Source organism: Crinia signifera, chromosome 19 (assembly GCF_055691185.1).
Source record: "Crinia signifera chromosome 19, ASM5569118v1, whole genome shotgun sequence".
Lineage (NCBI taxonomy): Eukaryota > Metazoa > Chordata > Amphibia > Anura > Myobatrachidae > Crinia > Crinia signifera.
The window spans coordinates 43,966,098-44,038,186 of record NC_139226.1 but is presented as its reverse complement, the minus strand read 5'-3'; positions in this window follow the sequence as shown (position 1 = coordinate 44,038,186).

Below are 72,089 nucleotides of genomic sequence, written 5' to 3'. Positions count from 1 at the left end.
TCCACTGAGTGGCAAGAGTCCCAGGAAGCATCCACGGTGTGGCAAGAGTCCCTGGAAGTATCCATGGTGTGGCAAGAGTCCCAGGAAACCTACACGGAGCGGCAAGAGACCCAAGAAACATCTATGGAGTGGCCCCCCGTCACCACCCACAGAGTGGTATACGCCCCCGTCACCATCCACGGAGTGGTATGCACCCCCGCCGCCATCCACGGAATGGCATGCGCCCCCGTCACCATTTACGGAGTGGCAAGCATCCCTGTCACTGGAGTGGCATGCACCCCCTATACCATCCAAGGAGTGGTATGCACCCCTGTCACCATCACGGAGTGGCATGCACTCCCAATGTAGAGGCGTCCCACTACATTTCAACTTCTGTTAAATATGGAATATTGCACATAACAACCAATCAGACTGTATCTATTATCTCCTATACGATACTTAATAAATGAGTAGTCTAGATAATATACAAATTATTTATTTAGTATTGTCTAGGAGATACTAGATAGAATCTGATTGGTTGTTATGGGCAACATCCCATCTTATACCCCATCATGTGTTATTTCCAACAACAATTTGGGTAATAAAATGAGTGGTGAATAATACTGTATCTCTGTGGTTATTTCCTCATTTGGAGCGTCTCCATGCTGGGTGAATGCTTGGCGGCTACAGTGTCAGAATATGTCAAATAAAACATGTGTACATTTACTTTTTTAAATATGTCTACACACATCTCAGAGGGTTCCTTGGTCTATGAGAAGACCTAGCCATTACCCGATAATTCTGTCTGCACACTTCTCAGAGGGCTCCTTGGTCTATGAGAAGGACCTAGTCATTACCCATCATTCGCCTGTCTACACACATCTCAGAGGGTTCCTTGGTCTATGAGGAGACATAGCCATTACCCATGATTCTTCTATCTACATACATCTCAGAGGGTTCCTTGGTTCCTTTCTCCTATCTACAGACATCTCAAAGGGTTTCTTGATCTATGAGGAGACATAGCCATTACCCCATCATTCTCCTGTCTACACACAACTCAGATGGGTTCCTTGGTCTATGAGGAGATGCAGCCATTACCTCATCATTATTGTGTCTACATACAGGACATCTCAGAGGGTTCCTTGGTCTAGGAGGAGACCCCTTGGTCTAGGAGGAGACCCCATCATTCTCCTGTTTACACACATCTCAGAGGGTTCCTTGCTTTGGTCCTTGCAGTATTTAAAACAGCCATTACAATCCTGTAATTTCAGTAATGTTACAAATGCCTGGGGAGTTCATACAGTAGGTTGCGGCACATTCAAAATGTTACCTCAGGAAACAAAATGGCCACTTCACAAAGCGCTGCAGTGAGGCCCCTCGTTCACAGTGACTGATATTTTGCATCTTCCTAACAAGTTTGTGCTAAAATAATGCACACAAACCAATATTAGCATTGCTGTCTGTCAAAAAAAGTGTATTAGTAGGTCGACGATAACTAGGTCAACGGTCATTAGGTCAACCACTATTGGTCGACAGTTGGAAAGAGATAAAAACAGCCAACCAGCTTCTAACTGCCATGTTACGGCATGTGTTTCAAAAATGTCAGCTAAGAGCTGATTGGTTGGTACCTTAGCTCTCTCCAATCTTTGATAAATATCCTCCTTACAGACACAGCAGGCTTCTTCCGAACACTTCAAGTCCAGCGCTTATTTGGTGCAGACAAGGAAATGGGTAATTATGTCCTGACAGTACAGTGTATAGAATACAAAAAGACCGACAAGCCTTGATGAACAGCACACGTGGCACACTTATCTCTCTCCTTATGTACACACCACTGGAGAGTGGTATAGTCAGATGATTATCGATTTTGGCCACACTTTATTTCATACAAACGGAAAAGAGGAGACGCCCAATCCACATGTGGTAGGGAATATGGATTGTATGCTCCACTGGGGCAGGGACTGATGTGAATGTTCAAATATTCTCTGTAAAGTGCAGCGGAATCTGTGTGCGCTATATAAGAAACTGCTAATAAATAAATTAATAATATAGGGATGTATGGTATTTTCTCCCCACTCAGGCAGGCATCTTCGATGATGGGTATCCATATATAACAAGAATCCCTTTCAATACTGCAGTCATCTCTACTGTATAAACCAGTTTGAGGTGGAGAAGAGGAGACTAATATACCTTCATAGGGATGTATTATCTATTGAAAGCGCTGATGAACGAGACACGATTTCATATGGTCTTGCATATGATCTTTTTCTTTCATGTGTTTATATGGTGTGGGGACACCATCCCTGTGTCTTCATCCACCAAGATGCATTCTACGCGCGATTTGAACACCTTTATATTACTTTCATACTATAGAGTAGGCTACTATAGTTACACACAATGTGTCAGTAAGCTAGTGCTATTACAGGTAGAGATGAGCGGGTCCGGATCCCCGAGATCCGACAGATCCGAATCTCGGGATCCGAGGCGGCTCAGGAGTTCCCGCCTCAATTCCGGACCGAAAACGAGGCAAAACATCATCATCGCGCTGTCGGATTCTCGCGGGAGCGGGATCTTTTAAAAGACGCACGCGCGCTCGACATCTTCACTCCAATCTTGGAGAGTGAAGAGGGTGGTTGGGAAGTGGTGCTGTGCTCCGTGCCATGCTGTGCTGTGCTCCGTGACCTGCCCTGTGCCCTCACTGCCCTGAGCCCTGTAGTGTGATTTAAATAACTAGGTGCTGCAGTGCTCACACGCAGGGGCTGCAGTGTCCACTGTCCAGGGGCTGTCCTGTGGCCCGTGCCCTGTTGTGATTTATTTAGCCCTAAGCCCTGTGTTGTGATTTATTTAGCCCTGAGCCCTGTGTTGTGTGCTTTAACTAACTAACTCAGTGCTGCAGTGCTCACACGCAGGGGCTGCAGTGCTGCTGAGTAGTACACTGAGTACAGGGGCTGCAGTAATACAAGGGGCTGTGTCCAGTGTGACGGCCTATATCCATTGTCCAGTGTCACGAGTCACGACATATATCCTGTGTCCAATGTGACTACATATATCCATTGTCCAGTGTGACGACATATATCCTGTGTCCAGTGTGACGACATATATCCTATGTCCAGTGTGACGACATATATCCATTGTCCAGTGTGACGACATATATCCTGTGTCCAGTGTGATGACATATATCCTGTGTCCAGTGTGACGACATATATCCTGTGTCCAGTGTGAGGACATATATCCAGTGTCCAGTGTGACAGATATATCCATTGTCCAGTGTGACGACATATATACTGTGTCCAGTGTGACGACATGTGTCCAGTGTGACATCTAACCATTGTGTGACGGCATATATCCAGTGTCCAGCGTGACATATATCCATTGTCCAGTGTGACGACATATATCCTGTGTCCAGCGTGACATATATCCATTGTCCAGTGTGACGACATATATCCAGTGTCCAGTGTGACATATATCCATTGTCTAGTGTGACGACATATATCCTGTGTCCAGTGTGACTACATATATCCAGTGTCCAGTGTGACAATATATATTCAGTGTCCAATGTGACATATATCCTGTGTCCAGTGTGACGACATATATCCTGTGTCCAGTGTGACTACATATATCCAGTGTCCAGTGTGATGACATATATCCAGTGTCCAGTGTGACGACATATATCCAGTGTCCAGTGTGACATATATCCATTGTCCAGTGTGACAACATATATCCAGTGTTCAGTGTGACATGTAACCATTGTGTGACGGCATATATCCAGTGTCCAGCGTGACATATATCCATTGTCCAGTCTGACAACATATATCCTGTGTCCAGTGTGACATATATCCATTGTCCAGTGTGACGACATATATCCTGTGTCCAGTGTGACATGTAACCTTTGTGTGACGGCATATATCCTGTGTCCAGCGTGACATATATCCATTGTCCAGTGTGACGACATATATCCAGAGTCCAGTGTGACATATATCCATTGTCCAGTGTGACTACATATATCCAGTGTCCAGTGTGACAGGGGTTGTGTCCAGTGTACAGGGGCTGTGTACAGGGGTTGTGTCCAGTGTACAGGGGTTGTGTCCAGTATACACGAGCTGTGTACAGGAGCTGTGTCCAGGGTCCAGGGGCTGTGTCCAGGGGCAGTGTCCAGTGTGATGGCTGTATCCAGTGTACAGGAGCTGTGTCCCGGGGCGGTGTCCAGAGGCTGTGTCCATTGTCCAGGGGCTGTGTCCAGGGGCTGTGTCCAGGGTAACGGGCTGTGTCCATTGTCCAGGGGCTGTGTCCAGGGTGACGGGCTGTGTCCAGTGTCCAGGGGCAGTGTCAAGTGTGAAGGCTGTGTCCAGTGTACAGGAGCTGTGTCCAGGGGCGGTGTCCAGAGGCTGTGTCCAGTGTGACGGTTGTATCCATTGTCCAGGGCCTATGTCCAGTGTGACGGGCTGTGTCCAGGGGCAGTGTCCAGGGGCTGTGTCCATTGTCCAGGGGCTGTGTCCAGGGTGACGGGCTCTGTCCAGTGGCAGTGTCCAGTGTGAAGGCTGTGTCCAGTGTACAGGAGCTGTGTCCAGGGGCGGTGTCCAGAGGCTGTGTCCAGTGTGACGGCTGTGTCCATTGTCCAGGGGCTGTGTCCAGTGTGACGGGCTGTGTCCAGGGGCAGTGTCCAGGGGCTGTGTCCAGAGGCTGTGTCCATTGTCCAGGGGCTGTGTCCAGGGTGATGTGCTGTGTCCAGTGTCCAGGGGCAGTGTCCAGGGGCTGTGTCCAGGGACAGTGTCCAGTGTCCAAGGGGTTGTGTCCAGTATGACAGGCTGTGTCCAGTGTAAAGTATGAAAAATAAATAAAAGTAATAAATAAAATAAAAACACATTTTTGGAGGATGATGGAGGAGGAAATAGTGGGAGATCAGCAACCTGATAGAAGTGCTGAAGCTGCTACCACCAGTCATGACAAGGCCGATACCTCTTTGTATGTGCTCTTTGGAGCATTTCTCTTTTTTTGGGATAGTTTATTAAACTGCCACCCTGTCTGCCCCTGCAGTGCCGCTCTGCCAGGTTGGAAGTGTAAGGTCCACATGTATGTGATGCCGACTGCTGTCGCTTAGCTTAGTCATCTAGCTACCTCGGTATACCCTTTTGGCCCAACTACAGTAAATGAAAACAATTTTGTAAGCTGTGAAGTGATCAAAATTAACTAGAAATGAGTGGAAACTAATGTTATTGAGGTCAATAATACTTTAGGGGCAAAAACAGGCCCAAATTCTGTTATTTTAGCCATTTTTAGCATTTTTAAAAAAAAATCCAGATCCAAAACCAAAACCCACAATGGTGGTTTTGCCAAAACCAATCCAGATACAAAACACGAAGGAAGATCCAGATCCAAAACCAAAACCCGAAAAGTGGCCGCCGCACATCTCTAATTACAGGGTGAGCTGCTAAACTTACACACAATATGTCAGTAGTTACTCACAAAGAGTCAGTAAGCCAGTGCCATACAGATAGGCTGCCATAGATACACATGATGTGTCAGTAAGCCAGTTCTATACAGGGTAGGCTGCTATAGATACACACTATGTGTCAGTAAGACGTGCTATACAGGGTAGGCTGCTATAGATACATGTAATGTGTCAGCAAGTCGGTGCTATACAGGGTAGTAGTGTTCCCGCTAGGCTTATTTCACGGGGCGCTGCGCCCTGCCCCTTTTATAGCTGCCGATTTTCGCCCTGCCTGTTTCTGCCCGCCCTGCATAGTTAATAGCCGCTGCCGCGCTAGAAGTCTCCTCCCGCTGACAGTGTAAGCTGCTAGCGCGGCAGCGTGTGGACACTCCCCCCTCAGCCCTGACATGCCGCAGCAGCGGGGGGGACAGTGAGCACCAGGAGATCATGGGGCAGAGGCTGCTCTGTGCATGACAGTGCGTCCCCTTGAAGACATCGGCCCAGAAGCCTGCTGGTGGTGACACCTGCTGGCTGGAGGCAGTGCTTGGCCCCCGGGGCCGGTGATGGACAGCTGGGCACCCTGGGATATGCAGCCCTCTCGCTCCCCCGCCGCCGCGCACTTGTTGATGCGCCCGAGTGCAGCGTGTAGGGGGGGTCCCGGCTCATCTGCCCCCTCTCCGCAGGCCAAACGGACTCCTCAGCGCTGCCTCTGGGGGACATTATGGGGAATATAACGTGTCACAAAATGGATAATATAGCATAAATGTGCTGATGGTGTGACGCTCAGGTGTCACAAGATGGATTATATAGTATAAATGTGCTGATGGAGTGACGCTCAGGTGTCACAAGATGGGTTATATAGCATAAATGTGCTGATGGTGTGACGCTCAGGTGTCACAAGATGGATTATATAGTATAAATGTGCTGATGGAGTGACGCTCAGGTGTCACAAGATGGATTATATAGTATAAATGTGCTGATGGTGTGACGCTCAGGTGTCACAGGATGGATTATATAGCATAAATGTGCTGATGGTGTGACGCTCAGGTGTCACAAGATGGGTTATATAGCATAAATGTGCTGATGGTGTAACGCTCAGGTGTCACAGGATGGATTATATAGCATAAATGTGCTGATGGTGTGAGGCTCAGGTGTCACAGGATGGATTATATAGCATAAATGTGCCGATGGTGTAACACTCCGGTGTCACAAGATGGGTGATATATCATAAATGTGCCGATGGTGTGACACTCTGGTGTCACAAGATGGTTATATAGCATAAATGTGCTGATGGTGTGACGCTCAGGTGTCACAGGATGGATTATATAGCATAAATGTGCTGATGGTGTGACGCTCCGGTGTCACAAGATGGGTTATATAGTATAAATGTGCTGATGGTGTGACACTCAGGTGTCACAGGATGGATTATATAGCATAAATGTGCTGATGGTGTGACGCTCCGGTGTCACAAGATGGGTTATATAGTATAAATGTGCTGATGGTGTGACACTCAGGTGTCACAGGATGGATTATATAGCATAAATGTGCTGATGGTGTGACGCTCCGGTGTTACAAGACGGTTGTATAGCATAAATGTGCCGATGGTGTGACGCTCGGGTGTCACAAGGTGGATTATATACTGTAGCAATAACGTGCTGATGGTTTGAAGATCAGGTGTCACCATTTTGACCTTTAAAATTAAAATGTGCCCTCGCGAATGAAAAATGTGCTCTCGCGAATGAAAAATGTGCCCTCGCGATTGAAAAATGTGCCCTCGCGATTGAAAAATGTGCCCTCGCGATTGAAAAATGTGCCGTTCCCGTGATCAGCACCCTGCCCTAAAAAATTTCTAGAGTGAACACTAGGTAGGCTACTATAGTTACACACAATTTGTCAGTAAAATGTGATATACTGTACAGGGTAGTCGTTTATAGTTACACAATGTGTCAGTAAGCCAGTGATATACAGGGTAGGTAGATGTTACACTGACGGTCAGAGAGCAGTGATTCACTCCTAACATTCCGTTTATAAATCGTTAATGGTATCATTCAGTGTTTAAGACCTAGATTGTTCGCCCACCAGGTGAAGCAATATCTTTATCAATATCTCGTTTGCTAACAATATTGCATAGAGGTGATTCAGTATATCCAATCAGCCTTCCGCAGCTATCTATCCTATGGCTTACAGGTAACTCCACTATTGAGCCCTTCTGTCTAGGCCACACACAGTAACCTATCACTGTTACCATAACAACACAGGTGTTCCGCCAATGCGCATTTCACTTTAATGGCTTTATCAGGGTTGCACATGACCAGTAGCGGTGCCCGAACAGACCTTCTGAGAGCACAGAGGCTGAAGCAGCACTGACAGACCCCTACCCAAACTTTAGTATGGTACTTGGCAAGGCCTGATACACTTGACAGCATTAAGACATGTTATATTGGTATAAAAAACCCTGCCCCAATCTGCAAAGCGCCTCCCACTTTGGTAATATATTTGCCAATTTCAGGGTTGTAAATTGAGGCAGGTAGGAGATATGCTATTCTGCCCTTGCTTATACATACACATAGTCTAAAGGTGGCCATACACACTCAGATTTATCTTCAGATCTGGCTGCTTGAAACAAAACAATGGTTATGGATGAGAGCAAATGACAGTTGACCATTTGCTTGGAAATGTTGGAAAACAGACAAACTGTCACTCATCCATAACCATGTTTTTGTTCCAACCAGCCAGATCTGAAGATAAATCTTACTAGTGTATGGGCACCACTTTATTTGTATACATATATTTGCCAGTCTGGCTGCTGCTAATACCTGTGTGATGACATCACAATGGCCCTGTGATGACATAACAGTGATTCTATGATGTCACAATGCCTGGTGAGCCAGGACGGAACACTAGGAGTCATTCTGTTGCCTGGTCCCGACTTGTGCAGTCAGAGCTTTTGAACGTGTCTGATTATTCAGCATTTTCAGTTCATATATTGTGTTTGGAGAGGAGCAAGGAGAGAGAGGAGAGAGAGTAGGAAGGAGGAGACAAACGGGAGCAGCCCTGCGCTGCGTCCCGTTCTATAGTGGCAAGGTAAGTGCGCTCTTATTTCTATTCATTCTTTTTGTTTGAGCAATTGGGGTTCTTCATGGATTTCTTAAGGGGCGAGGCTCACCTGAAAGTGGGCGTGTCATAGCATAGAAGGCGGTTATGTCCCAATTTAGTGGGTGTTTCAGGGGGTCTTTGCCCAAACCTGAGGGGTTATTTATTATTTATATCACTGTCGGTTCCCAATGACCCCCAACATTTTTGGCGTTCAATATGAGCTAAAATCGTTATTCGATTCCAGTGGGTTTGTGTCCCCCCTTCCCCCACACACACACACACACACAAACACTTTTTTATTTTGGTTTAAACCCTTTCTTTTTGTTGGTGGTTAAATAATCACAATTTGCATGTTACAATGGGCACCGATATTATGCCCACATTTCACTGCAAATGAGGTTGCTGATAAATGGGCTTTAAATAATAAAGCCCTTTATTTCCCCCATTACTCCATTATGGTATTGTATTCGCTGATACCTGCATATCTGTGGTCAGTTGTGTAACACATATTTATACTGATCCTACTAGCGGAGCATTGTGATTCCGGATTATAATTGTATGAATATGAAATGAATTGTAACATTGTGACAGGAGATCGGGGCCATATTCACTTTTTTGCTTTTCATGGCGCCCAGAGAGGTCGCGTATAGTAGCGTAAAGGGCTCGCTTGGCTGCCTATTTCCGCTGCCTATCAAGCAGGTAAACTCCATCCCGCCAAAGGCACGCCCACCCCGCCACACAAATACCCGCACTATGCTGCAAACGCGTACGCTTACACATTCACGCGTAAGCACCCGCATCGAATGATTTTTCCTCTGTTCGTTGTGTTTCCGTCCATTATGACTAGAAGGGATATTTGTGTATAGCTTATTTGTTATTTAATATTTCTATTTTATCTTTAATTAAGGTGACGCAGTTAGTCAAACTTGCTACAAGAGGGGAAATGGCCCAATTGCCATCAGAGAGCCAAACCAAACAAGAACCCCGGGAGAGGCAGATGCCCCCGGCACCGCGGGTAAGACAGGCCCCACCGCCTCCCCGCGAGAAAAAGGCACCACCGCCTCCACGCGAGAGAAAGGCACCACCGCTTCCCCGCGAGAGAAAGGCCCCACCGCCTCCCTGTGAGAGAAAGGCCCCACCGCCTCCCTGCGAGAGAAAGGCCCCACCGGCACCGAGGGAGAGACAGGCCCCACCGGCACCGAGGGAGAGACAGGCCCCACCGACACCAAGGGAGAGACAGGCCCCACCGGCACCAAGGGAAAGACAGGCTCCATCGGCACCAAGGGAGAGACAGTCCCCACCGGCACCAAGGGAGAGACAGGCCCCACCGGCACCAAGGGAGAGACAGGCTTCCTCACCATTGAGGAATTCGCCCCTGTTAATATCCACGGTGTGGCAAAAGCCACCGTCACGATCAACGGAATGGTATACGCCCCCATCACCATCCATGGAGAGGCAAGAGCCCCCGTTCCAATCCACGGAGTGGCATGAGAACCCATTCTCAATAGACTGGTATTCCGAGATCCCGGAAACATCCCCGGAGTGGCAAGAGTCTCAGGAAGCATCCACTGAGTGGCAAGAGTCCCAGGAAGCATCCACGGTGTGGCAAGAGTCCCTGGAAGTATCCATGGTGTGGCAAGAGTCCCAGGAAACCTACACGGAGCGGCAAGAGACCCAAGAAACATCTATGGAGTGGCCCCCCGTCACCACCCACAGAGTGGTATACGCCCCCGTCACCATCCACGGAGTGGTATGCACCCCCGCCGCCATCCACGGAATGGCATGCGCCCCCGTCACCATTTACGGAGTGGCAAGCGTCCCTGTCACTGGAGTGGCATGCACCCCCTATACCATCCAAGGAGTGGTATGCACCCCTGTCACCATCACGGAGTGGCATGCACTCCCAATGTAGAGGCGTCCCACTACATTTCAACTTCTGTTAAATATGGAATATTGCACATAACAACCAATCAGACTGTATCTATTATCTCCTATACGATACTTAATAAATGAGTAGTCTAGATAATAGACAAATTATTTATTTAGTATTGTCTAGGAGATACTAGATAGAATCTGATTGGTTGTTATGGGCAACATCCCATCTTATACCCCATCATGTGTTATTTCCAACAACAATTTGGGTAATAAAATGAGTGGTGAATAATACTGTATCTCTGTGGTTATTTCCTCATTTGGAGCGTCTCCATGCTGGGTGAATGCTTGGCGGCTACAGTGTCAGAATATGTCAAATAAAACATGTGTACATTTACTTTTTTAAATATGTCTACACACATCTCAGAGGGTTCCTTGGTCTATGAGAAGACCTAGCCATTACCCGATAATTCTGTCTGCACACATCTCAGAGGGCTCCTTGGTCTATGAGAAGGACCTAGTCATTACCCATCATTCGCCTGTCTACACACATCTCAGAGGGTTCCTTGGTCTATGAGGAGACATAGCCATTACCCATGATTCTTCTATCTACATACATCTCAGAGGGTTCCTTGGTTCCTTTCTCCTATCTACAGACATCTCAAAGGGTTTCTTGATCTATGAGGAGACATAGCCATTACCCCATCATTCTCCTGTCTACACACAACTCAGATGGGTTCCTTGGTCTATGAGGAGATGCAGCCATTACCTCATCATTATTGTGTCTACATACAGGACATCTCAGAGGGTTCCTTGGTCTAGGAGGAGACCCCTTGGTCTAGGAGGAGACCCCATCATTCTCCTGTTTACACACATCTCAGAGGGTTCCTTGCTTTGGTCCTTGCAGTATTTAAAACAGCCATTACAATCCTGTAATTTCAGTAATGTTACAAATGCCTGGGGAGTTCATACAGTAGGTTGCGGCACATTCAAAATGTTACCTCAGGAAACAAAATGGCCACTTCACAAAGCGCTGCAGTGAGGCCCCTCGTTCACAGTGACTGATATTTTGCATCTTCTTAACAAGTTTGTGCTAAAATAATGCACACAAACCAATATTAGCATTGCTGTCTGTCAAAAAAAGTGTATTAGTAGGTCGACGATAACTAGGTCAACGGTCATTAGGTCAACCACTATTGGTCGACAGTTGGAAAGAGATAAAAACAGCCAACCAGCTTCTAACTGCCATGTTACGGCCTGTGTTTCAAAAATGTCAGCTAAGAGCTGATTGGTTGGTACCTTAGCTCTCTCCAATCTTTGATAAATATCCTCCTTACAGACACAGCAGGCTTCTTCCGAACACTTCAAGTCCAGCGCTTATTTGGTGCAGACAAGGAAATGGGTAATTATGTCCTGACAGTACAGTGTATAGAATACAAAAAGACTGACAAGCCTTGATGAACAGCACACGTGGCACACTTATCTCTCTCCTTATGTACACACCACTGGAGAGTGGTATAGTCAGATGATTATCGATTTTGGCCACACTTTATTTGATACAAACGGAAAAGAGGAGACGCCCAATCCACATGTGGAAGGGAATATGGATTGTATGCTCCACTGGGGCAGGGACTGATGTGAATGTTCAAATATTCTCTGTAAAGTGCAGCGGAATCTGTGTGCGCTATATAAGAAACTGCTAATAAATAAATTAATAATATAGGGATGTATGGTATTTTCTCCCCACTCAGGCAGGCATCTTCGATGATGGGTATCCATATATAACAAGAATCCCTTTCAATACTGCAGTCATCTCTACTGTATAAACCAGTTTGAGGTGGAGAAGAGGAGACTAATATACCTTCATAGGGATGTATTATCTATTGAAAGCGCTGATGAACGAGAAACAATTTCATATGGTCTTGCATATGATCTTTTTCTTTCATGTGTTTATATGGTGTGGGGACACCATCCCTGTGTCTTCATCCACCAAGATGCATTCTACGCGCGATTTGAACACCTTTATATTACTTTCATACTATAGAGTAGGCTACTATAGTTACACACAATGTGTCAGTAAGCTAGTGCTATTACAGGTAGAGATGAGCGGGTCCGGATCCCCGAGATCCGACAGATCCGAATCTCGGGATCCGAGGCGGCTCAGGAGTTCCCGCCTCAATTCCGGACCGAAAACGAGGCAAAACATCATCATCGCGCTGTCGGATTCTCGCGGGAGCGGGATCTTTTAAAAGACGCACGCGCGCTCGACATCTTCACTCCAATCTTGGAGAGTGAAGAGGGTGGTTGGGAAGTGGTGCTGTGCTCCGTGCCATGCTGTGCTGTGCTCCATGACCTGCCCTGTGCCCTCACTGCCCTGAGCCCTGTAGTGTGATTTAAATAACTAGGTGCTGCAGTGCTCACACGCAGGGGCTGCAGTGTCCACTGTCCAGGGGCTGTCCTGTGGCCCGTGCCCTGTTGTGATTTATTTAGCCCTAAGCCCTGTGTTGTGATTTATTTAGCCCTGAGCCCTGTGTTGTGTGCTTTAACTAACTAACTCAGTGCTGCAGTGCTCACACGCAGGGGCTGCAGTGCTGCTGAGTAGTACACTGAGTACAGGGGCTGCAGTAATACAAGGGGCTGTGTCCAGTGTGACGGCCTATATCCATTGTCCAGTGTGACGACATATATCCTGTGTCCAGTGTGACGACATATATCCTATGTCCAGTGTGACGACATATATCCATTTTCCAGTGTGACGACATATATCCTGTGTCCAGTGTGATGACATATATCCTGTGTCCAGTGTGACGACATATATCCTGTGTCCAGTGTGAGGACATATATCCAGTGTCCAGTGTGACAGATATATCCATTGTCCAGTGTGACGACATATATACTGTGTCCAGTGTGACGACATGTGTCCAGTGTGACATCTAACCATTGTGTGACGGCATATATCCAGTGTCCAGCGTGACATATATCCATTGTCCAGTGTGACGACATATATCCTGTGTCCAGCGTGACATATATCCATTGTCCAGTGTGACGACATATATCCAGTGTCCAGTGTGACATATATCCATTGTCTAGTGTGACGACATATATCCTGTGTCCAGTGTGACTACATATATCCAGTGTCCAGTGTGACAATATATATCCAGTGTCCAATGTGACATATATCCTGTGTCCAGTGTGACGACATATATCCTGTGTCCAGTGTAACTACATATATCCAGTGTCCAGTGTGATGACATATATCCAGTGTCCAGTGTGACGACATATATCCAGTGTCCAGTGTGACATATATCCATTGTCCAGTGTGACAACATATATCCAGTGTTCAGTGTGACATGTAACCATTGTGTGATGGCATATATCCAGTGTCCAGCGTGACATATCTCCATTGTCCAGTCTGACAACATATATCCTGTGTCCAGTGTGACATATATCCATTGTCCAGTGTGACGACATATATCCTGTGTCCAGTGTGACATGTAACCTTTGTGTGACGGCATATATCCTGTGTCCAGCGTGACATATATCCATTGTCCAGTGTGACGACATATATCCAGAGTCCAGTGTGACATATATCCATTGTCCAGTGTGACTACATATATCCAGTGTCCAGTGTGACAGGGGCTGTGTCCAGTGTACAGGGGCTGTGTACAGGGGTTGTGTCCAGTGTACAGGGGTTGTGTCCAGTATACACGAGCTGTGTTCAGGGTCCAGGGGCTGTGTCCAGGGGCAGTGTCCAGTGTGATGGCTGTATCCAGTGTACAGGAGCTGTGTCCCGGGGCGGTGTCCAGAGGCTGTGTCCATTGTCCATTGGCTGTGTCCAGGGGCTGTGTCCAGGGTAACGGGCTGTGTCCATTGTCCAGGGGCTGTGTCCAGGGTGACGGGCTGTGTCCAGTGTCCAGGGGCAGTGTCAAGTGTGAAGGCTGTGTCCAGTGTACAGGAGCTGTGTCCAGGGGCGGTGTCCAGAGGCTGTGTCCAGTGTGACGGCTGTATCCATTGTCCAGGGCCTATGTCCAGTGTGACGGGCTGTGTCCAGGGGCAGTGTCCAGGGGCTGTGTCCATTGTCCAGGGGCTGTGTCCAGGGTGACGGGCTGTGTCCAGTGTCCAGGGGCAGTGTCCAGTGTGAAGGCTGTGTCCAGTGTACAGGAGCTGTGTCCAGGGGCGGTGTCCAGAGGCTGGGTCCAGTGTGACGGCTGTGTCCATTGTCCAGGGGCTGTGTCCAGTGTGACGGGCTGTGTCCAGGGGCAGTGTCCAGGGGCTGTGTCCAAAGGCTGTGTCCATTGTCCAGGGGCTGTGTCCAGGGTGACGTGCTGTGTCCAGTGTCCAGGGGCAGTGTCCAGGGGCTGTGTCCAGGGACAGTGTCCAGTGTCCAAGGGGTTGTGTCCAGTATGACAGGCTGTGTCCAGTGTAAAGTATGAAAAATAAATAAAAGTAATAAATAAAATAAAAACACATTTTTGGAGGATGATGGAGGAGGAAATAGTGGGAGATCAGCAACCTGATAGAAGTGCTGAAGCTGCTACCACCAGTCATGACAAGGCCGATACCTCTTTGTATGTGCTCTTTGGAGCATTTCTCTTTTTTTGGGATAGTTTATTAAACTGCCACCCTGTCTGCCCCTGCAGTGCCGCTCTGCCAGGTTGGAAGTGTAAGGTCCACATGTATGTGATGCCGACTGCTGTCGCTTAGCTTAGTCATCCAGCTACCTCGGTATACCCTTTTGGCCCAACTACAGTAAATGAAAACAATTTTGTAAGCTGTGAAGTGATCAAAATTAACTAGAAATGAGTGGAAACTAATGTTATTGAGGTCAATAATACTTTAGGGGCAAAAACAGGCCCAAATTCTGTTTTTTTAGCCATTTTTAGCATTTTTTTAAAAAAATCCAGATCCAAAACCAAAACCCACAATGGTGGTTTTGCCAAAACCAATCCAGATACAAAACACGAAGGGAGATCCAGATCCAAAACCAAAACCCGAAAAGTGGCCGCCGCACATCTCTAATTACAGGGTGAGCTGCTAAACTTACACACAATATGTCAGTAGTTACTCACAAAGAGTCAGTAAGCCAGTGCCATACAGATAGGCTGCCATAGATACACACGATGTGTCAGTAAGCCAGTTCTATACAGGGTAGGCTGCTATAGATACACACTATGTGTCAGTAAGACGTGCTATACAGGGTAGGCTGCTATAGATACATGTAATGTGTCAGCAAGTCGGTGCTATACAGGGTAGTAGTGTTCCCGCCAGGCTTATTTCACGGGGCGCTGCGCCCTGCCCCTTTTATAGCTGCCGATTTTCGCCCTGCCTGTTTCTGCCCGCCCTGCATAGTTAATAGCCGCTGCCGCGCTAGAAGTCTCCTCCCGCTGACAGTGTAAGCTGCTAGCGCGGCAGCGTGTGGACACTCCCCCCTCAGCCCTGACATGCCGCAGCAGCGGGGGGGACAGTGAGCACCAGGAGATCATGGGGCAGAGGCTGCTCTGTGCGTGACAGTGCGTCCCCTTGAAGACATCGGCCCAGAAGCCTGCTGGTGGTGACACCTGCTGGCTGGAGGCAGTGCTTGGCCCCCGGGGCCGGTGATGGACGGCTGGGCACCCTGGGATATGCAGCCCTCTCGCTCCCCCGCCGCCGCACACTTGTTGATGCGCCCGAGTGCAGCGTGTAGGGGGGGTCCCGGCTCATCTGCCCCCTCTCCGCAGGCCAAACGGACTCCTCAGCGCTGCCTCTGGGGGACTTTATGGGGAATATAACGTGTCACAAAATGGATTATATAGCATAAATGTGCTGATGGTGTGACGCTCAGGTGTCACAAGATGGATTATATAGTATAAATGTGCTGATGGAGTGACGCTCAGGTGTCACAAGATGGGTTATATAGCATAAATGTGCTGATGGTGTAACGCTCAGGTGTCACAGGATGGATTATATAGCATAAATGTGCTGATGGTGTGAGGCTCAGGTGTCACAGGATGGATTATATAGCATAAATGTGCCGATGGTGTGACACTCCGGTGTCACAAGATGGGTGATATATCATAAATGTGCCGATGGTGTGACACTCTGGTGTCACAAGATGGTTATATAGCATAAATGTGCTGATGGTGTGACGCTCAGGTGTCACAGGATGGATTATATAGCATAAATGTGCTGATGGTGTGACGCTCCGGTGTCACAAGATGGGTTATATAGTATAAATGTGCTGATGGTGTGACACTCAGGTGTCACAGGATGGATTATATAGCATAAATGTGCTGATGGTGTGACGCTCCGGTGTCACAAGATGGGTTATATAGTATAAATGTGCTGATGGTGTGACACTCAGGTGTCACAGGATGGATTATATAGCATAAATGTGCTGATGGTGTGACGCTCCGGTGTTACAAGACGGTTATATAGCATAAATGTGCCGATGGTGTGACGCTCGGGTGTCACAAGGTGGATTATATAGCATAAATGTGCTGATGGTGTGACGCTCCGGTGTTACAAGACGGTTATATAGCATAAATGTGCCGATGGTGTGACACTCCGGTGTCACAAGATGGGTGATATATCATAAATGTGCCGATGGTGTGACACTCTGGTGTCACAAGATGGTTATATAGCATAAATGTGCTGATGGTGTGACGCTCAGGTGTCACAGGATGGATTATATAGCATAAATGTGCTGATGGTGTGACGCTCCGGTGTCACAAGATGGGTTATATAGTATAAATGTGCTGATGGTGTGACACTCAGGTGTCACAGGATGGATTATATAGCATAAATGTGCTGATGGTGTGACGCTCCGGTGTCACAAGATGGGTTATATAGTATAAATGTGCTGATGGTGTGACACTCAGGTGTCACAGGATGGATTATATAGCATAAATGTGCTGATGGTGTGACGCTCCGGTGTTACAAGACGGTTATATAGCATAAATGTGCTGATGGTTTGAAGATCAGGTGTCACCATTTTGACCTTTTAAATTAAAATGTGCCCTCGCGAATGAAAAATGTGCTCTCGCGAATGAAAAATGTGCCCTCGCGATTGAAAAATGTGCCCTCGCGATTGAAAAATGTGCCCTCGCGATTGAAAAATGTGCCGTTCCCGTGATCAGCACCCTGCCCTAAAAAATTTCTAGAGTGAACACTAGGTAGGCTACTATAGTTACACACAATTTGTCAGTAAAATGTGATATACTGTACAGGGTAGTCGTTTATAGTTACACAATGTGTCAGTAAGCCAGTGATATACAGGGTAGGTAGATGTTACACTGACGGTCAGAGAGCAGTGATTCACTCCTAACATTCCGTTTATAAATCGTTAATGGTATCATTCAGTGTTTAAGACCTAGATTGTTCGCCCACCAGGTGAAGCAATATCTTTATCAATATCTCGTTTGCTAACAATAATGCATAGAGGTGATTCAGTATATCCAATCAGCCTTCCGCAGCTATCTATCCTATGGCTTACAGGTAACTCCACTATTGAGCCCTTCTGTCTAGGCCACACACAGTAACCTATCACTGTTACCATAACAACACAGGTGTTCTGCCAATGCGCATTTCACTTTAATGGCTTTATCAGGGTCACACATGACCAGTAGCGGTGCCCGAACAGACCTTCTGAGAGCACAGAGGCTGAAGCAGCACTGACAGACCCCTACCCAAACTTTAGTATGGTACTTGGCAAGGCCTGATACACTTGACAGCATTAAGACATGTTATATTGGTATAAAAAACCCTGCCCCAATCTGCAAAGCGCCTCCCACTTTGGTAATATATTTGCCAATTTCAGGGTTGTAAATTGAGGCAGGTAGGAGATATGCTATTCTGCCCTTGCTTATACATACACATAGTCTAAAGGTGGCCATACACACTCAGATTTATCTTCAGATCTGGCTGCTTGAAACAAAACAATGGTTATGGATGAGAGCAAATGACAGTTGACCATTTGCTTGGAAATGTTGGAAAACAGACAAACTGTCACTCATCCATAACCATGTTTTTGTTCCAACCAGCCAGATCTGAAGATAAATCTTACTAGTGTATGGGCACCACTTTATTTGTATACATATATTTGCCAGTCTGGCTGCTGCTAATACCTGTGTGATGACATCACAATGGCCCTGTGATGACATAACAGTGATTCTATGATGTCACAATGCCTGGTGAGCCAGGACGGAACACTAGGAGTCATTCTGTTGCCTGGTCCCGACTTGTGCAGTCAGAGCTTTTGAACGTGTCTGATTATTCAGCATTTTCAGTTCATATATTGTGTTTGGAGAGGAGCAAGGAGAGAGAGGAGAGAGAGTAGGAAGGAGGAGACAAACGGGAGCAGCCCTGCGCTGCGTCCCGTTCTATAGTGGCAAGGTAAGTGCGCTCTTATTTCTATTCATTCTTTTTGTTTGAGCAATTGGGGTTCTTCATGGATTTCTTAAGGGGCGAGGCTCACCTGAAAGTGGGCATGTCATAGCATAGAAGGCGGTTATGTCCCAATTTAGTGGGTGTTTCAGGGGGTCTTTGCCCAAACCTGAGGGGTTATTTATTATTTATATCACTGTCGGTTCCCAATGACCCCCAACATTTTTGGCGTTCAATATGAGCTAAAATCGTTATTCGATTCCAGTGGGTTTGTGTCCCCCCTTCCCCCCCACACACACACACACACACACAAACACTTTTTTATTTTGGTTTAAACCCTTTCTTTTTGTTGGTGGTTAAATAATCACAATTTGCATGTTACAATGGGCACCGATATTATGCCCACATTTCACTGCAAATGAGGTTGCTGATAAATGGGCTTTAAATAATAAAGCCCTTTATTTCCCCCATTACTCCATTATGGTATTGTATTCGCTGATACCTGCATATCTGTGGTCAGTTGTGTAACACATATTTATACTGATCCTACTAGCGGAGCATTGTGATTCCGGATTATAATTGTATGAATATGAAATGAATTGTAACATTGTGACAGGAGATCGGGGACCATATTCACTTTTTTGCTTTTCATGGCGCCCAGAGAGGTCGCGTATAGTAGCGTAAAGGGCTCGCTTGGCTGCCTATTTCCGCTGCCTATCAAGCAGGTAAACTCCATCCCGCCAAAGGCACGCCCACCCCGCCACACAAATACCCGCACTATGCTGCAAACGCGTACGCTTACACATTCACGCGTAAGCACCCGCATCGAATGATTTTTCCTCTGTTCGTTGTGTTTCCGTCCATTATGACTAGAAGGGATATTTGTGTATAGCTTATTTGTTATTTAATATTTCTATTTTATCTTTAATTAAGGTGACGCAGTTAGTCAAACTTGCTACAAGAGGGGAAATGGCCCAATTGCCATCAGAGAGCCAAACCAAACAAGAACCCCGGGAGAGGCAGATGCCCCCGGCACCGCGGGTAAGACAGGCCCCACCGCCTCCCCGCGAGAAAAAGGCACCACCGCCTCCACGCGAGAGAAAGGCACCACCGCCTCCCCGCGAGAGAAAGGCCCCACCGCCTCCCTGTGAGAGAAAGGCCCCACCGCCTCCCTGCGAGAGAAAGGCCCCACCGGCACCGAGGGAGAGACAGGCCCCACCGGCACCGAGGGAGAGACAGGCCCCACCGACACCAAGGGAGAGACAGGCCCCACCGGCACCAAGGGAGAGACAGGCTCCATCGGCACCAAGGGAGAGACAGTCCCCACCGGCACCAAGGGAGAGACAGGCCCCACCGGCACCAAGGGAGAGACAGGCTTCCTCACCATTGAGGAATTCGCCCCTGTTAATATCCACGGTGTGGCAAGAGCCACCGTCACGATCAACGGAATGGTATACGCCCCCATCACCATCCATGGAGAGGCAAGAGCCCCCGTTCCAATCCACGGAGTGGCATGAGAACCCATTCTCAATAGACTGGTATTCCGAGATCCCGGAAACATCCCCGGAGTGGCAAGAGTCTCAGGAAGCATCCACTGAGTGGCAAGAGTCCCAGGAAGCATCCACGGTGTGGCAAGAGTCCCTGGAAGTATCCATGGTGTGGCAAGAGTCCCAGGAAACCTACACGGAGCGGCAAGAGACCCAAGAAACATCTATGGAGTGGCCCCCCGTCACCACCCACAGAGTGGTATACGCCCCCGTCACCATCCACGGAGTGGTATGCACCCCCGCCGCCATCCACGGAATGGCATGCGCCCCCGTCACCATTTACGGAGTGGCAAGCGTCCCTGTCACTGGAGTGGCATGCACCCCCTATACCATCCAAGGAGTGGTATGCACCCCTGTCACCATCACGGAGTGGCATGCACTCCCAATGTAGAGGCGTCCCACTACATTTCAACTTCTGTTAAATATGGAATATTGCACATAACAACCAATCAGACTGTATCTATTATCTCCTATACGATACTTAATAAATGAGTAGTCTAGATAATAGACAAATTATTTATTTAGTATTGTCTAGGAGATACTAGATAGAATCTGATTGGTTGTTATGGGCAACATCCCATCTTATATCCCATCATGTGTTATTTCCAACAACAATTTGGGTAATAAAATGAGTGGTGAATAATACTGTATCTCTGTGGTTATTTCCTCATTTGGAGCGTCTCCATGCTGGGTGAATGCTTGGCGGCTACAGTGTCAGAATATGTCAAATAAAACATGTGTACATTTACTTTTTTAAATATGTCTACACACATCTCAGAGGGTTCCTTGGTCTATGAGAAGACCTAGCCATTACCCGATAATTCTGTCTGCACACATCTCAGAGGGCTCCTTGGTCTATGAGAAGGACCTAGTCATTACCCATCATTCGCCTGTCTACACACATCTCAGAGGGTTCCTTGGTCTATGAGGAGACATAGCCATTACCCATGATTCTTCTATCTACATACATCTCAGAGGGTTCCTTGGTTCCTTTCTCCTATCTACAGACATCTCAAAGGGTTTCTTGATCTATGAGGAGACATAGCCATTACCCCATCATTCTCCTGTCTACACACAACTCAGATGGGTTCCTTGGTCTATGAGGAGATGCAGCCATTACCTCATCATTATTGTGTCTACATACAGGACATCTCAGAGGGTTCCTTGGTCTAGGAGGAGACCCCTTGGTCTAGGAGGAGACCCCATCATTCTCCTGTTTACACACATCTCAGAGGGTTCCTTGCTTTGGTCCTTGCAGTATTTAAAACAGCCATTACAATCCTGTAATTTCAGTAATGTTACAAATGCCTGGGGAGTTCATACAGTAGGTTGCGGCACATTCAAAATGTTACCTCAGGAAACAAAATGGCCACTTCACAAAGCGCTGCAGTGAGGCCCCTCGTTCACAGTGACTGATATTTTGCATCTTCCTAACAAGTTTGTGCTAAAATAATGCACACAAACCAATATTAGCATTGCTGTCTGTCAAAAAAAGTGTATTAGTAGGTCGACGATAACTAGGTCAACGGTCATTAGGTCAACCACTATTAGTCGACAGTTGGAAAGAGATAAAAACAGCCAACCAGCTTCTAACTGCCATGTTACGGCCTGTGTTTCAAAAATGTCAGCTAAGAGCTGATTGGTTGGTACCTTAGCTCTCTCCAATCTTTGATAAATATCCTCCTTACAGACACAGCAGGCTTCTTCCGAACACTTCAAGTCCAGCGCTTATTTGGTGCAGACAAGGAAATGGGTAATTATGTCCTGACAGTACAGTGTATAGAATACAAAAAGACCGACAAGCCTTGATGAACAGCACACGTGGCACACTTATCTCTCTCCTTATGTACACACCACTGGAGAGTGGTATAGTCAGATGATTATCGATTTTGGCCACACTTTATTTGATACAAACGGAAAAGAGGAGACGCCCAATCCACATGTGGAAGGGAATATGGATTGTATGCTCCACTGGGGCAGGGACTGATGTGAATGTTCAAATATTCTCTGTAAATTGCAGCGGAATCTGTGTGCGCTATATAAGAAACTGCTAATAAATAAATTAATAATATAGGGATGTATGGTATTTTCTCCCCACTCAGGCAGGCATCTTCGATGATGGGTATCCATATATAACAAGAATCCCTTTCAATACTGCAGTCATCTCTACTGTATAAACCAGTTTGAGGTGGAGAAGAGGAGACTAATATACCTTCATAGGGATGTATTATCTATTGAAAGCGCTGATGAACGAGACACGATTTCATATGGTCTTGCATATGATCTTTTTCTTTCATGTGTTTATATGGTGTGGGGACACCATCCCTGTGTCTTCATCCACCAAGATGCATTCTACGCGCGATTTGAACACCTTTATATTACTTTCATACTATAGAGTAGGCTACTATAGTTACACACAATGTGTCAGTAAGCTAGTGCTATTACAGGTAGAGATGAGCGGGTCCGGATCCCCGAGATCCGACAGATCCGAATCTCGGGATCCGAGGCGGCTCAGGAGTTCCCGCCTCAATTCCGGACCGAAAACGAGGCAAAACATCATCATCGCGCTGTCGGATTCTCGCGGGAGCGGGATCTTTTAAAAGACGCACGCGCGCTCGACATCTTCACTCCAATCTTGGAGAGTGAAGAGGGTGGTTGGGAAGGGGTGCTGTGCTCAGTGCCATGCTGTGCTGTGCTCCATGACCTGCCCTGTGCCCTCACTGCCCTGAGCCCTGTAGTGTGATTTAAATAACTAGGTGCTGCAGTGCTCACACGCAGGGGCTGCAGTGTCCACTGTCCAGGGGCTGTCCTGTGGCCCGTGCCCTGTTGTGATTTATTTAGCCCTAAGCCCTGTGTTGTGATTTATTTAGCCCTGAGCCCTGTGTTGTGTGCTTTAACTAACTAACTCAGTGCTGCAGTGCTCACACGCAGGGGCTGCAGTGCTGCTGAGTAGTACACTGAGTACAGGGGCTGCAGTAATACAAGGGGCTGTGTCCAGTGTGACGGCCTATATCCATTGTCCAGTGTGACGACATATATCCTGTGTCCAGTGTGACGACATATATCCTATGTCCAGTGTGACGACATATATCCATTTTCCAGTGTGACGACATATATCCTGTGTCCAGTGTGATGACATATATCCTGTGTCCAGTGTGACGACATATATCCTGTGTCCAGTGTGAGGACATATATCCAGTGTCCAGTGTGACAGATATATCCATTGTCCAGTGTGACGACATATATACTGTGTCCAGTGTGACGACATGTGTCCAGGGTGACATCTAACCATTGTGTGACGGCATATATCCAGTGTCCAGCGTGACATATATCCATTGTCCAGTGTGACGACATATATCCTGTGTCCAGCGTGACATATATCCATTGTCCAGTGTGACGACATATATCCAGTGTCCAGTGTGACATATATCCATTGTCTAGTGTGACGACATATATCCTGTGTCCAGTGTGACTACATATATCCAGTGTCCAGTGTGACAATATATATCCAGTGTCCAATGTGACATATATCCTGTGTCCAGTGTGACGACATATATCCTGTGTCCAGTGTGACTACATATATCCAGTGTCCAGTGTGATGACATATATCCAGTGTCCAGTGTGACGACATATATCCAGTGTCCAGTGTGACATATATCCATTGTCCAGTGTGACAACATATATCCAGTGTTCAGTGTGACATGTAACCATTGTGTGATGGCATATATCCAGTGTCCAGCGTGACATATCTCCATTGTCCAGTCTGACAACATATATCCTGTGTCCAGTGTGACATATATCCATTGTCCAGTGTGACGACATATATCCTGTGTCCAGTGTGACATGTAACCTTTGTGTGACGGCATATATCCTGTGTCCAGCGTGACATATATCCATTGTCCAGTGTGACGACATATATCCAGAGTCCAGTGTGACATATATCCATTGTCCAGTGTGACTACATATATCCAGTGTCCAGTGTGACAGGGGCTGTGTCCAGTGTACAGGGGCTGTGTACAGGGGTTGTGTCCAGTGTACAGGGGTTGTGTCCAGTATACACGAGCTGTGTACAGGAGCTGTGTCCAGGGTCCAGGGGCTGTGTCCAGGGGCAGTGTCCAGTGTGATGGCTGTATCCAGTGTACAGGAGCTGTGTCCCGGGGCGGTGTCCAGAGGCTGTGTCCATTGTCCATTGGCTGTGTCCAGGGGCTGTGTCCAGGGTAACGGGCTGTGTCCATTGTCCAGGGGCTGTGTCCAGGGTGACGGGCTGTGTCCAGTGTCCAGGGGCAGTGTCAAGTGTGAAGGCTGTGTCCAGTGTACAGGAGCTGTGTCCAGGGGCGGTGTCCAGAGGCTGTGTCCAGTGTGACGGCTGTATCCATTGTCCAGGGCCTATGTCCAGTGTGACGGGCTGTGTCCAGGGGCAGTGTCCAGGGGCTGTGTCCATTGTCCAGGGGCTGTGTCCAGGGTGACGGGCTGTGTCCAGTGTCCAGGGGCAGTGTCCAGTGTGAAGGCTGTGTCCAGTGTACAGGAGCTGTGTCCAGGGGCGGTGTCCAGAGGCTGTGTCCAGTGTGACGGCTGTGTCCATTGTCCAGGGGCTGTGTCCAGTGTGACGGGCTGTGTCCAGGGGCAGTGTCCAGGGGCTGTGTCCAGAGGCTGTGTCCATTGTCCAGGGGCTGTGTCCAGGGTGACGTGCTGTGTCCAGTGTCCAGGGGCAGTGTCCAGGGGCTGTGTCCAGGGACAGTGTCCAGTGTCCAAGGGGTTGTGTCCAGTATGACAGGCTGTGTCCAGTGTAAAGTATGAAAAATAAATAAAAGCAATAAATAAAATAAAAACACATTTTTGGAGGATGATGGAGGAGGAAATAGTGGGAGATCAGCAACCTGATAGAAGTGCTGAAGCTGCTACCACCAGTCATGACAAGGCCGATACCTCTTTGTATGTGCTCTTTGGAGCATTTCTCTTTTTTTGGGATAGTTTATTAAACTGCCACCCTGTCTGCCCCTGCAGTGCCGCTCTGCCAGGTTGGAAGTGTAAGGTCCACATGTATGTGATGCCGACTGCTGTCGCTTAGCTTAGTCATCCAGCTACCTCGGTATACCCTTTTGGCCCAACTACAGTAAATGAAAACAATTTTGTAAGCTGTGAAGTGATCAAAATTAACTAGAAATGAGTGGAAACTAATGTTATTGAGGTCAATAATACTTTAGGGGCAAAAACAGGCCCAAATTCTGTTATTTTAGCCATTTTTAGCATTTTTTAAAAAAAATCCAGATCCAAAACCAAAACCCACAATGGTGGTTTTGCCAAAACCAATCCAGATACAAAACACGAAGGGAGATCCAGATCCAAAACCAAAACCCGAAAAGTGGCCGCCGCACATCTCTAATTACAGGGTGAGCTGCTAAACTTACACACAATATGTCAGTAGTTACTCACAAAGAGTCAGTAAGCCAGTGCCATACAGATAGGCTGCCATAGATACACACGATGTGTCAGTAAGCCAGTTCTATACAGGGTAGGCTGCTATAGATACACACTATGTGTCAGTAAGACGTGCTATACAGGGTAGGCTGCTATAGATACATGTAATGTGTCAGCAAGTCGGTGCTATACAGGGTAGTAGTGTTCCCGCTAGGCTTATTTCACGGGGGCTGCGCCCTGCCCCTTTTATAGCTGCCGATTTTCGCCCTGCCTGTTTCTGCCCGCCCTGCATAGTTAATAGCCGCTGCCGCGCTAGAAGTCTCCTCCCGCTGACAGTGTAAGCTGCTAGCGCGGCAGCGTGTGGACACTCCCCCCTCAGCCCTGACATGCCGCAGCAGCGGGAGGGACAGTGAGCACCAGGAGATCATGGGGCAGAGGCTGCTCTGTGCGTGACAGTGCGTCCCCTTGAAGACATCGGCCCAGAAGCCTGCTGGTGGTGACACCTGCTGGCTGGAGGCAGTGCTTGGCCCCCGGGGCCGGTGATGGACGGCTGGGCACCCTGGGATATGCAGCCCTCTCGCTCCCCCGCCGCCGCGCACTTGTTGATGCGCCCGAGTGCAGCGTGTAGGGGGGGTCCCGGCTCATCTGCCCCCTCTCCGCAGGCCAAACGGACTCCTCAGCGCTGCCTCTGGGGGACTTTATGGGGAATATAACGTGTTACAAAATGGATTATATAGCATAAATGTGCTGATGGTGTGACGCTCAGGTGTCACAAGATGGATTATATAGTATAAATGTGCTGATGGAGTGACGCTCAGGTGTCACAAGATGGGTTATATAGCATAAATGTGCTGATGGTGTAACGCTCAGGTGTCACAGGATGGATTATATAGCATAAATGTGCTGATGGTGTGAGGCTCAGGTGTCACAGGATGGATTATATAGCATAAATGTGCCGATGGTGTGACACTCCGGTGTCACAAGATGGGTGATATATCATAAATGTGCCGATGGTGTGACTATCTGGTGTCACAAGATGGTTATATAGCATAAATGTGCTGATGGTGTGACGCTCAGGTGTCACAGGATGGATTATATAGCATAAATGTGCTGATGGTGTGACGCTCCGGTGTCACAAGATGGGTTATATAGTATAAATGTGCTGATGGTGTGACACTCAGGTGTCACAGGATGGATTATATAGCATAAATGTGCTGATGGTGTGACGCTCCGGTGTCACAAGATGGGTTATATAGTATAAATGTGCTGATGGTGTGACACTCAGGTGTCACAGGATGGATTATATAGCATAAATGTGCTGATGGTGTGACGCTCCGGTGTTACAAGACGGTTATATAGCATAAATGTGCCGATGGTGTGACGCTCGGGTGTCACAAGGTGGATTATATACTGTAGCAATAACGTGCTGATGGTTTGAAGATCAGGTGTCACCATTTTGACCTTTTAAATTAAAATGTGCCCTCGCGAATGAAAAAATGTGCTCTCGCGAATGAAAAATGTGCCCTCGCGATTGAAAAATGTGCCCTCGCGATTGAAAAATGTGCCCTCGCGATTGAAAAATGTGCCGTTCCCGTGATCAGCACCCTGCCCTAAAAAATTTCTAGAGTGAACACTAGGTAGGCTACTATAGTTACACACAATTTGTCAGTAAAATGTGATATACTGTACAGGGTAGTCGTTTATAGTTACACAATGTGTCAGTAAGCCAGTGATATACAGGGTAGGTAGATGTTACACTGACGGTCAGAGAGCAGTGATTCACTCCTAACATTCCGTTTATAAATCGTTAATGGTATCATTCAGTGTTTAAGACCTAGATTGTTCGCCCACCAGGTGAAGCAATATCTTTATCAATATCTCGTTTGCTAACAATATTGCATAGAGGTGATTCAGTATATCCAATCAGCCTTCAGCAGCTATCTATCCTATGGCTTACAGGTAACTCCACTATTGAGCCCTTCTGTCTAGGCCACACACAGTAACCTATCACTGTTACCATAACAACACAGGTGTTCTGCCAATGCGCATTTCACTTTAATGGCTTTATCAGGGTCACACATGACCAGTAGCGGTGCCCGAACAGACCTTCTGAGAGCACAGAGGCTGAAGCAGCACTGACAGACCCCTACCCAAACTTTAGTATGGTACTTGGCAAGGCCTGATACACTTGACAGCATTAAGACATGTTATATTGGTATAAAAAACCCTGCCCCAATCTGCAAAGCGCCTCCCACTTTGGTAATATATTTGCCAATTTCAGGGTTGTAAATTGAGGCAGGTAGGAGATATGCTATTCTGCCCTTGCTTATACATACACATAGTCTAAAGGTGGCCATACACACTCAGATTTATCTTCAGATCTGGCTGCTTGAAACAAAACAATGGTTATGGATGAGAGCAAATGACAGTTGACCATTTGCTTGGAAATGTTGGAAAACAGACAAACTGTCACTCATCCATAACCATGTTTTTGTTCCAACCAGCCAGATCTGAAGATAAATCTTACTAGTGTATGGGCACCACTTTATTTGTATACATATATTTGCCAGTCTGGCTGCTGCTAATACCTGTGTGATGACATCACAATGGCCCTGTGATGACATAACAGTGATTCTATGATGTCACAATGCCTGGTGAGCCAGGACGGAACACTAGGAGTCATTCTGTTGCCTGGTCCCGACTTGTGCAGTCAGAGCTTTTGAACGTGTCTGATTATTCAGCATTTTCAGTTCATATATTGTGTTTGGAGAGGAGCAAGGAGAGAGAGGAGAGAGAGTAGGAAGGAGGAGACAAACGGGAGCAGCCCTGCGCTGCGTCCCGTTCTATAGTGGCAAGGTAAGTGCGCTCTTATTTCTATTCATTCTTTTTGTTTGAGCAATTGGGGTTCTTCATGGATTTCTTAAGGGGCGAGGCTCACCTGAAAGTGGGCATGTCATAGCATAGAAGGCGGTTATGTCCCAATTTAGTGGGTGTTTCAGGGGGTCTTTGCCCAAACCTGAGGGGTTATTTATTATTTATATCACTGTCGGTTCCCAATGACCCCCAACATTTTTGGCGTTCAATATGAGCTAAAATCGTTATTCGATTCCAGTGGGTTTGTGTCCCCCCTTCCCCCCCACACACACACACACACACACAAACACTTTTTTATTTTGGTTTAAACCCTTTCTTTTTGTTGGTGGTTAAATAATCACAATTTGCATGTTACAATGGGCACCGATATTATGCCCACATTTCACTGCAAATGAGGTTGCTGATAAATGGGCTTTAAATAATAAAGCCCTTTATTTCCCCCATTACTCCATTATGGTATTGTATTCGCTGATACCTGCATATCTGTGGTCAGTTGTGTAACACATATTTATACTGATCCTACTAGCGGAGCATTGTGATTCCGGATTATAATTGTATGAATATGAAATGAATTGTAACATTGTGACAGGAGATCGGGGACCATATTCACTTTTTTGCTTTTCATGGCGCCCAGAGAGGTCGCGTATAGTAGCGTAAAGGGCTCGCTTGGCTGCCTATTTCCGCTGCCTATCAAGCAGGTAAACTCCATCCCGCCAAAGGCACGCCCACCCCGCCACACAAATACCCGCACTATGCTGCAAACGCGTACGCTTACACATTCACGCGTAAGCACCCGCATCGAATGATTTTTCCTCTGTTCGTTGTGTTTCCGTCCATTATGACTAGAAGGGATATTTGTGTATAGCTTATTTGTTATTTAATATTTCTATTTTATCTTTAATTAAGGTGACGCAGTTAGTCAAACTTGCTACAAGAGGGGAAATGGCCCAATTGCCATCAGAGAGCCAAACCAAAAAAAAACCCGGGGAGAGGCAGATGCCCCCGGCACCGCGGGTAAGACAGGCCCCACCGCCTCCCCGCGAGAAAAAGGCACCACCGCCTCCACGCGAGAGAAAGGCACCACCGCCTCCCCGCGAGAGAAAGGCCCCACCGCCTCCCTGTGAGAGAAAGGCCCCACCGCCTCCCTGCGAGAGAAAGGCCCCACCGGCACCGAGGGAGAGACAGGCCCCACCGGCACCGAGGGAGAGACAGGCCCCACCGACACCAAGGGAGAGACAGGCCCCACCGGCACCAAGGGAAAGACAGGCTCCATCGGCACCAAGGGAGAGACAGTCCCCACCGGCACCAAGGGAGAGACAGGCCCCACCGGCACCAAGGGAGAGACAGGCTTCCTCACCATTGAGGAATTCGCCCCTGTTAATATCCACGGTGTGGCAAGAGCCACCGTCACGATCAACGGAATGGTATACGCCCCCATCACCATCCATGGAGAGGCAAGAGCCCCCGTTCCAATCCACGGAGTGGCATGAGAACCCATTCTCAATAGACTGGTATTCCGAGATCCCGGAAACATCCCCGGAGTGGCAAGAGTCTCAGGAAGCATCCACTGAGTGGCAAGAGTCCCAGGAAGCATCCACGGTGTGGCAAGAGTCCCTGGAAGTATCCATGGTGTGGCAAGAGTCCCAGGAAACCTACACGGAGCGGCAAGAGACCCAAGAAACATCTATGGAGTGGCCCCCCGTCACCACCCACAGAGTGGTATACGCCCCCGTCACCATCCACGGAGTGGTATGCACCCCCGCCGCCATCCACGGAATGGCATGCGCCCCCGTCACCATTTACGGAGTGGCAAGTATCCCTGTCACTGGAGTGGCATGCACCCCCTATACCATCCAAGGAGTGGTATGCACCCCTGTCACCATCACGGAGTGGCATGCACTCCCAATGTAGAGGCGTCCCACTACATTTCAACTTCTGTTAAATATGGAATATTGCACATAACAACCAATCAGACTGTATCTATTATCTCCTATACGATACTTAAAAAATGAGTAGTCTAGATAATAGACAAATTATTTATTTAGTATTGTCTAGGAGATACTAGATAGAATCTGATTGGTTGTTATGGGCAACATCCCATCTTATACCCCATCATGTGTTATTTCCAACAACAATTTGGGTAATAAAATGAGTGGTGAATAATACTGTATCTCTGTGGTTATTTCCTCATTTGGAGCGTCTCCATGCTGGGTGAATGCTTGGCGGCTACAGTGTCAGAATATGTCAAATAAAACATGTGTACATTTACTTTTTTAAATATGTCTACACACATCTCAGAGGGTTCCTTGGTCTATGAGAAGACCTAGCCATTACCCGATAATTCTGTCTGCACACTTCTCAGAGGGCTCCTTGGTCTATGAGAAGGACCTAGTCATTACCCATCATTCGCCTGTCTACACACATCTCAGAGGGTTCCTTGGTCTATGAGGAGACATAGCCATTACCCATGATTCTTCTATCTACATACATCTCAGAGGGTTCCTTGGTTCCTTTCTCCTATCTACAGACATCTCAAAGGGTTTCTTGATCTATGAGGAGACATAGCCATTACCCCATCATTCTCCTGTCTACACACAACTCAGATGGGTTCCTTGGTCTATGAGGAGATGCAGCCATTACCTCATCATTATTGTGTCTACATACAGGACATCCCAGAGGGTTCCTTGGTCTAGGAGGAGACCCCTTGGTCTAGGAGGAGACCCCATCATTCTCCTGTTTACACACATCTCAGAGGGTTCCTTGCTTTGGTCCTTGCAGTATTTAAAACAGCCATTACAATCCTGTAATTTCAGTAATGTTACAAATGCCTGGGGAGTTCATACAGTAGGTTGCGGCACATTCAAAATGTTACCTCAGGAAACAAAATGGCCACTTCACAAAGCGCTGCAGTGAGGCCCCTCGTTCACAGTGACTGATATTTTGCATCTTCCTTACAAGTTTGTGCTAAAATAATGCACACAAACCAATATTAGCATTGCTGTCTGTCAAAAAAAGTGTATTAGTAGGTCGACGATAACTAGGTCAACGGTCATTAGGTCAACCACTATTGGTCGACAGTTGGAAAGAGATAAAAACAGCCAACCAGCTTCTAACTGCCATGTTACGGCCTGTGTTTCAAAAATGTCAGCTAAGAGCTGATTGGTTGGTACCTTAGCTCTCTCCAATCTTTGATAAATATCCTCCTTACAGACACAGCAGGCTTCTTCCGAACACTTCAAGTCCAGCGCTTATTTGGTGCAGACAAGGAAATGGGTAATTATGTCCTGACAGTACAGTGTATAGAATACAAAAAGACCGACAAGCCTTGATGAACAGCACACGTGGCACACTTATCTCTCTCCTTATGTACACACCACTGGAGAGTGGTATAGTCAGATGATTATCGATTTTGGCCACACTTTATTTCATACAAACGGAAAAGAGGAGACGCCCAATCCACATGTGGTAGGGAATATGGATTGTATGCTCCACTGGGGCAGGGACTGATGTGAATGTTCAAATATTCTCTGTAAAGTGCAGCGGAATCTGTGTGCGCTATATAAGAAACTGCTAATAAATAAATTAATAATATAGGGATGTATGGTATTTTCTCCCCACTCAGGCAGGCATCTTCGATGATGGGTATCCATATATAACAAGAATCCCTTTCAATACTGCAGTCATCTCTACTGTATAAACCAGTTTGAGGTGGAGAAGAGGAGACTAATATACCTTCATAGGGATGTATTATCTATTGAAAGCGCTGATGAACGAGACACGATTTCATATGGTCTTGCATATGATCTTTTTCTTTCATGTGTTTATATGGTGTGGGGACACCATCCCTGTGTCTTCATCCACCAAGATGCATTCTACGCGCGATTTGAACACCTTTATATTACTTTCATACTATAGAGTAGGCTACTATAGTTACACACAATGTGTCAGTAAGCTAGTGCTATTACAGGTAGAGATGAGCGGGTCCGGATCCCCGAGATCCGACAGATCCGAATCTCGGGATCCGAGGCGGCTCAGGAGTTCCCGCCTCAATTCCGGACCGAAAACGAGGCAAAACATCATCATCGCGCTGTCGGATTCTCGCGGGAGCGGGATCTTTTAAAAGACGCACGCGCGCTCGACATCTTCACTCCAATCTTGGAGAGTGAAGAGGGTGGTTGGGAAGTGGTGCTGTGCTCCGTGCCATGCTGTGCTGTGCTCCGTGACCTGCCCTGTGCCCTCACTGCCCTGAGCCCTGTAGTGTGATTTAAATAACTAGGTGCTGCAGTGCTCACACGCAGGGGCTGCAGTGTCCACTGTCCAGGGGCTGTCCTGTGGCCCGTGCCCTGTTGTGATTTATTTAGCCCTAAGCCCTGTGTTGTGATTTATTTAGCCCTGAGCCCTGTGTTGTGTGCTTTAACTAACTAACTCAGTGCTGCAGTGCTCACACGCAGGGGCTGCAGTGCTGCTGAGTAGTACACTGAGTACAGGGGCTGCAGTAATACAAGGGGCTGTGTCCAGTGTGACGGCCTATATCCATTGTCCAGTGTCACGAGTCACGACATATATCCTGTGTCCAATGTGACTACATATATCCATTGTCCAGTGTGACGACATATATCCTGTGTCCAGTGTGACGACATATATCCTATGTCCAGTGTGACGACATATATCCATTGTCCAGTGTGACGACATATATCCTGTGTCCAGTGTGATGACATATATCCTGTGTCCAGTGTGATGACATATATCCTGTGTCCAGTGTGACGACATATATCCAGTGTCCAGTGTGACAGATATATCCATTGTCCAGTGTGACGACATATATACTGTGTCCAGTGTGACGACATGTGTCCAGTGTGACATCTAACCATTGTGTGACGGCATATATCCAGTGTCCAGCGTGACATATATCCATTGTCCAGTGTGACGACATATATCCTGTGTCCAGCGTGACATATATCCATTGTCCAGTGTGACGACATATATCCAGTGTCCAGTGTGACATATATCCATTGTCTAGTGTGACGACATATATCCTGTGTCCAGTGTGACTACATATATCCAGTGTCCAGTGTGACAATATATATTCAGTGTCCAATGTGACATATATCCTGTGTCCAGTGTGACGACATATATCCTGTGTCCAGTGTGACTACATATATCCAGTGTCCAGTGTGATGACATATATCCAGTGTCCAGTGTGACGACATATATCCAGTGTCCAGTGTGACATATATCCATTGTCCAGTGTGACAACATATATCCAGTGTTCAGTGTGACATGTAACCATTGTGTGACGGCATATATCCAGTGTCCAGCGTGACATATATCCATTGTCCAGTCTGACAACATATATCCTGTGTCCAGTGTGACATATATCCATTGTCCAGTGTGACGACATATATCCTGTGTCCAGTGTGACATGTAACCTTTGTGTGACGGCATATATCCTGTGTCCAGCGTGACATATATCCATTGTCCAGTGTGACGACATATATCCAGAGTCCAGTGTGACATATATCCATTGTCCAGTGTGACTACATATATCCAGTGTCCAGTGTGACAGGGGTTGTGTCCAGTGTACAGGGGCTGTGTACAGGGGTTGTGTCCAGTGTACAGGGGTTGTGTCCAGTATACACGAGCTGTGTACAGGAGCTGTGTCCAGGGTCCAGGGGCTGTGTCCAGGGGCAGTGTCCAGTGTGATGGCTGTATCCAGTGTACAGGAGCTGTGTCCCGGGGCGGTGTCCAGAGGCTGTGTCCATTGTCCAGGGGCTGTGTCCAGGGGCTGTGTCCAGGGTAACGGGCTGTGTCCATTGTCCAGGGGCTGTGTCCAGGGTGACGGGCTGTGTCCAGTGTCCAGGGGCAGTGTCAAGTGTGAAGGCTGTGTCCAGTGTACAGGAGCTGTGTCCAGGGGCGGTGTCCAGAGGCTGTGTCCAGTGTGACGGCTGTATCCATTGTCCAGGGCCTATGTCCAGTGTGACGGGCTGTGTCCAGGGGCAGTGTCCAGGGGCTGTGTCCATTGTCCAGGGGCTGTGTCCAGGGTGACGGGCTGTGTCCAGTGGCAGTGTCCAGTGTGAAGGCTGTGTCCAGTGTAAAGGAGCTGTGTCCAGGGGCGGTGTCCAGAGGCTGTGTCCAGTGTGACGGCTGTGTCCATTGTCCAGGGGCTGTGTCCAGTGTGACGGGCTGTGTCCAGGGGCAGTGTCCAGGGGCTGTGTCCAGAGGCTGTGTCCATTGTCCAGGGGCTGTGTCCAGGGTGATGTGCTGTGTCCAGTGTCCAGGGGCAGTGTCCAGGGGCTGTGTCCAGGGACAGTGTCCAGTGTCCAAGGGGTTGTGTCCAGTAAGACAGGCTGTGTCCAGTGTAAAGTATGAAAAATAAATAAAAGTAATAAATAAAATAAAAACACATTTTTGGAGGATGATGGAGGAGGAAATAGTGGGAGATCAGCAACCTGATAGAAGTGCTGAAGCTGCTACCACCAGTCATGACAAGGCCGATACCTCTTTGTATGTGCTCTTTGGAGCATTTCTCTTTTTTTGGGATAGTTTATTAAACTGCCACCCTGTCTGCCCCTGCAGTGCCGCTCTGCCAGGTTGGAAGTGTAAGGTCCACATGTATGTGATGCCGACTGCTGTCGCTTAGCTTAGTCATCTAGCTACCTCGGTATACCCTTTTGGCCCAACTACAGTAAATGAAAACAATTTTGTAAGCTGTGAAGTGATCAAAATTAACTAGAAATGAGTGGAAACTAATGTTATTGAGGTCAATAATACTTTAGGGGCAAAAACAGGCCCGAATTCTGTTATTTTAGCCATTTTTAGCATTTTTTTTTAAAAAATCCAGATCCAAAACCAAAACCCACAATGGTGGTTTTGCCAAAACCAATCCAGATACAAAACACGAAGGAAGATCCAGATCCAAAACCAAAACCCGAAAAGTGGCCGCCGCACATCTCTAATTACAGGGTGAGCTGCTAAACTTACACACAATATGTCAGTAGTTACTCACAAAGAGTCAGTAAGCCAGTGCCATACAGATAGGCTGCCATAGATACACACGATGTGTCAGTAAGCCAGTTCTATACAGGGTAGGCTGCTATAGATACACACTATGTGTCAGTAAGACGTGCTATACAGAGTAGGCTGCTATAGATACATGTAATGTGTCAGCAAGTCGGTGCTATACAGGGTAGTAGTGTTCCCGCTAGGCTTATTTCACGGGGCGCTGCGCCCTGCCCCTTTTATAGCTGCCGATTTTCGCCCTGCCTGTTTCTGCCCGCCCTGCATAGTTAATAGCCGCTGCCGCGCTAGAAGTCTCCTCCCGCTGACAGTGTAAGCTGCTAGCGCGGCAGCGTGTGGACACTCCCCCCTCAGCCCTGACATGCCGCAGCAGCGGGGGGGACAGTGAGCACCAGGAGATCATGGGGCAGAGGCTGCTCTGTGCATGACAGTGCGTCCCCTTGAAGACATCGGCCCAGAAGCCTGCTGGTGGTGACACCTGCTGGCTGGAGGCAGTGCTTGGCCCCCGGGGCCGGTGATGGACAGCTGGGCACCCTGGGATATGCAGCCCTCTCGCTCCCCCGCCGCCGCGCACTTGTTGATGCGCCCGAGTGCAGCGTGTAGGGGGGGTCCCGGCTCATCTGCCCCCTCTCCGCAGGCCAAACGGACTCCTCAGCGCTGCCTCTGGGGGACATTATGGGGAATATAACGTGTCACAAAATGGATAATATAGCATAAATGTGCTGATGGTGTGACGCTCAGGTGTCACAAGATGGATTATATAGTATAAATGTGCTGATGGAGTGACGCTCAGGTGTCACAAGATGGGTTATATAGCATAAATGTGCTGATGGTGTGACGCTCAGGTGTCACAAGATGGATTATATAGTATAAATGTGCTGATGGAGTGACGCTCAGGTGTCACAAGATGGATTATATAGTATAAATGTGCTGATGGTGTGACGCTCAGGTGTCACAGGATGGATTATATAGCATAAATGTGCTGATGGTGTGACGCTCAGGTGTCACAAGATGGGTTATATAGCATAAATGTGCTGATGGTGTAACGCTCAGGTGTCACAGGATGGATTATATAGCATAAATGTGCTGATGGTGTGAGGCTCAGGTGTCACAGGATGGATTATATAGCATAAATGTGCCGATGGTGTAACACTCCGGTGTCACAAGATGGGTGATATATCATAAATGTGCCGATGGTGTGACACTCTGGTGTCACAAGATGGTTATATAGCATAAATGTGCTGATGGTGTGACGCTCAGGTGTCACAGGATGGATTATATAGCATAAATGTGCTGATGGTGTGACGCTCCGGTGTCACAAGATGGGTTATATAGTATAAATGTGCTGATGGTGTGACACTCAGGTGTCACAGGATGGATTATATAGCATAAATGTGCTGATGGTGTGATGCTCCGGTGTCACAAGATGGGTTATATAGTATAAATGTGCTGATGGTGTGACACTCAGGTGTCACAGGATGGATTATATAGCATAAATGTGCTGATGGTGTGACGCTCCGGTGTTACAAGACGGTTATATAGCATAAATGTGCCGATGGTGTGACGCTCGGGTGTCACAAGGTGGATTATATACTGTAGCAATAACGTGCTGATGGTTTGAAGATCAGGTGTCACCATTTTGACCTTTAAAATTAAAATGTGCCCTCGCGAATGAAAAATGTGCTCTCGCGAATGAAAAATGTGCCCTCGCGATTGAAAAATGTGCCCTCGCGATTGAAAAATGTGCCCTCGCGATTGAAAAATGTGCCGTCCCCGTGATCAGCACCCTGCCCTAAAAAATTTCTAGAGTGAACACTAGGTAGGCTACTATAGTTACACACAATTTGTCAGTAAAATGTGATATACTGTACAGGGTAGTCGTTTATAGTTACACAATGTGTCAGTAAGCCAGTGATATACAGGGTAGGTAGATGTTACACTGACGGTCAGAGAGCAGTGATTCACTCCTAACATTCCGTTTATAAATCGTTAATGGTATCATTCAGTGTTTAAGACCTAGATTGTTCGCCCACCAGGTGAAGCAATATCTTTATCAATATCTCGTTTGCTAACAATATTGCATAGAGGTGATTCAGTATATCCAATCAGCCTTCCGCAGCTATCTATCCTATGGCTTACAGGTAACTCCACTATTGAGCCCTTCTGTCTAGGCCACACACAGTAACCTATCACTGTTACCATAACAACACAGGTGTTCCGCCAATGCGCATTTCACTTTAATGGCTTTATCAGGGTTGCACATGACCAGTAGCGGTGCCCGAACAGACCTTCTGAGAGCACAGAGGCTGAAGCAGCACTGACAGACCCCTACCCAAACTTTAGTATGGTACTTGGCAAGGCCTGATACACTTGACAGCATTAAGACATGTTATATTGGTATAAAAAACCCTGCCCCAATCTGCAAAGCGCCTCCCACTTTGGTAATATATTTGCCAATTTCAGGGTTGTAAATTGAGGCAGGTAGGAGATATGCTATTCTGCCCTTGCTTATACATACACATAGTCTAAAGGTGGCCATACACACTCAGATTTATCTTCAGATCTGGCTGCTTGAAACAAAACAATGGTTATGGATGAGAGCAAATGACAGTTGACCATTTGCTTGGAAATGTTGGAAAACAGACAAACTGTCACTCATCCATAACCATGTTTTTGTTCCAACCAGCCAGATCTGAAGATAAATCTTACTAGTGTATGGGCACCACTTTATTTGTATACATATATTTGCCAGTCTGGCTGCTGCTAATACCTGTGTGATGACATCACAATGGCCCTGTGATGACATAACAGTGATTCTATGATGTCACAATGCCTGGTGAGCCAGGACGGAACACTAGGAGTCATTCTGTTGCCTGGTCCCGACTTGTGCAGTCAGAGCTTTTGAACGTGTCTGATTATTCAGCATTTTCAGTTCATATATTGTGTTTGGAGAGGAGCAAGGAGAGAGAGGAGAGAGAGTAGGAAGGAGGAGACAAACGGGAGCAGCCCTGCGCTGCGTCCCGTTCTATAGTGGCAAGGTAAGTGCGCTCTTATTTCTATTCATTCTTTTTGTTTGAGCAATTGGGGTTCTTCATGGATTTCTTAAGGGGCGAGGCTCACCTGAAAGTGGGCGTGTCATAGCATAGAAGGCGGTTATGTCCCAATTTAGTGGGTGTTTCAGGGGGTCTTTGCCCAAACCTGAGGGGTTATTTATTATTTATATCACTGTCGGTTCCCAATGACCCCCAACATTTTTGGCGTTCAATATGAGCTAAAATCGTTATTCGATTCCAGTGGGTTTGTGTCCCCCCTTCCCCCCCACACACACACACACACACACACACAAACACTTTTTTATTTTGGTTTAAACCCTTTCTTTTTGTTGGTGGTTAAATAATCACAATTTGCATGTTACAATGGGCACCGATATTATGCCCACATTTCACTGCAAATGAGGTTGCTGATAAATGGGCTTTAAATAATAAAGCCCTTTATTTCCCCCATTACTCCATTATGGTATTGTATTCGCTGATACCTGCATATCTGTGGTCAGTTGTGTAACACATATTTATACTGATCCTACTAGCGGAGCATTGTGATTCCGGATTATAATTGTATGAATATGAAATGAATTGTAACATTGTGACAGGAGATCGGGGCCATATTCACTTTTTTGCTTTTCATGGCGCCCAGAGAGGTCGCGTATAGTAGCGTAAAGGGCTCGCTTGGCTGCCTATTTCCGCTGCCTATCAAGCAGGTAAACTCCATCCCGCCAAAGGCACGCCCACCCCGCCACACAAATACCCGCACTATGCTGCAAACGCGTACGCTTACACATTCACGCGTAAGCACCCGCATCGAATGATTTTTCCTCTGTTCGTTGTGTTTCCGTCCATTATGACTAGAAGGGATATTTGTGTATAGCTTATTTGTTATTTAATATTTCTATTTTATCTTTAATTAAGGTGACGCAGTTAGTCAAACTTGCTACAAGAGGGGAAATGGCCCAATTGCCATCAGAGAGCCAAACCAAACAAGAACCCCGGGAGAGGCAGATGCCCCCGGCACCGCGGGTAAGACAGGCCCCACCGCCTCCCCGCGAGAAAAAGGCACCACCGCCTCCACGCGAGAGAAAGGCACCACCGCCTCCCCGCGAGAGAAAGGCCCCACCGCCTCCCTGTGAGAGAAAGGCCCCACCGCCTCCCTGCGAGAGAAAGGCCCCACCGGCACCGAGGGAGAGACAGGCCCCACCGGCACCGAGGGAGAGACAGGCCCCACCGACACCAAGGGAGAGACAGGCCCCACCGGCACCAAGGGAAAGACAGGCTCCATCGGCACCAAGGGAGAGACAGTCCCCACCGGCACCAAGGGAGAGACAGGCCCCACCGGCACCAAGGGAGAGACAGGCTTCCTCACCATTGAGGAATTCGCCCCTGTTAATATCCACGGTGTGGCAAAAGCCACCGTCACGATCAACGGAATGGTATACGCCCCCATCACCATCCATGGAGAGGCAAGAGCCCCCGTTCCAATCCACGGAGTGGCATGAGAACCCATTCTCAATAGACTGGTATTCCGAGATCCCGGAAACATCCCCGGAGTGGCAAGAGTCTCAGGAAGCATCCACTGAGTGGCAAGAGTCCCAGGAAGCATCCACGGTGTGGCAAGAGTCCCTGGAAGTATCCATGGTGTGGCAAGAGTCCCAGGAAACCTACACGGAGCGGCAAGAGACCCAAGAAACATCTATGGAGTGGCCCCCCGTCACCACCCACAGAGTGGTATACGCCCCCGTCACCATCCACGGAGTGGTATGCACCCCCGCCGCCATCCACGGAATGGCATGCGCCCCCGTCACCATTTACGGAGTGGCAAGCGTCCCTGTCACTGGAGTGGCATGCACCCCCTATACCATCCAAGGAGTGGTATGCACCCCTGTCACCATCACGGAGTGGCATGCACTCCCAATGTAGAGGCGTCCCACTACATTTCAACTTCTGTTAAATATGGAATATTGCACATAACAACCAATCAGACTGTATCTATTATCTCCTATACGATACTTAATAAATGAGTAGTCTAGATAATAGACAAATTATTTATTTAGTATTGTCTAGGAGATACTAGATAGAATCTGATTGGTTGTTATGGGCAACATCCCATCTTATACCCCATCATGTGTTATTTCCAACAACAATTTGGGTAATAAAATGAGTGGTGAATAATACTGTATCTCTGTGGTTATTTCCTCATTTGGAGCGTCTCCATGCTGGGTGAATGCTTGGCGGCTACAGTGTCAGAATATGTCAAATAAAACATGTGTACATTTACTTTTTTAAATATGTCTACACACATCTCAGAGGGTTCCTTGGTCTATGAGAAGACCTAGCCATTACCCGATAATTCTGTCTGCACACATCTCAGAGGGCTCCTTGGTCTATGAGAAGGACCTAGTCATTACCCATCATTCGCCTGTCTACACACATCTCAGAGGGTTCCTTGGTCTATGAGGAGACATAGCCATTACCCATGATTCTTCTATCTACATACATCTCAGAGGGTTCCTTGGTTCCTTTCTCCTATCTACAGACATCTCAAAGGGTTTCTTGATCTATGAGGAGACATAGCCATTACCCCATCATCCTCCTGTCTACACACAACTCAGATGGGTTCCTTGGTCTATGAGGAGATGCAGCCATTACCTCATCATTATTGTGTCTACATACAGGACATCTCAGAGGGTTCCTTGGTCTAGGAGGAGACCCCTTGGTCTAGGAGGAGACCCCATCATTCTCCTGTTTACACACATCTCAGAGGGTTCCTTGCTTTGGTCCTTGCAGTATTTAAAACAGCCATTACAATCCTGTAATTTCAGTAATGTTACAAATGCCTGGGGAGTTCATACAGTAGGTTGCGGCACATTCAAAATGTTACCTCAGGAAACAAAATGGCCACTTCACAAAGCGCTGCAGTGAGGCCCCTCGTTCACAGTGACTGATATTTTGCATCTTCCTAACAAGTTTGTGCTAAAATAATGCACACAAACCAATATTAGCATTGCTGTCTGTCAAAAAAAGTGTATTAGTAGGTCGACGATAACTAGGTCAACGGTCATTAGGTCAACCACTATTGGTCGACAGTTGGAAAGAGATAAAAACAGCCAACCAGCTTCTAACTGCCATGTTACGGCCTGTGTTTCAAAAATGTCAGCTAAGAGCTGATTGGTTGGTACCTTAGCTCTCTCCAATCTTTGATAAATATCCTCCTTACAGACACAGCAGGCTTCTTCCGAACACTTCAAGTCCAGCGCTTATTTGGTGCAGACAAGGAAATGGGTAATTATGTCCTGACAGTACAGTGTATAGAATACAAAAAGACCGACAAGCCTTGATGAACAGCACACGTGGCACACTTATCTCTCTCCTTATGTACACACCACTGGAGAGTGGTATAGTCAGATGATTATCGATTTTGGCCACACTTTATTTGATACAAACGGAAAAGAGGAGACGCCCAATCCACATGTGGAAGGGAATATGGATTGTATGCTCCACTGGGGCAGGGACTGATGTGAATGTTCAAATATTCTCTGTAAAGTGCAGCGGAATCTGTGTGCGCTATATAAGAAACTGCTAATAAATAAATTAATAATATAGGGATGTATGGTATTTTCTCCCCACTCAGGCAGGCATCTTCGATGATGGGTATCCATATATAACAAGAATCCCTTTCAATACTGCAGTCATCTCTACTGTATAAACCAGTTTGAGGTGGAGAAGAGGAGACTAATATACCTTCATAGGGATGTATTATCTATTGAAAGCGCTGATGAACGAGACACGATTTCATATGGTCTTGCATATGATCTTTTTCTTTCATGTGTTTATATGGTGTGGGGACACCATCCCTGTGTCTTCATCCACCAAGATGCATTCTACGCGCGATTTGAACACCTTTATATTACTTTCATACTATAGAGTAGGCTACTATAGTTACACACAATGTGTCAGTAAGCTAGTGCTATTACAGGTAGAGATGAGCGGGTCCGGATCCCCGAGATCCGACAGATCCGAATCTCGGGATCCGAGGCGGCTCAGGAGTTCCCGCCTCAATTCCGGACCGAAAACGAGGCAAAACATCATCATCGCGCTGTCGGATTCTCGCGGGAGCGGGATCTTTTAAAAGACGCACGCGCGCTCGACATCTTCACTCCAATCTTGGAGAGTGAAGAGGGTGGTTGGGAAGTGGTGCTGTGCTCCGTGCCATGCTGTGCTGTGCTCCATGACCTGCCCTGTGCCCTCACTGCCCTGAGCCCTGTAGTGTGATTTAAATAACTAGGTGCTGCAGTGCTCACACGCAGGGGCTGCAGTGTCCACTGTCCAGGGGCTGTCCTGTGGCCCGTGCCCTGTTGTGATTTATTTAGCCCTAAGCCCTGTGTTGTGATTTATTTAGCCCTGAGCCCTGTGTTGTGTGCTTTAACTAACTAACTCAGTGCTGCAGTGCTCACACGCAGGGGCTGCAGTGCTGCTGAGTAGTACACTGAGTACAGGGGCTGCAGTAATACAAGGGGCTGTGTCCAGTGTGACGGCCTATATCCATTGTCCAGTGTGACGACATATATCCTGTGTCCAGTGTGACGACATATATCCTATGTCCAGTGTGACGACATATATCCATTTTCCAGTGTGACGACATATATCCTGTGTCCAGTGTGATGACATATATCCTGTGTCCAGTGTGACGACATATATCCTGTGTCCAGTGTGAGGACATATATCCAGTGTCCAGTGTGACAGATATATCCATTGTCCAGTGTGACGACATATATACTGTGTCCAGTGTGACGACATGTGTCCAGTGTGACATCTAACCATTGTGTGACGGCATATATCCAGTGTCCAGCGTGACATATATCCATTGTCCAGTGTGACGACATATATCCTGTGTCCAGCGTGACATATATCCATTGTCCAGTGTGACGACATATATCCAGTGTCCAGTGTGACATATATCCATTGTCTAGTGTGACGACATATATCCTGTGTCCAGTGTGACTACATATATCCAGTGTCCAGTGTGACAATATATATCCAGTGTCCAATGTGACATATATCCTGTGTCCAGTGTGACGACATATATCCTGTGTCCAGTGTGACTACATATATCCAGTGTCCAGTGTGATGACATATATCCAGTGTCCAGTGTGACGACATATATCCAGTGTCCAGTGTGACATATATCCATTGTCCAGTGTGACAACATATATCCAGTGTTCAGTGTGACATGTAACCATTGTGTGATGGCATATATCCAGTGTCCAGCGTGACATATCTCCATTGTCCAGTCTGACAACATATATCCTGTGTCCAGTGTGACATATATCCATTGTCCAGTGTGACGACATATATCCTGTGTCCAGTGTGACATGTAACCTTTGTGTGACGGCATATATCCTGTGTCCAGCGTGACATATATCCATTGTCCAGTGTGACGACATATATCCAGAGTCCAGTGTGACATATATCCATTGTCCAGTGTGACTACATATATCCAGTGTCCAGTGTGACAGGGGCTGTGTCCAGTGTACAGGGGCTGTGTACAGGGGTTGTGTCCAGTGTACAGGGGTTGTGTCCAGTATACACGAGCTGTGTACAGGAGCTGTGTTCAGGGTCCAGGGGCTGTGTCCAGGGGCAGTGTCCAGTGTGATGGCTGTATCCAGTGTACAGGAGCTGTGTCCCGGGGCGGTGTCCAGAGGCTGTGTCCATTGTCCATTGGCTGTGTCCAGGGGCTGTGTCCAGGGTAACGGGCTGTGTCCATTGTCCAGGGGCTGTGTCCAGGGTGACGGGCTGTGTCCAGTGTCCAGGGGCAGTGTCAAGTGTGAAGGCTGTGTCCAGTGTACAGGAGCTGTGTCCAAGGGCGGTGTCCAGAGGCTGTGTCCAGTGTGACGGCTGTATCCATTGTCCAGGGCCTATGTCCAGTGTGACGGGCTGTGTCCAGGGGCAGTGTCCAGGGGCTGTGTCCATTGTCCAGGGGCTGTGTCCAGGGTGACGGGCTGTGTCCAGTGTCCAGGGGCAGTGTCCAGTGTGAAGGCTGTGTCCAGTGTACAGGAGCTGTGTCCAGGGGCGGTGTCCAGAGGCTGTGTCCAGTGTGACGGCTGTGTCCATTGTCCAGGGGCTGTGTCCAGTGTGACGGGCTGTGTCCAGGGGCAGTGTCCAGGGGCTGTGTCCAGAGGCTGTGTCCATTGTCCAGGGGCTGTGTCCAGGGTGACGTGCTGTGTCCAGTGTCCAGGGGCAGTGTCCAGGGGCTGTGTCCAGGGACAGTGTCCAGTGTCCAAGGGGTTGTGTCCAGTATGACAGGCTGTGTCCAGTGTAAAGTATGAAAAATAAATAAAAGTAATAAATAAAATAAAAACACATTTTTGGAGGATGATGGAGGAGGAAATAGTGGGAGATCAGCAACCTGATAGAAGTGCTGAAGCTGCTACCACCAGTCATGACAAGGCCGATACCTCTTTGTATGTGCTCTTTGGAGCATTTCTCTTTTTTTGGGATAGTTTATTAAACTGCCACCCTGTCTGCCCCTGCAGTGCCGCTCTGCCAGGTTGGAAGTGTAAGGTCCACATGTATGTGATGCCGACTGCTGTCGCTTAGCTTAGTCATCCAGCTACCTCGGTATACCCTTTTGGCCCAACTACAGTAAATGAAAACAATTTTGTAAGCTGTGAAGTGATCAAAATTAACTAGAAATGAGTGGAAACTAATGTTATTGAGGTCAATAATACTTTAGGGGCAAAAACAGGCCCAAATTCTGTTTTTTTAGCCATTTTTAGCATTTTTTTAAAAAAAATCCAGATCCAAAACCAAAACCCACAATGGTGGTTTTGCCAAAACCAATCCAGATACAAAACACGAAGGGAGATCCAGATCCAAAACCAAAACCCGAAAAGTGGCCGCCGCACATCTCTAATTACAGGGTGAGCTGCTAAACTTACACACAATATGTCAGTAGTTACTCACAAAGAGTCAGTAAGCCAGTGCCATACAGATAGGCTGCCATAGATACACACGATGTGTCAGTAAGCCAGTTCTATACAGGGTAGGCTGCTATAGATACACACTATGTGTCAGTAAGACGTGCTATACAGGGTAGGCTGCTATAGATACATGTAATGTGTCAGCAAGTCGGTGCTATACAGGGTAGTAGTGTTCCCGCTAGGCTTATTTCACGGGGCGCTGCGCCCTGCCCCTTTTATAGCTGCCGATTTTCGCCCTGCCTGTTTCTGCCCGCCCTGCATAGTTAATAGCCGCTGCCGCGCTAGAAGTCTCCTCCCGCTGACAGTGTAAGCTGCTAGCGCGGCAGCGTGTGGACACTCCCCCCTCAGCCCTGACATGCCGCAGCAGCGGGGGGGACAGTGAGCACCAGGAGATCATGGGGCAGAGGCTGCTCTGTGCGTGACAGTGCGTCCCCTTGAAGACATCGGCCCAGAAGCCTGCTGGTGGTGACACCTGCTGGCTGGAGGCAGTGCTTGGCCCCCGGGGCCGGTGATGGACGGCTGGGCACCCTGGGATATGCAGCCCTCTCGCTCCCCCGCCGCCGCGCACTTGTTGATGCGCCCGAGTGCAGCGTGTAGGGGGGGTCCCGGCTCATCTGCCCCCTCTCCGCAGGCCAAACGGACTCCTCAGCGCTGCCTCTGGGGGACTTTATGGGGAATATAACGTGTCACAAAATGGATTATATAGCATAAATGTGCTGATGGTGTGACGCTCAGGTGTCACAAGATGGATTATATAGTATAAATGTGCTGATGGAGTGACGCTCAGGTGTCACAAGATGGGTTATATAGCATAAATGTGCTGATGGTGTAACGCTCAGGTGTCACAGGATGGATTATATAGCATAAATGTGCTGATGGTGTGAGGCTCAGGTGTCACAGGATGGATTATATAGCATAAATGTGCCGATGGTGTGACACTCCGGTGTCACAAGATGGGTGATATATCATAAATGTGCCGATGGTGTGACACTCTGGTGTCACAAGATGGTTATATAGCATAAATGTGCTGATGGTGTGACGCTCAGGTGTCACAGGATGGATTATATAGCATAAATGTGCTGATGGTGTGACGCTCCGGTGTCACAAGATGGGTTATATAGTATAAATGTGCTGATGGTGTGACACTCAGGTGTCACAGGATGGATTATATAGCATAAATGTGCTGATGGTGTGACGCTCCGGTGTCACAAGATGGGTTATATAGTATAAATGTGCTGATGGTGTGACACTCAGGTGTCACAGGATGGATTATATAGCATAAATGTGCTGATGGTGTGACGCTCCGGTGTTACAAGACGGTTATATAGCATAAATGTGCCGATGGTGTGACGCTCGGGTGTCACAAGGTGGATTATATACTGTAGCAATAACGTGCTGATGGTTTGAAGATCAGGTGTCACCATTTTGACCTTTTAAATTAAAATGTGCCCTCGCGAATGAAAAATGTGCTCTCGCGAATGAAAAATGTGCCCTCGCGATTGAAAAATGTGCCCTCGCGATTGAAAAATGTGCCCTCGCGATTGAAAAATGTGCCGTTCCCGTGATCAGCACCCTGCCCTAAAAAATTTCTAGAGTGAACACTAGGTAGGCTACTATAGTTACACACAATTTGTCAGTAAAATGTGATATACTGTACAGGGTAGTCGTTTATAGTTACACAATGTGTCAGTAAGCCAGTGATATACAGGGTAGGTAGATGTTACACTGACGGTCAGAGAGCAGTGATTCACTCCTAACATTCCGTTTATAAATCGTTAATGGTATCATTCAGTGTTTAAGACCTAGATTGTTCGCCCACCAGGTGAAGCAATATCTTTATCAATATCTCGTTTGCTAACAATATTGCATAGAGGTGATTCAGTATATCCAATCAGCCTTCCGCAGCTATCTATCCTATGGCTTACAGGTAACTCCACTATTGAGCCCTTCTGTCTAGGCCACACACAGTAACCTATCACTGTTACCATAACAACACAGGTGTTCTGCCAATGCGCATTTCACTTTAATGGCTTTATCAGGGTCACACATGACCAGTAGCGGTGCCCGAACAGACCTTCTGAGAGCACAGAGGCTGAAGCAGCACTGACAGACCCCTACCCAAACTTTAGTATGGTACTTGGCAAGGCCTGATACACTTGACAGCATTAAGACATGTTATATTGGTATAAAAAACCCTGCCCCAATCTGCAAAGCGCCTCCCACTTTGGTAATATATTTGCCAATTTCAGGGTTGTAAATTGAGGCAGGTAGGAGATATGCTATTCTGCCCTTGCTTATACATACACATAGTCTAAAGGTGGCCATACACACTCAGATTTATCTTCAGATCTGGCTGCTTGAAACAAAACAATGGTTATGGATGAGAGCAAATGACAGTTGACCATTTGCTTGGAAATGTTGGAAAACAGACAAACTGTCACTCATCCATAACCATGTTTTTGTTCCAACCAGCCAGATCTGAAGATAAATCTTACTAGTGTATGGGCACCACTTTATTTGTATACATATATTTGCCAGTCTGGCTGCTGCTAATACCTGTGTGATGACATCACAATGGCCCTGTGATGACATAACAGTGATTCTATGATGTCACAATGCCTGGTGAGCCAGGACGGAACACTAGGAGTCATTCTGTTGCCTGGTCCCGACTTGTGCAGTCAGAGCTTTTGAACGTGTCTGATTATTCAGCATTTTCAGTTCATATATTGTGTTTGGAGAGGAGCAAGGAGAGAGAGGAGAGAGAGTAGGAAGGAGGAGACAAACGGGAGCAGCCCTGCGCTGCGTCCCGTTCTATAGTGGCAAGGTAAGTGCGCTCTTATTTCTATTCATTCTTTTTGTTTGAGCAATTGGGGTTCTTCATGGATTTCTTAAGGGGCGAGGCTCACCTGAAAGTGGGCATGTCATAGCATAGAAGGCGGTTATGTCCCAATTTAGTGGGTGTTTCAGGGGGTCTTTGCCCAAACCTGAGGGGTTATTTATTATTTATATCACTGTCGGTTCCCAATGACCCCCAACATTTTTGGCGTTCAATATGAGCTAAAATCGTTATTCGATTCCAGTGGGTTTGTGTCCCCCCTTCCCCCCCCCACACACACACACACAAACACTTTTTTATTTTGGTTTAAACCCTTTCTTTTTGTTGGTGGTTAAATAATCACAATTTGCATGTTACAATGGGCACCGATATTATGCCCACATTTCACTGCAAATGAGGTTGCTGATAAATGGGCTTTAAATAATAAAGCCCTTTATTTCCCCCATTACTCCATTATGGTATTGTATTCGCTGATACCTGCATATCTGTGGTCAGTTGTGTAACACATATTTATACTGATCCTACTAGCGGAGCATTGTGATTCCGGATTATAATTGTATGAATATGAAATGAATTGTAACATTGTGACAGGAGATCGGGGACCATATTCACTTTTTTGCTTTTCATGGCGCCCAGAGAGGTCGCGTATAGTAGCGTAAAGGGCTCGCTTGGCTGCCTATTTACGCTGCCTATCAAGCAGGTAAACTCCATCCCGCCAAAGGCACGCCCACCCCGCCACACAAATACCCGCACTATGCTGCAAACGCGTACGCTTACACATTCACGCGTAAGCACCCGCATCGAATGATTTTTCCTCTGTTCGTTGTGTTTCCGTCCATTATGACTAGAAGGGATATTTGTGTATAGCTTATTTGTTATTTAATATTTCTATTTTATCTTTAATTAAGGTGACGCAGTTAGTCAAACTTGCTACAAGAGGGGAAATGGCCCAATTGCCATCAGAGAGCCAAACCAAACAAGAACCCCGGGAGAGGCAGATGCCCCCGGCACCGCGGGTAAGACAGGCCCCACCGCCTCCCCGCGAGAAAAAGGCACCACCGCCTCCACGCGAGAGAAAGGCACCACCGCCTCCCCGCGAGAGAAAGGCCCCACCGCCTCCCTGTGAGAGAAAGGCCCCACCGCCTCCCTGCGAGAGAAAGGCCCCACCGCCTCCCTGCGAAAGAAAGGCCCCACCGGCACCGAGGGAGAGACAGGCCCCACCGGCACCGAGGGAGAGACAGGCCCCACCGACACCAAGGGAGAGACAGGCTCCATCGGCACCAAGGGAGAGACAGTCCCCACCGGCACCAAGGGAGAGACAGGCCCCACCGGCACCAAGGGAGAGACAGGCTTCCTCACCATTGAGGAATTCGCCCCTGTTAATATCCACGGTGTGGCAAGAGCCACCGTCACGATCAACGGAATGGTATACGCCCCCATCACCATCCATGGAGAGGCAAGAGCCCCCGTTCCAATCCACGGAGTGGCATGAGAACCCATTCTCAATAGACTGGTATTCCGAGATCCCGGAAACATCCCCGGAGTGGCAAGAGTCTCAGGAAGCATCCACTGAGTGGCAAGAGTCCCAGGAAGCATCCACGGTGTGGCAAGAGTCCCTGGAAGTATCCATGGTGTGGCAAGAGTCCCAGGAAACCTACACGGAGCGGCAAGAGACCCAAGAAACATCTATGGAGTGGCCCCCCGTCACCACCCACAGAGTGGTATACGCCCCCGTCACCATCCACGGAGTGGTATGCACCCCCGCCGCCATCCACGGAATGGCATGCGCCCCCGTCACCATTTACGGAGTGGCAAGCGTCCCTGTCACTGGAGTGGCATGCACCCCCTATACCATCCAAGGAGTGGTATGCACCCCTGTCACCATCACGGAGTGGCATGCACTCCCAATGTAGAGGCGTCCCACTACATTTCAACTTCTGTTAAATATGGAATATTGCACATAACAACCAATCAGACTGTATCTATTATCTCCTATACGATACTTAATAAATGAGTAGTCTAGATAATAGACAAATTATTTATTTAGTATTGTCTAGGAGATACTAGATAGAATCTGATTGGTTGTTATGGGCAACATCCCATCTTATACCCCATCATGTGTTATTTCCAACAACAATTTGGGTAATAAAATGAGTGGTGAATAATACTGTATCTCTGTGGTTATTTCCTCATTTGGAGCGTCTCCATGCTGGGTGAATGCTTGGCGGCTACAGTGTCAGAATATGTCAAATAAAACATGTGTACATTTACTTTTTTAAATATGTCTACACACATCTCAGAGGGTTCCTTGGTCTATGAGAAGACCTAGCCATTACCCGATAATTCTGTCTGCACACATCTCAGAGGGCTCCTTGGTCTATGAGAAGGACCTAGTCATTACCCATCATTCGCCTGTCTACACACATCTCAGAGGGTTCCTTGGTCTATGAGGAGACATAGCCATTACCCATGATTCTTCTATCTACATACATCTCAGAGGGTTCCTTGGTTCCTTTCTCCTATCTACAGACATCTCAAAGGGTTTCTTGATCTATGAGGAGACATAGCCATTACCCCATCATTCTCCTGTCTACACACAACTCAGATGGGTTCCTTGGTCTATGAGGAGATGCAGCCATTACCTCATCATTATTGTGTCTACATACAGGACATCTCAGAGGGTTCCTTGGTCTAGGAGGAGACCCCTTGGTCTAGGAGGAGACCCCATCATTCTCCTGTTTACACACATCTCAGAGGGTTCCTTGCTTTGGTCCTTGCAGTATTTAAAACAGCCATTACAATCCTGTAATTTCAGTAATGTTACAAATGCCTGGGGAGTTCATACAGTAGGTTGCGGCACATTCAAAATGTTACCTCAGGAAACAAAATGGCCACTTCACAAAGCGCTGCAGTGAGGCCCCTCGTTCACAGTGACTGATATTTTGCATCTTCCTAACAAGTTTGTGCTAAAATAATGCACACAAACCAATATTAGCATTGCTGTCTGTCAAAAAAAGTGTATTAGTAGGTCGACGATAACTAGGTCAACGGTCATTAGGTCAACCACTATTAGTCGACAGTTGGAAAGAGATAAAAACAGCCAACCAGCTTCTAACTGCCATGTTACGGCCTGTGTTTCAAAAATGTCAGCTAAGAGCTGATTGGTTGGTACCTTAGCTCTCTCCAATCTTTGATAAATATCCTCCTTACAGACACAGCAGGCTTCTTCCGAACACTTCAAGTCCAGCGCTTATTTGGTGCAGACAAGGAAATGGGTAATTATGTCCTGACAGTACAGTGTATAGAATACAAAAAGACCGACAAGCCTTGATGAACAGCACACGTGGCACACTTATCTCTCTCCTTATGTACACACCACTGGAGAGTGGTATAGTCAGATGATTATCGACTTTGGCCACACTTTATTTGATACAAACGGAAAAGAGGAGACGCCCAATCCACATGTGGAAGGGAATATGGATTGTATGCTCCACTGGGGCAGGGACTGATGTGAATGTTCAAATATTCTCTGTAAAGTGCAGCGGAATCTGTGTGCGCTATATAAGAAACTGCTAATAAATAAATTAATAATATAGGGATGTATGGTATTTTCTCCCCACTCAGGCAGGCATCTTCGATGATGGGTATCCATATATAACAAGAATCCCTTTCAATACTGCAGTCATCTCTACTGTATAAACCAGTTTGAGGTGGAGAAGAGGAGACTAATATACCTTCATAGGGATGTATTATCTATTGAAAGCGCTGATAAACGAGACACGATTTCATATGGTCTTGCATATGATCTTTTTCTTTCATGTGTTTATATGGTGTGGGGACACCATCCCTGTGTCTTCATCCACCAAGATGCATTCTACGCGCGATTTGAACACCTTTATATTACTTTCATACTATAGAGTAGGCTACTATAGTTACACACAATGTGTCAGTAAGCTAGTGCTATTACAGGTAGAGATGAGCGGGTCCGGATCCCCGAGATCCGACAGATCCGAATCTCGGGATCCGAGGCGGCTCAGGAGTTCCCGCCTCAATTCCGGACCGAAAACGAGGCAAAACATCATCATCGCGCTGTCGGATTCTCGCGGGAGCGGGATCTTTTAAAAGACGCACGCGCGCTCGACATCTTCACTCCAATCTTGGAGAGTGAAGAGGGTGGTTGGGAAGTGGTGCTGTGCTCAGTGCCATGCTGTGCTGTGCTCCATGACCTGCCCTGTGCCCTCACTGCCCTGAGCCCTGTAGTGTGATTTAAATAACTAGGTGCTGCAGTGCTCACACGCAGGGGCTGCAGTGTCCACTGTCCAGGGGCTGTCCTGTGGCCCGTGCCCTGTTGTGATTTATTTAGCCCTAAGCCCTGTGTTGTGATTTATTTAGCCCTGAGCCCTGTGTTGTGTGCTTTAACTAACTAACTCAGTGCTGCAGTGCTCACACGCAGGGGCTGCAGTGCTGCTGAGTAGTACACTGAGTACAGGGGCTGCAGTAATACAAGGGGCTGTGTCCAGTGTGACGGCCTATATCCATTGTCCAGTGTGACGACATATATCCTGTGTCCAGTGTGACGACATATATCCTATGTCCAGTGTGACGACATATATCCATTTTCCAGTGTGACGACATATATCCTGTGTCCAGTGTGATGACATATATCCTGTGTCCAGTGTGACGACATATATCCTGTGTCCAGTGTGAGGACATATATCCAGTGTCCAGTGTGACAGATATATCCATTGTCCAGTGTGACGACATATATACTGTGTCCAGTGTGACGACATGTGTCCAGTGTGACATCTAACCATTGTGTGACGGCATATATCCAGTGTCCAGCGTGACATATATCCATTGTCCAGTGTGACGACATATATCCTGTGTCCAGCGTGACATATATCCATTGTCCAGTGTGACGACATATATCCAGTGTCCAGTGTGACATATATCCATTGTCTAGTGTGACGACATATATCCTGTGTCCAGTGTGACTACATATATCCAGTGTCCAGTGTGACAATATATATCCAGTGTCCAATGTGACATATATCCTGTGTCCAGTGTGACGACATATATCCTGTGTCCAGTGTGACTACATATATCCAGTGTCCAGTGTGATGACATATATCCAGTGTCCAGTGTGACGACATATATCCAGTGTCCAGTGTGACATATATCCATTGTCCAGTGTGACAACATATATCCAGTGTTCAGTGTGACATGTAACCATTGTGTGATGGCATATATCCAGTGTCCAGCGTGACATATCTCCATTGTCCAGTCTGACAACATATATCCTGTGTCCAGTGTGACATATATCCATTGTCCAGTGTGACGACATATATCCTGTGTCCAGTGTGACATGTAACCTTTGTGTGACGGCATATATCCTGTGTCCAGCGTGACATATATCCATTGTCCAGTGTGACGACATATATCCAGAGTCCAGTGTGACATATATCCATTGTCCAGTGTGACTACATATATCCAGTGTCCAGTGTGACAGGGGCTGTGTCCAGTGTACAGGGGCTGTGTACAGGGGTTGTGTCCAGTGTACAGGGGTTGTGTCCAGTATACACGAGCTGTGTACAGGAGCTGTGTCCAGGGTCCAGGGGCTGTGTCCAGGGGCAGTGTCCAGTGTGATGGCTGTATCCAGTGTACAGGAGCTGTGTCCCGGGGCGGTGTCCAGAGGCTGTGTCCATTGTCCATTGGCTGTGTCCAGGGGCTGTGTCCAGGGTAACGGGCTGTGTCCATTGTCCAGGGGCTGTGTCCAGGGTGACGGGCTGTGTCCAGTGTCCAGGGGCAGTGTCAAGTGTGAAGGCTGTGTCCAGTGTACAGGAGCTGTGTCCAGGGGCGGTGTCCAGAGGCTGTGTCCAGTGTGACGGCTGTATCCATTGTCCAGGGCCTATGTCCAGTGTGACGGGCTGTGTCCAGGGGCAGTGTCCAGGGGCTGTGTCCATTGTCCAGGGGCTGTGTCCAGGGTGACGGGCTGTGTCCAGTGTCCAGGGGCAGTGTCCAGTGTGAAGGCTGTGTCCAGTGTACAGGAGCTGTGTCCAGGGGCGGTGTCCAGAGGCTGTGTCCAGTGTGACGGCTGTGTCCATTGTCCAGGGGCTGTGTCCAGTGTGACGGGCTGTGTCCAGGGGCAGTGTCCAGGGGCTGTGTCCAGAGGCTGTGTCCATTGTCCAGGGGCTGTGTCCAGGGTGACGTGCTGTGTCCAGTGTCCAGGGGCAGTGTCCAGGGGCTGTGTCCAGGGACAGTGTCCAGTGTCCAAGGGGTTGTGTCCAGTATGACAGGCTGTGTCCAGTGTAAAGTATGAAAAATAAATAAAAGCAATAAATAAAATAAAAACACATTTTTGGAGGATGATGGAGGAGGAAATAGTGGGAGATCAGCAACCTGATAGAAGTGCTGAAGCTGCTACCACCAGTCATGACAAGGCCGATACCTCTTTGTATGTGCTCTTTGGAGCATTTCTCTTTTTTTGGGATAGTTTATTAAACTGCCACCCTGTCTGCCCCTGCAGTGCCGCTCTGCCAGGTTGGAAGTGTAAGGTCCACATGTATGTGATGCCGACTGCTGTCGCTTAGCTTAGTCATCCAGCTACCTCGGTATACCCTTTTGGCCCAACTACAGTAGATGAAAACAATTTTGTAAGCTGTGAAGTGATCAAAATTAACTAGAAATGAGTGGAAACTAATGTTATTGAGGTCAATAATACTTTAGGGGCAAAAACAGGCCCAAATTCTGTTATTTTAGCCATTTTTAGCATTTTTTTAAAAAAATCCAGATCCAAAACCAAAACCCACAATGGTGGTTTTGCCAAAACCAATCCAGATACAAAACACGAAGGGAGATCCAGATCCACACAATGTGTCAGTAAGCCAGTTCTATACAGGGTAGGCTGCTATAGATACACACTATGTGTCAGTAAGACGTGCTATACAGGGTAGGCTGCTATAGATACATGTAATGTGTCAGCAAGTCGGTGCTATACAGGGTAGTAGTGTTCCCGCTAGGCTTATTTCACGGGGGCTGCGCCCTGCCCCTTTTATAGCTGCCGATTTTCGCCCTGCCTGTTTCTGCCCGCCCTGCATAGTTAATAGCCGCTGCCGCGCTAGAAGTCTCCTCCCGCTGACAGTGTAAGCTGCTAGCGCGGCAGCGTGTGGACACTCCCCCCTCAGCCCTGACATGCCGCAGCAGCGGGGGGGACAGTGAGCACCAGGAGATCATGGGGCAGAGGCTGCTCTGTGCGTGACAGTGCGTCCCCTTGAAGACATCGGCCCAGAAGCCTGCTGGTGGTGACACCTGCTGGCTGGAGGCAGTGCTTGGCCCCCGGGGCCGGTGATGGACGGCTGGGCACCCTGGGATATGCAGCCCTCTCGCTCCCCCGCCGCCGCGCACTTGTTGATGCGCCCGAGTGCAGCGTGTAGGGGGGGTCCCGGCTCATCTGCCCCCTCTCCGCAGGCCAAACGGACTCCTCAGCGCTGCCTCTGGGGGACTTTATGGGGAATATAACGTGTCACAAAATGGATTATATAGCATAAATGTGCTGATGGTGTGACGCTCAGGTGTCACAAGATGGATTATATAGTATAAATGTGCTGATGGAGTGACGCTCAGGTGTCACAAGATGGGTTATATAGCATAAATGTGCTGATGGTGTAACGCTCAGGTGTCACAGGATGGATTATATAGCATAAATGTGCTGATGGTGTGAGGCTCAGGTGTCACAGGATGGATTATATAGCATAAATGTGCCGATGGTGTGACACTCCGGTGTCACAAGATGGGTGATATATCATAAATGTGCCGATGGTGTGACACTCTGGTGTCACAAGATGGTTATATAGCATAAATGTGCTGATGGTGTGACGCTCAGGTGTCACAGGATGGATTATATAGCATAAATGTGCTGATGGTGTGACGCTCCGGTGTCACAAGATGGGTTATATAGTATAAATGTGCTGATGGTGTGACACTCAGGTGTCACAGGATGGATTATATAGCATAAATGTGCTGATGGTGTGACGCTCCGGTGTCACAAGATGGGTTATATAGTATAAATGTGCTGATGGTGTGACACTCAGGTGTCACAGGATGGATTATATAGCATAAATGTGCTGATGGTGTGACGCTCCGGTGTTACAAGATGGTTATATAGCATAAATGTGCCGATGGTGTGACGCTCGGGTGTCACAAGGTGGATTATATACTGTAGCAATAACGTGCTGATGGTTTGAAGATCAGGTGTCACCATTTTGACCTTTTAAATTAAAATGTGCCCTCGCGAATGAAAAAATGTGCTCTCGCGAATGAAAAATGTGCCCTCGCGATTGAAAAATGTGCCCTCGCGATTGAAAAATGTGCCCTCGCGATTGAAAAATGTGCCGTTCCCGTGATCAGCACCCTGCCCTAAAAAATTTCTAGAGTGAACACTAGGTAGGCTACTATAGTTACACACAATTTGTCAGTAAAATGTGATATACTGTACAGGGTAGTCGTTTATAGTTACACAATGTGTCAGTAAGCCAGTGATATACAGGGTAGGTAGATGTTACACTGACGGTCAGAGAGCAGTGATTCACTCCTAACATTCCGTTTATAAATCGTTAATGGTATCATTCAGTGTTTAAGACCTAGATTGTTCGCCCACCAGGTGAAGCAATATCTTTATCAATATCTCGTTTGCTAACAATATTGCATAGAGGTGATTCAGTATATCCAATCAGCCTTCCGCAGCTATCTATCCTATGGCTTACAGGTAACTCCACTATTGAGCCCTTCTGTCTAGGCCACACACAGTAACCTATCACTGTTACCATAACAACACAGGTGTTCTGCCAATGCGTATTTCACTTTAATGGCTTTATCAGGGTCACACATGACCAGTAGCGGTGCCCGAACAGACCTTCTGAGAGCACAGAGGCTGAAGCAGCACTGACAGACCCCTACCCAAACTTTAGTATGGTACTTGGCAAGGCCTGATACACTTGACAGCATTAAGACATGTTATATTGGTATAAAAAACCCTGCCGCAATCTGCAAAGCGCCTCCCACTTTGGTAATATATTTGCCAATTTCAGGGTTGTAAATTGAGGCAGGTAGGAGATATGCTATTCTGCCCTTGCTTATACATACACATAGTCTAAAGGTGGCCATACACACTCAGATTTATCTTCAGAACTGGCTGCTTGAAACAAAACAATGGTTATGGATGAGAGCAAATGACAGTTGACCATTTGCTTGGAAATGTTGGAAAACAGACAAACTGTCACTCATCCATAACCATGTTTTTGTTCCAACCAGCCAGATCTGAAGATAAATCTTACTAGTGTATGGGCACCACTTTATTTGTATACATATATTTGCCAGTCTGGCTGCTGCTAATACCTGTGTGATGACATCACAATGGCCCTGTGATGACATAACAGTGATTCTATGATGTCACAATGCCTGGTGAGCCAGGACGGAACACTAGGAGTCATTCTGTTGCCTGGTCCCGACTTGTGCAGTCAGAGCTTTTGAACGTGTCTGATTATTCAGCATTTTCAGTTCATATATTGTGTTTGGAGAGGAGCAAGGAGAGAGAGGAGAGAGAGTAGGAAGGAGGAGACAAACGGGAGCAGCCCTGCTCTGCGTCCCGTTCTATAGTGGCAAGGTAAGTGCGCTCTTATTTCTATTCATTCTTTTTGTTTGAGCAATTGGGGTTCTTCATGGATTTCTTAAGGGGCGAGGCTCACCTGAAAGTGGGCATGTCATAGCATAGAAGGCGGTTATGTCCCAATTTAGTGGGTGTTTCAGGGGGTCTTTGCCCAAACCTGAGGGGTTATTTATTATTTATATCACTGTCGGTTCCCAATGACCCCCAACATTTTTGGCGTTCAATATGAGCTAAAATCGTTATTCGATTCCAGTGGGTTTGTGTCCCCCCTTCCCCCCCACACACACACACACACAAACACTTTTTTATTTTGGTTTAAACCCTTTCTTTTTGTTGGTGGTTAAATAATCACAATTTGCATGTTACAATGGGCACCGATATTATGCCCACATTTCACTGCAAATGAGGTTGCTGATAAATGGGCTTTAAATAATAAAGCCCTTTATTTCCCCCATTACTCCATTATGGTATTGTATTCGCTGATACCTGCATATCTGTGGTCAGTTGTGTAACACATATTTATACTGATCCTACTAGCGGAGCATTGTGATTCCGGATTATAATTGTATGAATATGAAATGAATTGTAACATTGTGACAGGAGATCGGGGACCATATTCACTTTTTTGCTTTTCATGGCGCCCAGAGAGGTCGCGTATAGTAGCGTAAAGGGCTCGCTTGGCTGCCTATTTCCGCTGCCTATCAAGCAGGTAAACTCCATCCCGCCAAAGGCACGCCCACCCCGCCACACAAATACCCGCACTATGCTGCAAACGCGTACGCTTACACATTCACGCGTAAGCACCCGCATCGAATGATTTTTCCTCTGTTCGTTGTGTTTCCGTCCATTATGACTAGAAGGGATATTTGTGTATAGCTTATTTGTTATTTAATATTTCTATTTTATCTTTAATTAAGGTGACGCAGTTAGTCAAACTTGCTACAAGAGGGGAAATGGCCCAATTGCCATCAGAGAGCCAAACCAAACAAGAACCCCGGGAGAGGCAGATGCCCCCGGCACCGCGGGTAAGACAGGCCCCACCGCCTCCCCGCGAGAAAAAGGCACCACCGCCTCCACGCGAGAGAAAGGCACCACCACCTCCCCGCGAGAGAAAGGCCCCACCGCCTCCCTGTGAGAGAAAGGCCCCACCGCCTCCCTGCGAGAGAAAGGCCCCACCGGCACCGAGGGAGAGACAGGCCCCACCGGCACCAAGGGAGAGACAGGCCCCACCGACACCAAGGGAGAGACAGGCCCCACCGGCACCAAGGGAGAGACAGGCTCCATCGGCACCAAGGGAGAGACAGTCCCCACCGGCACCAAGGGAGAGACAGGCCCCACCGGCACCAAGGGAGAGACAGGCTTCCTCACCATTGAGGAATTCGCCCCTGTTAATATCCACGGTGTGGCAAGAGCCACCGTCACGATCAACGGAATGGTATACGCCCCCATCACCATCCATGGAGAGGCAAGAGCCCCCGTTCCAATCCACGGAGTGGCATGAGAACCCATTCTCAATAGACTGGTATTCCGAGATCCCGGAAACATCCCCGGAGTGGCAAGAGTCTCAGGAAGCATCCACTGAGTGGCAAGAGTCCCAGGAAGCATCCACGGTGTGGCAAGAGTCCCTGGAAGTATCCATGGTGTGGCAAGAGTCCCAGGAAACCTACACGGAGCGGCAAGAGACCCAAGAAACATCTATGGAGTGGCCCCCCGTCACCACCCACAGAGTGGTATACGCCCCCGTCACCATCCACGGAGTGGTATGCACCCCCGCCGCCATCCACGGAATGGCATGCGCCCCCGTCACCATTTACGGAGTGGCAAGCGTCCCTGTCACTGGAGTGGCATGCACCCCCTATACCATCCAAGGAGTGGTATGCACCCCTGTCACCATCACGGAGTGGCATGCACTCCCAATGTAGAGGCGTCCCACTACATTTCAACTTCTGTTAAATATGGAATATTGCACATAACAACCAATCAGACTGTATCTATTATCTCCTATACGATACTTAATAAATGAGTAGTCTAGATAATAGACAAATTATTTATTTAGTATTGTCTAGGAGATACTAGATAGAATCTGATTGGTTGTTATGGGCAACATCCCATCTTATACCCCATCATGTGTTATTTCCAACAACAATTTGGGTAATAAAATGAGTGGTGAATAATACTGTATCTCTGTGGTTATTTCCTCATTTGGAGCGTCTCCATGCTGGGTGAATGCTTGGCGGCTACAGTGTCAGAATATGTCAAATAAAACATGTGTACATTTACTTTTTTAAATATGTCTACACACATCTCAGAGGGTTCCTTGGTCTATGAGAAGACCTAGCCATTACCCGATAATTCTGTCTGCACACATCTCAGAGGGCTCCTTGGTCTATGAGAAGGACCTAGTCATTACCCATCATTCGCCTGTCTACACACATCTCAGAGGGTTCCTTGGTCTATGAGGAGACATAGCCATTACCCATGATTCTTCTATCTACATACATCTCAGAGGGTTCCTTGGTTCCTTTCTCCTATCTACAGACATCTCAAAGGGTTTCTTGATCTACTGTATGAGGAGACATAGCCATTACCCCATCATTCTCCTGTCTACACACAACTCAGATGGGTTCCTTGGTCTATGAGGAGATGCAGCCATTACCTCATCATTATTGTGTCTACATACAGGACATCTCAGAGGGTTCCTTGGTCTAGGAGGAGACCCCTTGGTCTAGGAGGAGACCCCATCATTCTCCTGTTTACACACATCTCAGAGGGTTCCTTGCTTTGGTCCTTGCAGTATTTAAAACAGCCATTACAATCCTGTAATTTCAGTAATGTTACAAATGCCTGGGGAGTTCATACAGTAGGTTGCGGCACATTCAAAATGTTACCTCAGGAAACAAAATGGCCACTTCACAAAGCGCTGCAGTGAGGCCCCTCGTTCACAGTGACTGATATTTTGCATCTTCCTAACAAGTTTGTGCTAAAATAATGCACACAAACCAATATTAGCATTGCTGTCTGTCAAAAAAAGTGTATTAGTAGGTCGACGATAACTAGGTCAACGGTCATTAGGTCAACCACTATTGGTCGACAGTTGGAAAGAGATAAAAACAGCCAACCAGCTTCTAACTGCCATGTTACGGCCTGTGTTTCAAAAATGTCAGCTAAGAGCTGATTGGTTGGTACCTTAGCTCTCTCCAATCTTTGATAAATATCCTCCTTACAGACACAGCAGGCTTCTTCCGAACACTTCAAGTCCAGCGCTTATTTGGTGCAGACAAGGAAATGGGTAATTATGTCCTGACAGTACAGTGTATAGAATACAAAAAGACCGACAAGCCTTGATGAACAGCACACGTGGCACACTTATCTCTCTCCTTATGTACACACCACTGGAGAGTGGTATAGTCAGATGATTATCGATTTTGGCCACACTTTATTTCATACAAACGGAAAAGAGGAGACGCCCAATCCACATGTGGTAGGGAATATGGATTGTATGCTCCACTGGGGCAGGGACTGATGTGAATGTTCAAATATTCTCTGTAAAGTGCAGCGGAATCTGTGTGCGCTATATAAGAAACTGCTAATAAATAAATTAATAATATAGGGATGTATGGTATTTTCTCCCCACTCAGGCAGGCATCTTCGATGATGGGTATCCATAAATAACAAGAATCCCTTTCAATACTGCAGTCATCTCTACTGTATAAACCAGTTTGAGGTGGAGAAGAGGAGACTAATATACCTTCATAGGGATGTATTATCTATTGAAAGCGCTGATGAACGAGACACGATTTCATATGGTCTTGCATATGATCTTTTTCTTTCATGTGTTTATATGGTGTGGGGACACCATCCCTGTGTCTTCATCCACCAAGATTTATTCTAAGCGCGATTTGAACACCTTTATATTACTTTCATACTATAGAGTAGGCTACTATAGTTACACACAATGTGTCAGTAAGCTAGTGCTATTACAGGTAGAGATGAGCGGGTCCGGATCCCCGAGATCCGACAGATCCAAATCTCGGGATCCGAGGCGGCTCAGGAGTTCCCGCCTCAATTCCGGACCGAAAACGAGGCAAAACATCATCATCGCGCTGTCGGATTCTCGCGGGAGCGGGATCTTTTAAAAGACGCACGCGCGCTCGACATCTTCACTCCAATCTTGGAGAGTGAAGAGGGTGGTTGGGAAGTGGTGCTGTGCTCCGTGCCATGCTGTGCTGTGCTCCGTGACCTGCCCTGTGCCATCACTGCCCTGAGCCCTGTAGTGTGATTTAAATAACTAGGTGCTGCAGTTCTCACACGCAGGGGCTGCAGTGTCCACTGTCCAGGGGCTGTCCTGTGGCCCGTGCCCTGTTGTGATTTATTTAGCCCTAAGCCCTGTGTTGTGATTTATTTAGCCCTGAGCCCTGTGTTGTGTGCTTTAACTAACTAACTCAGTGCTGCAGTGCTCACACGCAGGGGCTGCAGTGCTGCTGAGTAGTACACTGAGTACAGGGGCTGCAGTAATACAAGGGGCTGTGTCCAGTGTGACGGCCTATATCCATTGTCCAGTGTCACGAGTCACGACATATATCCTGTGTCCAATGTGACTACATATATCCATTGTCCAGTGTGACGACATATATCCTGTGTCCAGTGTGACGACATATATCCTATGTCCAGTGTGACGACATATATCCATTGTCCAGTGTGACGACATATATCCTGTGTCCAGTGTGATGACATATATCCAGTGTCCAGTGTGACGACATATATCCTGTGTCCAGTGTGAGGACATATATCCAGTGTCCAGTGTGACAGATATATCCATTGTCCAGTGTGACGACATATATACTGTGTCCAGTGTGACGACATGTGTCCAGTGTGACATCTAACCATTGTGTGACGGCATATATCCAGTGTCCAGCGTGACATATATCCATTGTCCAGTGTGACGACATATATCCTGTGTCCAGCGTGACATATATCCATTGTCCAGTGTGACGACATATATCCAGTGTCCAGTGTGACATATATCCATTGTCTAGTGTGACGACATATATCCTGTGTCCAGTGTGACTACATATATCCAGTGTCCAGTGTGACAATATATATCCAGTGTCCAATGTGACATATATCCTGTGTCCAGTGTGACGACATATATCCTGTGTCCAGTGTGACTACATATATCCAGTGTCCAGTGTGATGACATATATCCAGTGTCCAGTGTGACGACATATATCCAGTGTCCAGTGTGACATATATCCATTGTCCAGTGTGACAACATATATCCAGTGTTCAGTGTGACATGTAACCATTGTGTGACGGCATATATCCAGTGTCCAGCGTGATATATATCCATTGTCCAGTCTGACAACATATATCCTGTGTCCAGTGTGACATATATCCATTGTCCAGTGTGACGACATATATCCTGTGTCCAGTGTGACATGTAACCTTTGTGTGACGGCATATATCCTGTGTCCAGCGTGACATATATCCATTGTCCAGTGTGACGACATATATCCAGAGTCCAGTGTGACATATATCCATTGTCCAGTGTGACTACATATATCCAGTGTCCAGTGTGACAGGGGCTGTGTCCAGTGTACAGGGGCTGTGTACAGGGGTTGTGTCCAGTGTACAGGGGTTGTGTCCAGTATACACGAGCTGTGTACAGGAGCTGTGTCCAGGGTCCAGGGGCTGTGTCCAGGGGCAGTGTCCAGTGTGATGGCTGTATCCAGTGTACAGGAGCTGTGTCCCGGGGCGGTGTCCAGAGGCTGTGTCCATTGTCCAGGGGCTGTGTCCAGGGGCTGTGTCCAGGGTAACGGGCTGTGTCCATTGTCCAGGGGCTGTGTCCAGGGTGACGGGCTGTGTCCAGTGTCCAGGGGCAGTGTCAAGTGTGAAGGCTGTGTCCAGTGTACAGGAGCTGTGTCCAGGGGCGGTGTCCAGAGGCTGTGTCCAGTGTGACGGCTGTATCCATTGTCCAGGGCCTATGTCCAGTGTGACGGGCTGTGTCCAGGGGCAGTGTCCAGGGGCTGTGTCCATTGTCCAGGGGCTGTGTCCAGGGTGACGGGCTGTGTCCAGTGGCAGTGTCCAGTGTGAAGGCTGTGTCCAGTGTACAGGAGCTGTGTCCAGGGGCGGTGTCCAGAGGCTGTGTCCAGTGTGACGGCTGTGTCCATTGTCCAGGGGCTGTGTCCAGTGTGACGGGCTGTGTCCAGGGGCAGTGTCCAGGGGCTGTGTCCAGAGGCTGTGTCCATTGTCATGGGGCTGTGTCCAGGGTGACGTGCTGTGTCCAGTGTCCAGGGGCAGTGTCCAGGGGCTGTGTCCAGGGACAGTGTCCAGTGTCCAAGGGGTTGTGTCCAGTATGACAGGCTGTGTCCAGTGTAAAGTATGAAAAATAAATAAAAGTAATAAATAAAATAAAAACACATTTTTGGAGGATGATGGAGGAGGAAATAGTGGGAGATCAGCAACCTGATAGAAGTGCTGAAGCTGCTACCACCAGTCATGACAAGGCCGATACCTCTTTGTATGTGCTCTTTGGAGCATTTCTCTTTTTTTGGGATAGTTTATTAAACTGCCACCCTGTCTGCCCCTGCAGTGCCGCTCTGCCAGGTTGGAAGTGTAAGGTCCACATGTATGTGATGCCGACTGCTGTCGCTTAGCTTAGTCATCCAGCTACCTCGGTATACCCTTTTGGCCCAACTACAGTAAATGAAAACAATTTTGTAAGCTGTGAAGTGATCAAAATTAACTAGAAATGAGTGGAAACTAATGTTATTGAGGTCAATAATACTTTAGGGGCAAAAACAGGCCCAAATTCTGTTATTTTAGCCATTTTTAGCATTTTTTAAAAAAAATCCAGATCCAAAACCAAAACCCACAATGGTGGTTTTGCCAAAACCAATCCAGATACAAAACACGAAGGGAGATCCAGATCCAAAACCAAAACCCGAAAAGTGGCCGCCGCACATCTCTAATTACAGGGTGAGCTGCTAAACTTACACACAATATGTCAGTAGTTACTCACAAAGAGTCAGTAAGCCAGTGCCATACAGATAGGCTGCCATAGATACACACAATGTGTCAGTAAGCCAGTTCTATACAGGGTAGGCTGCTATAGATACACACTATGTGTCAGTAAGACGTGCTATACAGGGTAGGCTGCTATAGATACATGTAATGTGTCAGCAAGTCGGTGCTATACAGGGTAGTAGTGTTCCCGCTAGGCTTATTTCACGGGGCGCTGCGCCCGGCCCCTTTTATAGCTGCCGATTTTCGCCCTGCCTGTTTCTGCCCGCCCTGCATAGTTAATAGCCGCTGCCGCGCTAGAAGTCTCCTCCCGCTGACAGTGTAAGCTGCTAGCGCGGCAGCGTGTGGACACTCCCCCCTCAGCCCTGACATGCCGCAGCAGCGGGGCGGACAGTGAGCACCAGGAGATCATGGGGCAGAGGCTGCTCTGTGCGTGACAGTGCGTCCCCTTGAAGACATCGGCCCAGAAGCCTGCTGGTGGTGACATGGCCGGTGATGGACAGCTGGGCACCCTGGGATATGCAGCCCTCTCGCTCCCCCGCCGCCGCGCACTTGTTGATGCGCCCGAGTGCAGCGTGTAGGGGGGGTCCCGGCTCATCTGCCCCCTCTCCGCAGGCCAAACGGACTCCTCAGCGCTGCCTCTGGGGGACTTTATGGGGAATATAACGTGTCACAAAATGGATTATATAGCATAAATGTGCTGATGGTGTGACGCTCAGGTGTCACAAGATGGATTATATAGTATAAATGTGCTGATGGAGTGACGCTCAGGTGTCACAAGATGGGTTATATAGCATAAATGTGCTGATGGAGTGACGCTCAGGTGTCACAAGATGGATTATATAGTATAAATGTGCTGATGGTGTGACGCTCAGGTGTCACAGGATGGATTATATAGCATAAATGTGCTGATGGTGTGACGCTCAGGTGTCACAAGATGGGTTATATAGCATAAATGTGCTGATGGTGTAACGCTCAGGTGTCACAGGATGGATTATATAGCATAAATGTGCTGATGGTGTGAGGCTCAGGTGTCACAGGATGGATTATATAGCATAAATGTGCCGATGGTGTGACACTCCGGTGTCACAAGATGGGTGATATATCATAAATGCAGAAATTACGGCGCTCTACCCCTAAATGAAGAATGAAGCGAGATCTGGGTTTAATCTCAAAAGAAATTATTTATTGTGCATAAACACAGGTGAAATGGCTAAAAAAGGTGGGTGATTGGCAATCTGTGCCAGTATAGTGTATCACTTGATTTTGGGTGCTTCACTGTCAGGGCTGGGCAGTCCTGGTCTCCTGCTGAGAAAAACCCCCAAGGTTCTCCAGCTATGTCACTTTTGATGTTTGCTGGTGGGGACAGTGGCTGGTCTACCTAATGCGGGTTAGGTCAGCAGGTCAGGGCGGTCAAAGCGTTCTGGACAGTGGGGGGGGGGGGGGTTGAGAAAACCAATACAGTTCCTGGAGAAGGCGGCTGAGATTGGTGATAGTTCACCAGGGTCAAGTGTCACGGGAGAAAACTGCAGTCCGTTGGTGGGTGGCGAGCGTCTGTGCAGGTGGCACCGGAGGACGGCGTCCCTTACCTCGGGTGGTGCACCCGCACTGCCTGCGTCTCGATCCTCGTCGGCGGCTTGCTTCTGCTGGTGGGCGTTTTCGGTGTCGGGCTGCTCCTGCAGCTCCGGTATCACGGTGCTTCAACGCCGGCTGGTATGACTTCCGGGTCGGGCGATCTCGCGAGATCTCGTCCGCCGGGAGCTTACCTAGCCAGACGGAGCTCCGTGCGCTCTACTCCGGAAAGTGGAGGAGACTTAGATGTGAGAGAGAATATGAGAGATGTGTTGTGATATATCATAAATGTGCCGATGGTGTGACACTCTGGTGTCACAAGATGGTTATATAGCATAAATGTGCTGATGGTGTGACGCTCAGGTGTCACTGGATGGATTATATAGCATAAATGTGCTGATAGTGTGACGCTCCGGTGTCACAAGATGGGTTATATAGTATAAATGTGCTGATGGTGTGACACTCAGGTGTCACAGGATGGATTATATAGCATAAATGTGCTGATGGTGTGACGCTCCGGTGTCACAAGATGGGTTATATAGTATAAATGTGCTGATGGTGTGACACTCAGGTGTCACAGGATGGATTATATAGCATAAATGTGCTGATGGTGTGACGCTCCGGTGTTACAAGACGGTTATATAGCATAAATGTGCCGATGGTGTGACGCTCGGGTGTCACAAGGTGGATTATATACTGTAGCAATAACGTGCTGATGGTTTGAAGATCAGGTGTCACCATTTTGACCTTTTAAATTAAAATGTGCCCTCGCGAATGAAAAATGTGCTCTCGCGAATGAAAAATGTGCCCTCGCGATTGAAAAATGTGCCCTCGCGATTGAAAAATGTGCCCTCGCGATTGAAAAATGTGCCGTTCCCGTGATCAGCACCCTGCCCTAAAAAATTTCTAGAGTGAACACTAGGTAGGCTACTATAGTTACACACAATTTGTCAGTAAAATGTGATATACTGTACAGGGTAGTCGTTTATAGTTACACAATGTGTCAGTAAGCCAGTGATATACAGGGTAGGTAGATGTTACACTGACGGTCAGAGAGCAGTGATTCACTCCTAACATTCCGTTTATAAATCGTTAATGGTATCATTCAGTGTTTAAGACCTAGATTGTTCGCCCACCAGGTGAAGCAATATCTTTATCAATATCTCGTTTGCTAAAAATATTGCATAGAGGTGATTCAGTATATCCAATCAGCCTTCCGCAGCTATCTATCCTATGGCTTACAGGTAACTCCACTATTGAGCCCTTCTGTCTAGGCCACACACAGTAACCTATCACTGTTACCATAACAACACAGGTGTTCCGCCAATGCGCATTTCACTTTAATGGCTTTATCAGGGTTGCACATGACCAGTAGCGGTGCCCGAACAGACCTTCTGAGAGCACAGAGGCTGAAGCAGCACTGACAGACCCCTACCCAAACTTTAGTATGGTACTTGGCAAGGCCTGATACACTTGACAGCATTAAGACATGTTATATTGGTATAAAAAACCCTGCCCCAATCTGCAAAGCGCCTCCCACTTTGGTAATATATTTGCCAATTTCAGGGTTGTAAATTGAGGCAGGTAGGAGATATGCTATTCTGCCCTTGCTTATACATACACATAGTCTAAAGGTGGCCATACACACTCAGATTTATCTTCAGATCTGGCTGCTTGAAACAAAACAATGGTTATGGATGAGAGCAAATGACAGTTGACCATTTGCTTGGAAATGTTGGAAAACAGACAAACTGTCACTCATCCATAACCATGTTTTTGTTCCAACCAGCCAGATCTGAAGATAAATCTTACTAGTGTATGGGCACCACTTTATTTGTATACATATATTTGCCAGTCTGGCTGCTGCTAATACCTGTGTGATGACATCACAATGGCCCTGTGATGACATAACAGTGATTCTATGATGTCACAATGCCTGGTGAGCCAGGACGGAACACTAGGAGTCATTCTGTTGCCTGGTCCCGACTTGTGCAGTCAGAGCTTTTGAACGTGTCTGATTATTCAGCATTTTCAGTTCATATATTGTGTTTGGAGAGGAGCAAGGAGAGAGAGGAGAGAGAGTAGGAAGGAGGAGACAAACGGGAGCAGCCCTGCGCTGCGTCCCGTTCTATAGTGGCAAGGTAAGTGCGCTCTTATTTCTATTCATTCTTTTTGTTTGAGCAATTGGGGTTCTTCATGGATTTCTTAAGGGGCGAGGCTCACCTGAAAGTGGGCGTGTCATAGCATAGAAGGCGGTTATGTCCCAATTTAGTGGGTGTTTCAGGGGGTCTTTGCCCAAACCTGAGGGGTTATTTATTATTTATATCACTGTCGGTTCCCAATGACCCCCAACATTTTTGGCGTTCAATATGAGCTAAAATCGTTATTCGATTCCAGTGGGTTTGTGTCCCCCCTTCCCCCACACACACACACACACACACACAAACACTTTTTTATTTTGGTTTAAACCCTTTCTTTTTGTTGGTGGTTAAATAATCACAATTTGCATGTTACAATGGGCACCGATATTATGCCCATATTTCACTGCAAATGAGGTTGCTGATAAATGGGCTTTAAATAATAAAGCCCTTTATTTCCCCCATTACTCCATTATGGTATTGTATTCGCTGATACCTGCATATCTGTGGTCAGTTGTGTAACACATATTTATACTGATCCTACTAGCGGAGCATTGTGATTCCGGATTATAATTGTATGAATATGAAATGAATTGTAACATTGTGACAGGAGATCGGGGACCATATTCACTTTTTTGCTTTTCATGGCGCCCAGAGAGGTCGCGTATAGTAGCGTAAAGGGCTCGCTTGGCTGCCTATTTCCGCTGCCTATCAAGCAGGTAAACTCCATCCCGCCAAAGGCACGCCCACCCCGCCACACAAATACCCGCACTATGCTGCAAACGCGTACGCTTACACATTCACGCGTAAGCACCCGCATCAAATGATTTTTCCTCTGTTCGTTGTGTTTCCGTCCATTATGACTAGAAGGGATATTTGTGTATAGCTTATTTGTTATTTAATATTTCTATTTTATCTTTAATTAAGGTGACGCAGTTAGTCAAACTTGCTACAAGAGGGGAAATGGCCCAATTGCCATCAGAGAGCCAAACCAAACAAGAACCCCGGGAGAGGCAGATGCCCCCGGCACCGCGGGTAAGACAGGCCCCACCGCCTCCCCGTGAGAAAAAGGCACCACCGCCTCCACGCGAGAGAAAGGCACCACCCCCTCCCCGCGAGAGAAAGGCCCCACCGCCTCCCTGTGAGAGAAAGGCCCCACCGCCTCCCTGCGAGAGAAAGGCCCCACCGGCACCGAGGGAGAGACAGGCCCCACCGGCACCGAGGGAGAGACAGGCCCCACCGACACCAAGGGAGAGACAGGCCCCACCGGCACCAAGGGAAAGACAGGCTCCATCGGCACCAAGGGAGAGACAGTCCCCACCGGCACCAAGGGAGAGACAGGCCCCACCGGCACCAAGGGAGAGACAGGCTTCCTCACCATTGAGGAATTCGCCCCTGTTAATATCCACGGTGTGGCAAGAGCCACCGTCACGATCAACGGAATGGTATACGCCCCCATCACCATCCATGGAGAGGCAAGAGCCCCCGTTCCAATCCACGGAGTGGCATGAGAACCCATTCTCAATAGACTGGTATTCCGAGATCCCGGAAACATCCCCGGAGTGGCAAGAGTCTCAGGAAGCATCCACTGAGTGGCAAGAGTCCCAGGAAGCATCCACGGTGTGGCAAGAGTCCCTGGAAGTATCCATGGTGTGGCAAGAGTCCCAGGAAACCTACACGGAGCGGCAAGAGACCCAAGAAACATCTATGGAGTGGCCCCCCGTCACCACCCACAGAGTGGTATACGCCCCCGTCACCATCCACGGAGTGGTATGCACCCCCGCCGCCATCCACGGAATGGCATGCGCCCCCGTCACCATTTACGGAGTGGCAAGCGTCCCTGTCACTGGAGTGGCATGCACCCCCTATACCATCCAAGGAGTGGTATGCACCCCTGTCACCATCACGGAGTGGCATGCACTCCCAATGTAGAGGCATCCAACTACATTTCAACTTCTGTTAAATATGGAATATTGCACATAACAACCAATCAGACTGTATCTATTATCTCCTATACGATACTTAATAAATGAGTAGTCTAGATAATAGACAAATTATTTATTTAGTATTGTCTAGGAGATACTAGATAGAATCTGATTGGTTGTTATGGGCAACATCCCATCTTATACCCCATCATGTGTTATTTCCAACAACAATTTGGGTAATAAAATGAGTGTTGAATAATACTGTATCTCTGTGGTTATTTCCTCATTTGGAGCGTCCCCATGCTGGGTGAATGCTTGGCGGCTACAGTGTCAGAATATGTCAAATAAAACATGTGTACATTTACTTTTTTAAAATATGTCTACACACATCTCAGAGGGTTCCTTGGTCTATGAGAAGACCTAGCCATTACCCGATAATTCTGTCTGCACACATCTCAGAGGGCTCCTTGGTCTATGAGAAGGACCTAGTCATTACCCATCATTCGCCTGTCTACACACATCTCAGAGGGTTCCTTGGTCTATGAGGAGACATAGCCATTACCCATGATTCTTCTATCTACATACATCTCAGAGGGTTCCTTGGTTCCTTTCTCCTATCTACAGACATCTCAAAGGGTTTCTTGATCTATGAGGAGACATAGCCATTACCCCATCATTCTCCTGTCTACACACAACTCAGATGGGTTCCTTGGTGTATGAGGAGATGCAGCCATTACCTCATCATTATTGTGTCTACATACAGGACATCTCAGAGGGTTCCTTGGTCTAGGAGGAGACCCCTTGGTCTAGGAGGAGACCCCATCATTCTCCTGTTTACACACATCTCAGAGGGTTCCTTGCTTTGGTCCTTGCAGTATTTAAAACAGCCATTACAATCCTGTAATTTCAGTAATGTTACAAATGCCTGGGGAGTTCATACAGTAGGTTGCGGCACATTCAAAATGTTACCTCAGGAAACAAAATGGCCACTTCACAAAGCGCTGCAGTGAGGCCCCTCGTTCACAGTGACTGATATTTTGCATCTTCCTAACAAGTTTGTGCTAAAATAATGCACACAAACCAATATTAGCATTGCTGTCTGTCAAAAAAAGTGTATTAGTAGGTCGACGATAACTAGGTCAACGGTCATTAGGTCAACCACTATTGGTCGACAGTTGGAAAGAGATAAAAACAGCCAACCAGCTTCTAACTGCCATGTTACGGCCTGTGTTTCAAAAATGTCAGCTAAGAGCTGATTGGTTGGTACCTTAGCTCTCTCCAATCTTTGATAAATATCCTCCTTACAGAC